Genomic DNA, 72,089 nt, shown 5'->3' on the forward strand with positions numbered 1-72,089 from the left:
TGTTAGTAAAACATAGCTAAAGCATGCAAGGGAAAGTGGGTAGCGGGTAGTAGAGAATGCATGGGCTTTAAGAGAGTTGGTCATAAAGTGGGTGATCATGGGGTGGGTATAATCAAATGGTTGACTAATGATAGAATCAACAAGCGAAGAAGAAGGTTCAATAGAATAGGAAGGTGAGTGCCGAGGAGAGTCAGGTGGATTATCATTAGGAAGGTAGATCATAGGAGAGGATGGGACAGTCGGATCAAGAGAGACAAGAATATTTGGATGGACTGTCAGAATGGGGAAATTCTGGTGGGGAGGATCAGGAGTAGGGGTGGCAATTTCTAACCCGACCCGCCAACCCGCCTCTTAGGCGGGTTCGGGTTGGGCTTAAGCCAACCCGTTTAATAAACGGGTCGACCCGCGTAACCCATTTATTAAACAGGTCGGGTTCGGGTTGGGGGTATGCCAACCCGCCAACCCGACCCGCCAACCCGACCCGCCAACCCGTCAACCTGCCAACCCGACCCGCCAACCCGACCCGCCAACCTGACCCACGAACCTGAAAACTCGTTTACCCGACCCAACCCATTTATTAAATGGGTTGGCGGGTCGTGTCGGGTTACCCGTTTATTAAACGGGTCGGGTTCGGGTTGAGGTATGCTGACACGCCAACCTGCCAACCCGACCCGCCAACCCGCCAACCCGACCCGATTGCCACCCCTAATCAGGAGAGGGTAAGATGACGGGTTAAGACATGCCCCATTCGGAAAGGTCAGGTGAGAGAGGACGAGTAAAGTGACACACTGAACCAAAGACAAACTCGTCAAAGTGAACATGACAAAGAGATATAGGTTCGATTTGTGGATGAATCAAAGCAAAGATAACCCTTGTGATGAAAGGCATAGCCAAGAAAAATACAAGGTTTGGTTTTGGGTTGAAATTTAGAGGTATGATAGGAAGTCAAAAACAGATAGCAACGTGCACCAAAAACACGAAGATAGTGATAGTTAGCAAGTTTGTGAAAGAGAAGCTCATACGGGGACTTGTGATTAAGCATTAAGGTTGGAAGACGGTTGATAATGTAGATGGTCGTGCAAAAAGCATCTACCCAGAAAGGATATGACAAAGAAGAAGTGTGTAACAAGCTTAGCTCAGTTTCAACGATGTGTCGATGTTTGTGCTCAATGAGCTCATTCTGTTTAGGAGTATGCGAGCATAAAAATTGATAAAGAATACTATGTTCACGTAAAAAAAATCAAAATCATGATCAGTAAATTTTCGTTCATTATCAGACTGAAAAGCACATATGGAGAGTTGAAGTTGTTTTTGAGTGACATGCTTGAAAGTCTTAAAACACTCAAACACTTGAGACTTAACATGCATGGTAAAAAACATAAAAAATGAGAAAAGTCATCCACGATAAAGAGATAAAAACAAAATACATATCAGTAAGGGACTGTAGCAGGTCCTCAGACATTGGTGTGGAGAAGTTCAAGTGGTGATGATGTAGAAGAAAGAGAGTGACCAAAATAAAGTTTGTAAGCTTTACCAATGAGACAACTCACACACACTTTTATTCTTTTGTTTTTATTAACAAAAATTGCATGACTAAAATTTAAGTAAAAAACTAAATTCTTATTTGCATGTTCGAGACGTTGATGCCAGAGATAAAAGGATGTCACTTTTCTTGCATAAGTTGCCACTTTCAGATGATCATCAATTTGGATTGGATAGAGTCTCGCACTAGATTTCGGTCCCTTGAGGGGGATCTTGCATGTCTGATGGTCCTTAACAAGGAATTTGAAGGGCATGAATTCAAAAGTACAATCATTATCTTCAGTAAATTGGTTCGCAGATAAAAGTTTTTTCGTGATATCAGGAACATGAAGAACATTTTTTAAATCAAAGGAAGAGCCATGTGATTTTAAAATAAGATTACTAGTGAGGGAGATGAGAAGTATCTTATCATTGCCAACCATGATTTGCACACCCCCATGATACTGAAATTTATTGGAGAGTTGTTGGTCATCCATAGTTAGATGATTTATAGCAACAGTGTCAGGATATCAATAGTTATTGGTGGATTGCTGAAGGGACATGATAGAGAAGGCTTTAGGGATATCCCAATAGGTTTTGGCAATATGTCTGCATTTTTCATAATATTGACAGATGACTACTCCACGACCACCTTAATTTTGTGCAACTGGGTTGCTAATAGGCAAGTTTTGAGAGGGGTTTCTCCCTTGGCTCCTACCATATCCAAGATAAAAGTCGCAGCCACAACCATGACCTCTAAAGGCAGAAAAGATAATATGTTGTGTTTTAGGGATTCAGTAGGCTTGACATGGATCAGAAGCACACATTTTTCTTGATTAAGAAGCAGATCATATAGATCTGTGAAGGTATACAGGGCCAGATTGGTGGTGATGGAGGTCATAAAACTTTCATACTCGAGAGGGAGACCATTCATGGTTATTTAAACTAGTTCCTCATTGTCTGCAGGGTGATTAACAGCGGCAAAAGAATTAGTTAAAAATTTTATGCGGTTTAGATATGACAACATATCCAAACTTTCTTTCTTGATGAAAGTTAGGTACTTTTTAAGAATCATGAGTCTCAAAGGGGATTGAGTTCCATATGCTTTTTCAGAACAAGCCAGGCTTCATGGGTCATTCTTTTTCTCATGATTTGACCGAGAACAATTTTTGAAACAATAGCCTTGATTCAACTGATCATAATGAACCCAAATAGGGTAATTTGGATTCTCTGTTGTACCTCCATCTGATACAACAATGAAGTGGTCTGGTTGAGGTGATCATGGTTGATCATAACCGATTCAAGCTGAGATCTCTACAATAAATAGTTTTCTCGGTTTAGTTTTATCGAGACAAGATTGGCGCTAGCATTCCACTGGGTCGTAGGAAAGGAAAGCGACGATGAGGACACTCGTTTGAGCATGATAGCTCTGATACCATGAAAGAATAAGGAACTCGATTGATAAACTTGATAATCACTCTCTTGTCCACCAAGAGGATCAAGTATTTTATTTATAAACATAACAGTGTTACAAGAGTTTGAATACATGATTTTCGATATATCAATATACATGATTTTAATATGATAACAACTAACAAAAGATAACAAATAACAACTAACAAAAGATAACAATTATCATTTTTGATTATTTAAAAAAATGATAATTTTTTATCTCACTATAATTCTGATTGGTTTTGATCTCTTTGGTCTTCATTTTGTTTATCCAGGCATGAGAGTTGTTATGGAAGGAGTCCAAGTTGACACTTTTGTTTTCTGAGAGATCCTTATCTCTATGAGGTGTAATCATATTATTGTTATCCTTATCAGTTACCCTCTACTCTTGAATCAAGATCCTTAAATATATGTTGATAATAGATCCCATGAAGATAAGACTGAAATTTTGATTTTGTACATGTAGAATATGCAAATAGACCGGATTGGATCTAAAACCAAACAAATGTGAAGAACTGATTTGAATCCAACTTGAATCCAAAAGTGACCAAATATGAAAATCTGAATATCCTTTTGAATCTTAATGATCTTTATACTAAAATAACTTGATGGACTTGAAGCAATGGTTTGACCAAACTCAATCTGTTTACACCAAGTGAGATTAGGGAGAAGTTATAACCAGACCTAGTGTTTGTCCCAAGAGACCCGAATTGAGCTCAATTTTGATTGGGCTGGATCAAGACTAGATCCATTATTGTTATGGTATATAGATGAGGTTCAAGCATGCCATTGTCCCCCAAACTCCACTTCAAAACATAGTCACAAATATATTCATCTTTTGATTTTTTTTTATAAGATGAAATTTTCACAAACTAATATAACCCCAAGAAAAAGATGATATTTTCAAAATATCACTTATTTTGGAAACATCATGCTTTTATCATGAAATTATCACATTATTTAATGTGATATTTATGCTTTTATATTTGTTATATATTTTAACATGTTTCTTGTTTCTTTATATATTTTCATATATATTTAAAAAATAATAATTTACCAGTATTTTTATGAAAAACACACATTTGTTTTTAATTTAACCTGATATTTTTCTTTGCTGAGAAAATCTCAATAATGATATGTGTGACTATGCAAGTCCATCAAAATGATGGATATCAACAAATTCAGATTTGATAATTCAGTAAAGAAAAATATATTTGATTTAACAAAAAATATGACATGTTTCCATAAATGCCTTATAATTTTTGTTATTCTCTCGATGTCCAAAATCGTAAATATCCAACTTCACTATGAGCTTTTTTATCCTTATATGTGTGGAATTGGCGAATATCATGTGATATATCCATCCGCTCCTCGGGTAACGCAAACAACCACTAAAAAGGAGTTTTGCACATTTTTTCTTGCGGACATCATGAAGGTCACATAAACTTTATGTGTGAACTTTCTGTTAATCTCGAACTTCAACATCACACATATGTCATGAAGTTTACAAATAATTTATCTAAGAACCTCACTCAAACTTCAGAACATCGCATATATTTCATAAAGTTCACACATAATTTATGTGCGAATTTCATGAGCATATAAATTGAAAATCATAACTCATAATTTGTAGGGTTATTTGTGGTCTCCAAGAAGTGATCCCCAACCATTGGTCCCCATCATGCTTCCCTATGATAAATTTTTAGTCAACTATTTTGGCGGGACTTTATCCTCAAGTATTCCAGAATCTTTGATGTTATTTTTTTTCGGTAAGCATATATTTAATTGTTGAATCAATTATTTTTTTCAACATAATTTTTTTGAAACACGGTTTAACAATGACATTGTGTATGTTTATATGTATATATTTATTTGTATTTGGTTGTTATTTTTTTTTGTGTGTTTCCCTGAGTTTATCATTTAGGGTTTACTATGTTCATAGTTTTTCATATATCTATATATATGTGTGTGTGTGTGTGTGTGTGTGTGCATATAAATGTTTTTTTTTCACATGTTAGTTTCTGAAGATAAATGATATATGTTGTGTGGTTATTATAAACATATAACAATGGCTTTTGAAACAGTTAAAATAAACTATTATAGCAATAATCACCCTACTTGCAGATATATACTGGTTTCTAAAAATAGTAATAAGAAATTTATAGCTTTTATGTCTCTTAAAACCAGATATTAAAATAGTCAATTAGCCTTTAGTATAGAGGAGATGTCAAATTAGATGCCCAACATTTATGGATAGATGTCTTGAATGATGATGACATAGAATCTACATTATTCACGACGTTTATGTAGTTTCTCACAAAATTAAAGAAAAAGTTATTGCTTTGAGATTTAAATAAAAAGCAGTTAATGAAATGATAAGGATCTTTTGGAGAATGTACATCTATTTAGGCACCATCGACCGAGCTCAATCATTTGAAAAACGTGGATCTTCGATGTGCAGACAATGAAGAACAAACAATTGATGTTGTGTATGATCAAAGGATCACTGTAGAGGATGGAAAACCATGTCGACAAGCCCGTGTTAGTGATAAAACTAGGTATAAGTTTTAATTTATGCTTGAGATACAGGTGCAATTATTATATTTTTGCATGTATACTTAATCCTGAATATTGAAAATGCAGGAATGTTGAATGTATGGATGGGTTAGAAGTGATAGATATGATGAGTCTTGACTTAGTTTATACAACTGAACAATCAATTAGTGGTAGTAGTGGATAATCAAACGATATCGATGTTATTACTGTATCATGTCAATTTGAGAAAACAAAGACAATGATGACATGGGATAGATAAAGGTGAGTAAAAGTGATGCATGAATGACATTTGAGAAGTTGAAGCATTGGTATGCTGTAGAAGTTATATGAACATTTATTGGCATAAAAACTTTTTTATGTTTTTACAGTAATACAACATTGTTAAATAGGTTTTCGTTCAATGAATTATCATACAATAAAGAATAATTGAAAATCATCGAAGCAAAGACAACTCATTTATATGAGAAATTATGTAATAAATCACTTAATGACTAACAATAAGCTCAATTGATTGAGAGATTGTTATCAACAAAAGGTTTAATGTCTTCAACATTGTAATCAATTTTTGAAAGATCATGTCATTTAAAATAACTATAAAATAAAATTCTTGAAGAGTTGCGATAACATAGTCATTGTTGTATGCACGAGACTGAATAAGCAGACTATAGTTGTTTGCCCATAGAAGATCCATTGCACAAAGGTGCGTAGAGCAGGGTTTTTTCAAGTAAAAAAGTATCAAAATGAGCATACATACAGTGGATCACTAGGCAACCTTGTGGTGAAAAAGTTGCATTCCAAGTAGATTTTAAATGTTATTCATAAACACATGCATGATAATCCGAATATAACTCCAAGAAAAATCATTAATGATATCAATCATGAGGAATGAGTGAATATCACTTACAAACAAGCATCACATAGATGGGAACAAAATTTTAAGAACAAGACGAAGTCACATATAATTATGCTTTCACTGACATAAATCCAAAACAATTGGCTAATAATCACTTTTCAGCGAATAAATATGGGTGTTTAACATCTAATATAGTAGATAGCTTCAATGCGTAAATTCTTGCCATACTTAACAAGCCCATAATTCTTCTTATTGAAAAGTTCTATCACATGTTGATGAAACTTTTTTAGAAAAAAAAGAATGCGGACAAAATATGACGGGCGTTATAGTGCTTAAAGTAAAAGAAAATCTAGAGAAACTCTCAAAGTGCATTGCCACCGAAAGCAGTATGAAACACGATCAATCTCACAGTTACGATGTTGATCTTCAAAGGCACTTGTGTTCTTGTTAAGAGTGGTAGGTTAGAGGGATTTTATGCGAACATGCGATCACATGTATTTTATATGAGGAAAACCTACTAAAGGATTATGATAAAACCTGCAAAATTTTGATTATTTTTAGAAATAAATAGAAACAAATTTTCTTCAGAATAAAGGTGATAGTGTGTGGTTATTTGAAGGCTTTGGATCCAAATGGATCTGGACCAGATCATGTGGAACCTGTAGTTGGATCCAGATATAATAAATGGATTTGGATCCTAAGAGGATCCAAAACCTGTTTGGAATCCAATTAGATTATAATGGTCCTAATATTTTCTAGAAACCCAGTCAATATCTGAAATGCAATTGGAGGGCGATATAAATTCACAATATTTGGTAATTCAACCAAAGATTTGAGATCCATTAGAAAACCCGTATGTATATAAATAAATTTATATAGTCATAACTACAATAAAAAAGTAAAGTGGTGTTGTGGAGAGGCTTGTTGCCTATCGGGGGATTGTTGCAAGTTCAAATCCTATTGCACACACCCGCGGTTTTGGTAAAAGGCATTACTTTCCTTTTTGACAAAAAAATACCCTATAACACCTATATGTGTATAAATAAAATAATGGAGACTCAAGTTGTAATGAAATGGATGATAGTGCAATGGAGAGGCTTGTTGCCTCTTTGGGGAGTGACCTGAGTTCAATTCCTCGAGTGCATATGTTTTTTTTTATTTTGGCTCTTTTAGATTTCTTTTTGACAAATGATTTGGAAACTTATGATAAGATTACGCATTTCTAATTATGTAAAATATGAATTAGCCAAAAATTCTAAAATAAGAAACTTAATTAGGGTTTTAAGATTCAAAATCTTGATCTTTTCAAAACATGAATAAAGATTTCCCCGTTTAGCACACATTTTTTTCTTATAAGATTGCAATTAGAATTTAAAGAGAGGGAAGGTTGACAATTCAATCTCCTCCATGTCAGTTACATTTTTTTTTAAAAGGTTAAGGGGGAGCTATATTTTTTTCCATGATTAAAAAAAATATATGCATGGTAAGTTTTGAAAAGACCATTGAAAGAGAAAATAGAGAAGGAAACTTGGTGGGAGGCATGAACAAGGAGGGGAAAGTTGTTTCAAGAATTGGAATTTTGGCAAGAAGCCAAAAAGAAATAAGGAAGGAAGGAAACTCTAAAAGATTTCCACAGTGCAACACATGACTTTTGTGTTGTCTCAATCTCTCTCTCTCTTCTAACATTTTTCATGAAATTTTCATCTCTTTTCTTCTCTACTGCCACAGTTTTTGCCAAGCCTTCATACTTTGAATGAAGGAGCGATTGGAGGAAGGAGTGTGAACGTAGATTCGGCCACACCGCACGGGAGTGTTCAGTGATTCAACTCGTCAAAAGAGGTAGGGGCACTCTGTTCTTATATGTTTGAGTAGGATCGTGTGTCACAAGTAGGCATCTACTATCCAAAGAGGTATAACCATACATATTTTCACCGTGGGATGAAATTTATGTGTGATACATATTGATTCACAGTTTGGTCATGTTACAAAAATAACAATATAGGTAGTCATGCTATATATATATATATATATATATATATATATATATATATATATAGAGAGAGAGAGAGAGAGAGAGAGAGAGAGAGAGAGAGAGACTCACAGATTCGATCTATTCACTATGACACATTTTGATTTACGCTATAGATTTGTCAAAAATAGAATTCATAGCAATATCATTCATGCCTTGATCAACATGTAGATCTGTCAAACATATATATATATATATATATATATATATACTTATCACTGTATTGTTATGTTGTGATCTATGTTACAGATTTGTCAAAAAAAATATATGCACAATAATATCGTTCATGCCTGGATCAACATGTAGATCTGTCAATATATATATATATATATATATATATATCAGTAATCATATCCATATTACCCATGTGACATAACCCACCCATGACACCGATAGGCCCAATCACTTGACTGGGTGCCAGCACTCTTTGCTAGGATGTGGAAGGGTGCTTTCAAAACACAAAAGATTTGTGCTTTGTTTTATTACCTGATCTAACCTCGAGCTAGAGTACGAACTTCACACTTGGTATTCACAAAACTCTCTCTCTCTCTCTCTCTTCTCTAAAACTTGGAGGGCTCCATTAGTTGGTGTGCGGGAGAGCTGCTTTGCGTTAGATCTTATCCTCGACCCTGCTATAATTAGACGTGAAAAGAAGTGGAGGACTATTTGGAGAGTTTGGTTATTTACAATATGGTGGTTCATATGGATGGCCAGAAATGATGCTACTTTTCGGGATGTCTCGTTCAACCTTAACCATTTGACTCATAGGGTCTTGGCTGATGTGTATGCTATCTTACGCATATATCTCAAAGACCTGCCTCTGCCTCTGCCTCCAACCGATCCTCATCTAGATGTCTGTGGTCCTTGATGAGTTTTTTGTTTTATGTCGGGTTTTTCTGTTTTTGTGTAAATGGTGTTTTCATGTTGTGTTGTTGTATTTGTGCTTGTGGGACTCAACGCTTTGTTGAGTTTCACTTTTAAGTAATGTTGATCGCTTTTCGTCTCTCTCTCTCTCTCTCTCTCAGCATGACAGCCTAAAGACGCTGCAGCCGTTCTTGGTGTGGAAACACCTATACTTTCCCAAGAGCATTCCTCCAAATCATGCCAATGTGTTCTACAACATCTTTGGAGTCTATGTGTGTGTGTGTGTGTGTGTGTGTGTGAGAGAGAGAGAGAGAGAGAGAGAGAGAGAGAGAGAGAGAGAGAGAGAGAGAGAGAGAGAGAGAGAGAGAGAGAGTCCTCTTGAAAGGTTTTAGATTCTCGGTGGTGTTGGTTGTACAAGATTCACTAATTTTTTTTTTTTAAAGCCTTTCAGATATACGAGACTAAGATAAAATTCTTTAAGTCTATTATTATTTTATAACATGCCTTAGCTGATGGTTAAAAGTTGGTCGATTCATTTTCCTTTAATTTGAGAATCATTATTAGTGTTTTAACTGGTTCGGGTCGGAAGCAGATCAGGTCATGCTGCACATGAGCATTTTTTCTCATGCCGACATTGTGGCTGTCTGTTTGCATTTTGGATGAATGCCACGTGGTTTTGTTGACTTTTGAGCTTTTTAAATATGATCATATATAAATTGACAAACTTTATTGACTGAATATGCCATATCAAGTTCAGTAAAAGTGATATATTGTAAGGCGCCAACTATAGATGCTCATATATCGAGTGGTGTTTTTCTAGTAATGTTTATCCATGCTTGGATAAAATCATATTTAGTGCAGCTAGAGTGACAACCCTTTTATAATCTATCATATTTATTTTGAGCAAGAGGTCTATAATATATTTTCTCTGACAGAGCACAATTCTTGAGGCTTTGAGAAAACACAGATGACTACAAAAAATATGACCTCTTGATTTATAGGTCAAAATTAATGGTTTATGTGAGATAACGCATAATCCTTTTTCAATGAGCCCAATTATCTTGATTCGGTTTATGTATAAACTGATAGACTTTATTGATTGAATATACAATATTAGGTCTGATAAAAGTGATATATTGTAAGGTGTCAATTATGCTTACATATCGAGTGGTGTTTTCTAATAACGTTCCTCCATGCTTGGACAAAATCACCTTTGGTGCTGTTAGAGTGATAACTGATTTACAATTTATCATCTCTATTTTGAGCAAGAAGTCTATATAAATATTTTCTCTTGACAGAGCACAATTCTTGAGGCTTCATAAGCAATTTCTACTATAAGAAAGTAGTGCAAAGAGCCTAAATCTTTGATAGAAAATTTGCATTCAAAATCCTGTATAATCTACTTAATATGTTTACATGAGTTTTCTATAATAATAATAATATCATCAACATAAAATAGGACAAATGTATGTATACAATTTTTATGACAGAAAAATAAGGATGGATCAACTTTTGATTCAGTAAAGCCTAACATTTTTAAATAAATACGTAGTCTTTCAAACCACATCCTAGAAGCTTATTTAAATCATAAAGTGCACGGTTAAGTTTGCACACAAAGTTTGGATGACTCTTATTTTTAAAGTTAAGATGTTTACTCATATTCAAATCCTCTTACAATGTTTTTTACGTCCAACTAATGGATCAACCATCCTAAATTGACTGCAATTGAGATAACCATTCAAATTGATATAGGTTTAATAACTGGGATAAATGCTTCAAAGTAATCAACTTCAACTTGTTGATTGTACCCTTTGCTAATAAGGCGAGTTTTATATTGGGCTATGGTTATATTGTAATGCCTTTTAATCTTATAAATTCATTTACACCTAACTAGATTTGTAGCATTTTTTGAAAAGACAAAGGCTTAGGTTTGATTTTGACGTAGGGTCTTGAATTCTTCTTCAGTGGCTTGATGTGACTTGGGTTTAGTAAAAGCCTATTTGAATGAGTATGATTCTTGCTTTTCTTGGCTCACCTCACTCAAGAGAGCAATAGGGATATTTTGTTTCAAAAAATAACCTTGGTTTGATAGTTCCATCTTAGTATGGAACTTGGTGTGAGAGATCAAACTATAAGATTTAATTATTTTGTTTGTTCTCATGAAATTTGATTATTAAACAACCTGGGTATGTTTTATGAAATTTTATATTAAACTTGGATCCAACCATAAGTTTGCAAGTTTTTAATATTAATAACCCTAAAAATATTATTTTTCTGAGTCTGACGGGCCAAGTTTTTATAATCTTTATCAGGCATGAGTGTGGTTTGTCTTATAAAAAATCTGATTACATTCGAATTCAGATCTGATATTGATGTCTCCTAGCTAGCCCAATCCAAGTCTGAACTCTGAACCCACCCATTTTGGCAGAGGTCCAATGCAAACCAGTTGACACCCCTAACTTGACAGCAATGGACAGTGGCGATGCCCCATGATCACCGAACAGTGATGATGCTTGCTCTCGTTTTATTGGGTACTGAAAACCAACGTCATCAACCCCTACTGCTTGCTAAACTTCTAAAAGAGTGCAAAAGAAAGGTTGTTAGAGGCAAATGGGTTTCACTAATCCCTATCTTCATAACTGTTACTGGGATTTTATTGATGCATGTTGTTTTGATCAAATCGAACTCCACAGATATGATTTACATAATTTCTTTAGCAAAAAACAGCATTTAAATTACTGAAATTCAATTTTTTTACTGGATTTTTAGTGATTAAAAAATCAGTGGTTGACAAAATACAAAAATTTGTAATTAAAGAAAACACAGGGTTTTGTTGAAAAAATGCAATCCAAAGGAGAATCTTGTTAAATTGGTCATGGTGAATCCATCTATAGTGTTAGGTTTGATCAAAACAACTTAAATAATAAGATCTAAGATGGGTATGAAGATGGCAGATGATATAAGGGATGTGGAACAGAACTTCAGAGGAGGCATCAAAGATTCAAAACCAACATTAATGGTTGTCTTACCATATGATAGAACAAAAGAACACGATTGCACATCGGGTCATACCGAATCCCTGCCCAACAACTCAGCTGAATCACTTCCACTGTTCCCCATGTGAGATGTGCGGTGGGGATTGACTTGTAAACTTCAAAGCACAATTTTTTGTTGTCAAAAATCACCACCAACCATGGCACTTCATCACCACCGTTCATTCTGTAATCTGTGGGGTCCACCAAATAGATGAAGGCTACGAACCGCTGAGATTTCAAAGCACAAAAGATTTGTGCTTATATCACCTGATCTGACCTTGTTACCGAGCGCACTTCGAACTTCATACTCCGAAGTCTCTCTCTCTCTCTCTGTGTGTGTGTGGTGTGGAATTGCACAATCAAGATGCCCACTACTACCACGGTACCACCATAACCATTCATAACGAACAGATATATCCTCCCCTGGAGAGAGAGATCGGAATCGTATCAGATAAAGTATGATTGAGTCCCGATCTAAAATATATCTGGTAATATTGGATATGATAAAAAAAAGCATCCAGACAAGGTACTTACAGGTTAAAAAAAATGCAATTGGATCGAATTTTGATCTAAGTCCAAGTTAAATCCAACATGACTACAAATTCGAGTGATAACTGATTTACAATTTATCATCTCTATTTTGAGCAAGAAGTCTATATATATATTTTCTCTTGACAGAGCACAATTCTTGAGGCTTCATAAGCAATTTCTATTATAATAAAATAGTGCAAAGAGCCTAAATCTTTGATAGAAAATCTGTGTTCAAAATCTTGTATAATCTGCTTAATATTTTTACATGAGTTTTTTATAATAATAATATCATCAACATAAAATAGGACAAATGTATGTATACAATTTTTATGACAGAAAAATAAGGATGGATCAACTTTTGATTCAGTAAAACCTAACATTTTTAAATAAATACGTAGTCTTTCAAACCACATCCTAGAAGCTTATTTAAATCATAAAGAGCACGGTTAAGTTTGCACACAAAGTTTGGATGACTCTTATTTTTAAAGTTAAGATGTTTACTCATATTCAAATCCTCTTACAATGTTATTTACGTCCAACTAATGGATCAACCATCCTAAATTGACTGCAATTGAGAGAATCATTCAAATTGATATAGGTTTAATAACTGGGCTAAATGCTTCAAAGTAATCAACTCCCTCTTGTTGTTGATTGTACCCTTTGCTAATAAGACAAGTTTTATATTTGGCTATGGTTATATTGTACAACAACAACAACAACAACTACGCCTTCATCCCAAAACAATTGGGGTCGGCGATATGGTTATATTGTAATGCCTTTTAATCTTATAAATTCATTTACACCTAACTAGATTTGTAGCATTTTTTGAAAAGACAAAGGCTTAGGTTTGTTTTTGAAGTAGGGCCTTGACTTCTTCTTCAGTGGCTTGATGTCATGGCTTGATGTCACTTAGGTTTAGTAAAAGCCTATTCGAATGAGTATGATTCTTGCTCTTCTTGGCTCACCTCACTCAAGAGAGAAATAGGGATATTTTGTTTCAAAAAATAACCTTGGTTTGATAGTTCCATCTTAGTATGGAACTTTGTGGGAGAGATCAAACTATAAGATTTAATTATTTTATTTGTTCTCGTGAAATTTGATTATTAAACAACCTGGCTTTGTTTTATGAAATTTTATATTAAACTTGGATCCAACCAGAATAAGTTTGCAATTTTTTAATATTAATAACCCTAAAAATATTAATTTTTTGAGTATGACTTGGGCCAAATTTTTATAATCTTTATCAAAGTATGGTTTTTCTAATTAAAAATCTGACTATATCTCAATTCATATATGATATTGATGCCTTCTAACTAAGCCCAATCTAAGTCCGAACTCTGAACCCATCCATTTTGGCAGAGGTCCAACCAGTTGACACTCCTAAATTGAAAACAATGGACAGTGGCGTGATCTGCTCTAGTTTTACTGCTAACTGAAAACTAACATCATCAACCCCTCCTGCTAGCTAAAATTCTAAAAGGTTCACAAAAAAAAAGGTTGTTAGAGGCAAATCTGTTGCTTATGCCCTATGTTATCCCTATCTTCGTAACCCTTATTGGGATTTTATTGATGCAAGTTTTTTTGATCAAATCAGACTCTACATATGTGATCTACATCATTTCTTTAGCAAAAAACAGAATTTAAATTGCTGAAATTCAATCTGTTTGCAAGATTTTTGGTGATGCAAAAATCAACTGTTGACAAAATACAAAATTGTGTAATTAATAAAACACAGAATTTTTTTCAAAAACTACAATCAAAGGACACTCTTATTAAATTAACCATGCTGAATCCATCTATAGGTTGAGATTTTATCAAAACAACTTGAATATGTAGATGATATAGGGGATGCGGAACCCAAATTTTAGAGGAAGTATCAAAGATTCAAGACCAACATTAATGGTTGTATTACCATATGATACAACAAAAAAATACGATTGCAAATTGGGTCATACTGAATCCCCACCCAACATCTCAGCCGAATTGCTTCCATTGTTCCCCATGTGAGATGTGTGGTGGGGATTGACTTGTAAACTTCAAATCACAATTTTTTGTTGTTGTCAAAAATCACCACCAACCATGGCACTTCATCACCATCGTTCATTTTGTGTAATCTATGGGTCCACCAAAACCCGATGATGTAATGGTTACAAATAGATCAAGGCTACGACAACACAGATTTCAAAGCACAAAATATTCGTGCTTAGTTATATCACCTGATCTGACCTCCTTGTATAGAGTACTCCCTTTGAACTCCATACTTCAAAGACTCAACATGTGTGTAACAGTAAGAGTAAGCGCCATTTGGTTGGTTGGTGAACGGTGGTGCTACCTAGGCGTATGGCTGACTTAGGTGTTTTTGCTCCAAGACAGAGGAGTATTGCTCTTGTGGCCAAGCAATGTTTGATGGCCCATCAACCAGGTTCTCTATGTGCTCGTTTGCTTCATGCTAAATATGGTGCTTCTGATTTATCTCATTTTTGTCATGGAACCCGGGGGTTGGCGATCTCGCACTTGTGAAGCATGTGGCTGAGATCCTTATCATCCTTTAGAGATCAAAATGGGGATGCAGGAAATTATGATCAGTGGTTGCAATGGGCAATTGCACCAAATGGTGCGTTCCACACTTATAAAGTGTATAGATCGTTGCTCCCCCCAGGGGCAGATTGGTTCCCTGAGTGTGCGTTATAGGGTAAGAGCTCTTCCCCAAGATCTTGGGTCTTGGCTTGGTTAATTTTGCATGATAGGGTTCAGACTTATAATTATTTAAAGAAGTTGGGCTTTCAGTTTCCAAGTTGGTGTGTGTTGTGTCAAGCTGCTGAAGAAACTACTTTTCATTTATTCTGGTTCTGCCCAATCTTACATGGAGATCTTTGAACGTAATTGTCAAAGATGAGTCTTTTGCGCTTGATCTACTCCTGGGCTCTATTGAAATTAGACGATGCAAGCGGTGGAGACTGATCTGGAAGACATGGTTGCTTACTACTTGGTGGTTTGTTTGGATGGCATGCAATGATGCTACTTTCCATCAAATTCCGGTCATCCTTAATAATCTTGTCCATAAAATCCTGGTTGATGTATATGTGATTCTATGTATGCATCTTAGAGACCTCTCCTTCCGTTTGAACAACGTTCACTCATCGGCGGTTTCTTCTAATCCAGCGGATCCTGGTTGAGCTTGACTTTGTTGTTTGTTGATAGTTGTCTGTAGTTTATTTTTCTTTAGCTTTTGTTTTTCTATATTTTAGTTTTATTTTGTTCAGTTCATGGGTTCAACATTTTGTTGATCTTCATGAGTGATAATTTTTTTCTCTCTCTCTCTCTCTGAAAGTGTAACAGTATAATCAAGAAGCCAACTACTTAACATCATCACCACGCAAAACAAACCTATATATCCATTGAAGTAGATAGAGAGAGACATCCCTTCCTTGCCTTCTTGCTCTCTTCTTTCATTTTCTTGGCATTTCACTTTTTCAAGAGAGAGAGAGACCGATTGGGTAATCCCTTCCCTGCCGTCTTGGCCGATTCCTTCTTTCATCTTCTTGGCATTTCACTTTGTCACGAGAGAGAGAGAGAGAGAGAGAGAGAGAGAGAGAGAGAGAGAGAGAGAGAGAGAGAGAGAGAGAGAGAGAGACCTGCTGGGTAATTCCTTCCGTCTTCTTGCGCTCCTCCTTCTTTCGATTTCTTGGCATTTACTTACGCCATGGAACATGACACGGCCGTGCAAGTAAGGGCTGACAACGTCCACATAGTGATGGAGTACGTCCGAGACCACATAATCCACAACTACTACTACGTCACCGTGCATCCCATCTATGTCAAAGCCAGCCGCGACCTCTTACTACTGCCCGGGGGCGAAAACATAACGGACGCTATCTACGCCCACTTCGCCGAAAACATCAACACCGGCCGACTCTGCCTCTTGGAGATCGGCCTCACCTTCTTCGACGAGCACGGTAACCTCCCCACCCACCCCCGCACCGGCAAGGAGTTCGTCTTGGCATTCCACGTCAAGGTCGCCAACTCCCCAAATGAGATCAACGCTGACTTCTGGCAGTATCTGACGGAGTATGGCATCGATGTTGACGTTAACCTGCAGAACGGCATCGACCTGAATGTCCTCGGCTCTGAGTTCAGGTGCTCGGGCTTGTTCTTGAATGACGGCATCACGTGGGTGGTGTTAGGGGTGTTCTACAAATTATGCTTCATTCTGAAGGTCGTCTGGGGGCACGTGTGTAACACGAAGCAAGAGTTCCTTAGGTGGGTGAGAATCTTCTTCCCAAGGTTGTACGACGTCAGGCATCTGATGTCTCGGGGACAATGGATGATGTCGCAGGGTTGTTTATGGTCTTCTACGGGTTCTCGGAGCCTTGGATGAAAGTGCAGGTGATGGCCACTTTCAACGTGGGTTGGAGCGGCAGCCTTATAACGATGCGGACGTTCATGGCGTTGAAGTACCGATACTTTCCCAACGGCATTCCGCAAAATCTTGTCAATGTCATCCACGGGGCAAATTGGGTCTGAAAAGAGAGAGAGAGAGAGAGAGTTTTCTTGAATGGTTTTTAGTTTCTTGCTGGTGTTGGTGGTTCAAGATTCGTGGTGGTGGTGCAAGATTGCTGATGTTGGTCGATCGTTGCTGGGTTTGTTATCGTCTTTTCTTTTTTCTTGGTGTGGTTGTGTTTTATTGTTCTCCGTCAAGCTTCATCTTTGCGACCTCAGATCACTGCTGTCGGTGCCGGCTTCCATGCATTAGTTTCATTTGGTTTCTTTTTTTTTTTGTGGTGGTACGTTCTTTTTTCTAATGAAAGCTAGCCAACAGACTAAATGCTTCTTGTAATAACCCGGACAATATGCATAAGATAAGAGTCAAATTTCCAACTTGCTCAGACTAAATCAATAGTAAGATAAAAGAAAAAAGTCAGACCAAAGGCTGGGGTTATCATATAAACGTCAAGATCGCATTGTTCTTTGCCTTTTGGGGTTCCAATGTTGTCAGCTTAAGTTTATTGCTGGTGGATGGTGTTGAAAATGGTTCAGACCTAGGTGGGACCGAACCTGAATCTGATTTCAGGTGCTGGTACCGGGTCTGAAATCGAGTCCAATCGAAGCCAAAATAACAAAAAGGATTACATGATTCAGACCCAAACCAAAAACAGTAAAATCATATTTTTTATATTGAAAAAATATGAATCTTAATCCGAACTCCGGTTGGTTCAGGGTCTGGTAAGAAATTTCACAAATCACACTCTGCTCCATATATTAAACAAACTCTTCGAGTTTGACCCAGATTATAATTAACCCTTTGAGTTGGGTCTCAGTGTCAAACCCAACCAGTTGACACCTCTCATCAAGGAATCTATCTTGTCCGTAAGCCTTTTCAATTTCAAGGTTTAAGTGGGAAATTAAACCATCAAACAGTAAAATGTACCGATGGTTGGCCTTGATGCCTCATTCATCAACTCCTTTTCGCATTGTTTGGATTTTAGAATTTTAGGTTGCATTCCTGTCTGATCTGTTCCAACCATCCCCTATGTCATCCCATCTCCATACCCCTCTTAAATCTTATTGTGCAACTTGTTTTTTTATCAAATCTGAGCCGGACTCATCATGGTCGACTTAATATGAATCAACCCTTAGATTTTATTTTTTTTAACCAAAAATAATGTTTTTTTATCATAGCAAATTCATGATACCTTTGGTTATAGATATTATCAGTGATATTTTTTATTTGAAATGATGAACAAAATATCATATGTTTTTTTTGTGATATTTTAAAAATATTGTGGATATTTATCATAATGCTTAAGGGCTATTGCGGTCGATTTTTCCACTTAAACCTTGAAATTGAACTGGCCTACGGACAACATAGAGTCATTGACGAGGATTGTCAACTGGTAGGTTGTGACCCACAGACCCAAACCAAACCTGTTTGGTGATAAACAAACAGGGGTAATTAGGATCCGGGTCAAACTTGAAGAGTCGGATTAACATACGGTGGCTACTATAGATTTGTGAAGTTTCTTGTCATGATGTCTAGGTTATTACAAGAAACGTTAACAAGCCCGACCACCTGAACTGGGGGGCATAGACATTCAGGTCGATACCGTTCTGCAGGTTAACGTCGACGTTGATGCCACGCTCAATCAGATACTACCACAAGTCAGCGTTGATCTCGTTTGGGGATCGAGTTGGCGACCTTGAAGTGGAACTCCCAGACTAACTTCCGGCCGGTGTGGGGGTGGGTGGGGAGGTTGCCGTTCTCGTCGGAGAAGGTGAGACCCAGTTGCAAGAGGCGGAGTCGGCCGATGTTGATGTTTTTGGCGAAGTGAGCGTAATTGATGTCCCGTGTGTTTTCGCCATCGGGCAGCAATAATAGGTTGCGGCTAGCTTTGGCGAGGATGGGCGACATGGTGGCGTAGGGAAAGTTGTTGACTATGTGGTTTCGGATGTACTCCAACTCTCGAAGGAGATTGACAGCCCAGACGTGCACGACTGTGTTATGTTCCATGGCGTAAGTAAATGCCAAGAAAATGAAAGAAGAGGGCAAGAAGGTAGGCAAGGGATTATTACCCAACAGCTCTCGCTCTCTCTCGTGAAAAAATGAAATGCCAAGAAAATGAAAGAAGAGGGCAAGAAGGCACGGAAGGGATATCTCTCTCTCTAGATATCTCTGTGGATATATAGATTAATTTTCGGTGGTGATGATGGAACTAGTAGTTGGCTTCTTGATTATACTGTTACAGAGAGAGAGAGAGAGAGATATGGTAGCCAGCGTTTAGTCGGATCCCGGTCTAAGTTGGTTGTTAAATCAAATTATCTCCGGATCTGAATTTGGATTCATATTAGAATCTATATTCATGTTGGATCTAATTTGGACTCAGATCAAAATTCGATCAGATTGCACTTTTTTAACATGCAAGTACCTTGTCTGGATGCTTCTTTATTAAGATCCAATATTACCACTTACATTTTAGATCCGGATTCAATCATATTCTATCCGATCTGATTGGGATCTCTCTCTCTCTCTCTATATATATATCTATATATATAAGTTCGTTATGGAATGGTTGTGGTTGTACCGCGGTAGTAATGGGCATCTTGATTGTGCAGTTCCATACCACACACACTGCGTCTTTGGAGTATGGAGTTGAAGTGCGTACTCTCAAACGACGTCAGATCATCAGGTGATATAACTAGGCACAAATCTTTTGTGCTTTTAAATCTTGGCCGTCAGTCTTCATCAATTTGTGACCATAACATTATCAGGTTTTGGTGGACCCCACAGATTACACAATGAACGGTGGTGATGAAGTGCCATGGATGGTGGTGATTTTTGAAAACAAACAAAAATTTGTGCTTTGAAGTTTACAAGTCAATCCCCACTGCACATCTCTCATGGGGAACGGTGGAAGCGATTCAGCTGAGATGTTGGATGGGGATTCAGTATGACCCGATCTACAGTCTTGTTTTCTTGTTCTGTCATATGGTAAGATAACCATTAATGTTGGTCTTGAATCTTTGATGACTCCTCTGAAGTTTGGTTCCACATCCCTTATATCATATATATGCCATATTCATACCCATCTTAGATCTTATTATGATAAAACCTGACCCTATAGATGGATTCAACGTCACCAATTTAATAAGATTCTCCTTTGGATTGCATTTTTTTAAGTATAAAATCCCAACCCTAATTCTTATATCATCCATCCATTTATGTTTATCAAGCATGTAGAATCTTAATTTAAAAATACAAAAACACAAAAATACTTCAATTAAATATTCATCTTATTTAAAAACAAAATAAAAATCTAAATGCTATATGAAGAAAACACAAAAAACTCTATAACCTAATTAAATATTCATGTTATTTAAAAAATACTAAATGAAAGCCTCAATTCTAGCGAATATTAATCATAATTTTCATACACAAGCTAATTGAGCCAAAAATTAATAAAAACCCCAAATTTCTAACTAAAATCAACCATGTGAATATTGTATAATGTTAATTAAAAAAATACAGAAATAACTAATTAATATCTATCTCATTAAAAACATAAAATATTAATTAAAATAAAAACACTAAAAGCTCCAAATCCTAGTTATTGAAATGCAACTATTAAGAAAAAGGTAAAACAAAAACCTAAATCCTAATCCTAACAAGTAATAATCATAATTGTATTTGTTAATAAAATAAAAAATAAAAAATACTAATTAAAGTGAGCAAGAAAGAGAGAGGACATCATCTTGTGCGCATTGCGGTTGCAAAGTGTGCGACGGTCGAAGGTGGCCTTGGTGCCTAAGGACAATATGGGTCTGTGGCTATAAGAACCATGAATTTTTAGGTATTTTAATACACCTGTAAATATGAAAAACGTTGATTTGTATCTCTAGAATATAAAATGCTTAGTTGATAGAACTGATTAAATTTAATTAGTCATTTTTGAATTTTAAAAAATATAGCCTTGAAAATAAATTTTAAAAAATAAAGCCTTATAAATGAATTTTGAAAAAATATAGCTATGTAAATGAATATAACCTTATAAATGAATTCTAAAAAATTATAGTTTTGTAATTGAATTTTGGAAAAATAAAACCTTGGAAATGAATTTTGAAAAGTATAGCCTTGAAATTGAATTTTGAAATATTAGATACTCAATATAAAATTTTGAGAAAAATAATATCTAATATAGAATCAGCATAAATTAAGGTTATCAAATAAAACATCTAAGAAATTATAAAATAATAATTAGTTAAAGTAAATAGAAAAGATAACTAGGTTTGAATCTAACCAAAAGGAATAAGTTAAAAGTAGTTAAAAATTACAACTAAGTAGTAAGGACTAATTTGAAACCCACTGCGTGGATGGAGACCCAGGAGAAGTGTACATAGACTCGATGGAGAATAACCCATCATTAGAAAGAGGCTAATAAGCCACATCCTCTCGATGTGAAAGAGACTGATACCCTAGGGAGACCATGAGATCGCTCCATTGTTGAAAAACTAATTCTAAAGGGTTACTATGCAGCATAATCTTTCACGTTTTTCACGGTGGAAGACCAAAAATCACACACCTTGCCATACTTGGCTTTGGTGAGCTCATAAACAAGAGGATATATGTCCCTTAGCTTGAGATTCTCATGCCAAGGTTCTTGCCAAAATAAAGTTACTAGATTACCTCTTGGTTTTTATAAAATAGAGTGAAGTGATGATTGCAGGCAAATAGGTCATTAGTTACAAGAACTTTGGCAAGAAACAAATGTTTGTGCAATTGATGATCATGCATTAAAAGATTTATCATGGAAGGAAAATTTTGTGAGAGACCATAAATTAAAAACCTGTAGCATCTTAAGGTATGTGGAGGAAGCTTTTGGAAACAATAAGATACATAAATGTTAATGGGAATGAGCTATGATATTTCATTTTACCTTGGATTCATGGCATACATAAATGTTTTTTCACATTTTTTCCAACGCATGGAACCCGTCACAGTCAGGCAGGTCTGGGCCCACAACGTCGATCGAGACCTCGACTTCATCCACCAGATAGTCATCCAGTACCCCTACGTTACCGCCCATGCTATTTTTATCGGCTTCCATGAACGGCCGGTGTTCGGTCCCTTCAGCAACGACCTGTATCTCCTCCAGCTCGGCCTCACCTTCGCGGACGAGTCCGGCAACCTCCCTATCCACCCCGACACCGGTGAGAGGTGCATATTTCTGTTCAATGTCAAGCTGACGATCCCCTCGAACGATCTCAACGCCGATTTCCGGCAGCTCATGGTAAAGAATGGCATTGATGTCGATGTCAACTTGCAGAACGGTATCCTACCGTGCGTCCTCTTGGACCAGCTTTATTGCAAGGGAATTGATGCCGTGTGGCCGATGATGAAGGTTCTCGAGGACTGCTTGCCGGAGCTGCGACTTGAATTTCTGGAGAGGATTAGGTGGTACGACGTGAGAAACGTGTATGGAGCCCTCTCGCACTGGACTAAGGGTTTCGCGCAGTCGGTGGAGGGTGTGTTTAAGAGATTGCGCTTCAGACATGGACGGGACAACAGCATCCTCGCACAGCAGGCGTTGATGTACTTGAAGAGAGGCTACTTTCTCAAAGACATTCCCGAGGGTCGAGCCAACGTGGTGTATCCTTTCAGCCCACACTAACGAGAGAGAGAGAGAGAGAGAGAGAGAGAGAGAGAGAGAGAGAGAGAGAGAGAGAGGATATCTTATAATCGATCTTGAAAGGTTGAGTTTGTTTTTTGTGGGTTTTAAATGTTCGAGATTCGTCGTGTCAGTTGGGTAGTGCAAGATCAATGTCTTGAATGAATGAGTTTCATTCATGTCATTTCCTTTTTATATATTTTTTTCTTGGTGGTGTGTGTTTTGTTTGGTGTTCGTTGTCCGGTGGTACGCTCTTTTTTAGGTATTATTTATTTGCATGTAGGGGCGTGAAGTTACTTGTTCTCTGGAATTTGCAATTCCATTGAACTCTTCTTCTTCTTCACAGTCTTCCTTGTGAACTATGATAGGTCTGTCAAGTGGCGTAGAAAAAAAAACTGGTTTGGTAGTCGGTGGTTGGGGGCAGCGCCCCCGAAATTTTTTTTTTGAGATAAAATAAAAAATGGCTACAATTATTAATAAAAATCTATTTCATATGGGCAAATCAAACTATTTGCTGCAGTCAGGGCTGGGCTAGGACTGGGCTTTAAAAAAAAAAAATTAACTGGTTCGGGAGGCAGCACTGGGCTCCTCCACCCCCCCCCTCTCCCCGCTCCGCCTATGGGTCTGTCTGTTTGATGCCAACGCTTTTTGCATCCTCAGTATTTTACATTTTTACATTTTAAGGCTTTTTTGTTTTGCCTGAGAGAGAGAGAGAGAGAGAGAGAGAGAGAGAGAGAGAGAGAGAGAGAGAGAGAGGGGGGGGGGGGTATCAGTAACCGTTTCTTGGACCCTATCCAAACAGTCTAATGCACCCCAGATCCAGTAACGTAGGTGTCTTAACTACGTTGGCCTTCCCAAGTCGTGGTCGCATCCAAAGAGAAGATAACGGTCAAAGGGGAACTTTTGGAGATAAAGGTGACAAGATAAGAAGGATCCCAAACAAAGAGGTGCTAACTCCTTTATGTTGTTTATATATAAGATTACAATTAACCACAATCAATGTTCTCTAAAACATTAGATTTCGCTATCTCAACTAAAATATGAATTTTACAACATGAGAGCAGAGAAAACATACAAGAAAAATGTGAATTTAGATTTTTATGCAAGCAAAAATTTTAACATAGTGAATATTCGATGTGAGCTCAACTAGTAACAAACATGAATAGGGCAGATTAGGAAATTAAAAACTCAAACTTCTCAAGGCTACCAGACCCTAATGTAAAAAATCCCATTTCAGAAAACAAAAAAATAAAACCATGGCAGTCAATTAACACAATGATACATCAGCTTAACACTGTTTTAAACAGGCATTAGGAGGGTATGTTGTAGGTTGAAGTTATGTCCCACTTTTTTCACAATGAGTAGTAATGAAAGGCCACTAACTGTCTGTGATGATTTCACATTACAAAATATTTGTGTTTTGCGCCTTCCCCCCACTCTCTCCATCCAGCCATTGATTGGGCGGATAGGATTGAATATATGATGGGACCCATGTTTTGTCTTCAAATGTAAAAATATAAATGGATGCAAAAAATGCTGGCATTAAATATAAAAATATAAAAAGAGTTCAATCGAATTGCATGCAAATTCAAGAAAATGGGTCGCATCACAAACCTCCACCTACATGCAAAGAAATAAAACCCAAAAAGGAACATAGAAACACAAAACAAAACACAAAACAAAGCACAAACCACTACGAAAAAATGAAAAAATAAAAAGACACAAATGAAACTCATCCAAAGCATTGATCTTACTCTATCCACATGACGAATTTTGAACATCTAAAACCCACCAACAACAAACTCAAACCTTTCAACATCGATCATACTCTCTCTCTCTCTCTCTAGGTCTGCTCAACCCTCAGGAATGCCTTTGGGAAAGTAGTGTTCCTTCAAGTCGAAGAACACCCGTTTTGTGAAGAAGTTATTGTATCATACATGTAAAACTTATAAAATTTAGGTATTATTAATAAATAAAGAAATTAGCTTTATCTTTGAGTCAGAAATGTGTTTTTATCGTTTAAATGTCAATTACAGATATTTTATATGTTTAATTATTTTTTTAACGAATAAAGGTAAAATAGTCATTTCAAACAAAATATTGTTAAATATTTAAATTGTCATGAAAACTAATTGTTTTAGTGAGTCACAAACTCATCTAGGTGTTTTCAAACGGCTTTAAACTTAACATGTATTTTGGTAGTTTTCAAAAGAAATTCTATTGAAGGGTATTTTGGTCATAAAGTAATTTATGAGACATATTTTAATCAACAAATCATGATTTTAGAAGATACCAAAACTATGAACTATTAGAATTAATATAACTATTTTGGTGCTAATAGGATAAGAAAAATGAATTTTAGAAAAGATTATGAATTTTTTAATGGACCCAGTGTCCAAGTGAGTTTGAACCCAATGGGTTAACCCAGTTTTATAATAAGGATTACTTTTCTTAAATTTAAATATTCATTGGAATACATATTCTAACCTTTTAATTTTTGAAATAAAAAATTTAAATAATAATTAATTAAATCTTATTATGTTATTTTGTTTTAGTGTGGTAGTGTGGGAACCAGATCTGATCTTGAGCCAACATGCACTGCGCACAAGGGATTAACCGTTTCTTGGACCCTATCCAAACAGTCTAATGCACCCCAGATCCAGTAACGTAAGTGTCTTACCTACGTTGGCCTTCCCAAGTCGTGGTCGCATCCAAAGAGAAGATAACGGTCAAAGGGGAACTTTTGGAGATAAAGGTGACAAGATAAGAAGGATCCCAAACAAAGAGGTGCTAACTCCTTTATGTTGTTTATATATAAGATTACAATTAACCACAATCAATGTTCTCTAAAACATTAGATTTCGCTATCTCAACTAAAATATGAATTTTACAACATGAGAGCAGAGAAAACATACAAGAAAAATGTGAATTCAGATTTTTATGCAAGCAAAAATTTTAACATAGTGAATATTCGATGTGAGCTCAACTAGTAACAAACATGAATAGGGCAGATTAGGAAATTAATAACTCAAACTTCTCAAGGCTACCAGACCCCAATATAAACAATCCCATTTCAGAAAACAAAAAAATAAAACCATGGCAGTCAATTAACACAATGATACATCAGCTTAACACTGTTTTAAACAGGCATTAGGAGGGTATGTTGTAGGTTGAAGTTATGTCCCACTGTTTTTCACAATGAGTAGTGATGAAAGGCCACTAACTGTCTGTGATGATTTCACATTACAAAATATTTGTGTTTTGCGCCTTCCCCCCACTCTCTCCATCCAGCCATTGATTGGGCGGATAGGATTGAATATATGATGGGACCCATGTTTTGTCTTCAAATGTAAAAATATAAATGGATGCAAAAAATGCTGGCATTAAATATAAAAATATAAAAAGAGTTCAATCGAATTGCATGCAAATTCAAGAAAATGGGTCGCATCACAAACCTCCACCTACATGCAAAGAAATAAAACCCAAAAAGGAACATAGAAACACAAAACAAAACACAAAACAAAGCACAAACCACTACGAAAAAATGAAAAAATAAAAAGACACAAATGAAACTCATCCAAAGCATTGATCTTACTCTATCCACATGACGAATTTTGAACATCTAAAACCCACCAACAACAAACTCAAACCTTTCAACATCGATCATACTCTCTCTCTCTCTCTCTAGGTCTGCTCAACCCTCAGGAATGCCTTTGGGAAAGTAGTGTTCCTTCAAGTCGAAGAACACCCGTTTTGTGAAGAAGTTATTGTATCATACATGTAAAACTTATAAAATTTAGGTATTATTAATAAATAAAGAAATTAGCTTTATCTTTGAGTCAGAAATGTGTTTTTATCGTTTAAATGTCAATTACAGATATTTTATATGTTTAATTATTTTTTTAACGAATAAAGGTAAAATAGTCATTTCAAACAAAATATTGTTAAATATTTAAATTGTCATGAAAACTAATTGTTTTAGTGAGTCACAAACTCATCTAGGTGTTTTCAAACGGCTTTAAACTTAACATGTATTTTGGTAGTTTTCAAAAGAAATTCTATTGAAGGGTATTTTGGTCATAAAGTAATTTATGAGACATATTTTAATCAACAAATCATGATTTTAGAAGATACCAAAACTATGAACTATTAGAATTAATATAACTATTTTGGTGCTAATAGGATAAGAAAAATGAATTTTAGAAAAGATTATGAATTTTTTAATGGACCCAGTGTCCAAGTGAGTTTGAACCCAATGGGTTAACCCAGTTTTATAATAAGGATTACTTTTCTTAAATTTAAATATTCATTGGAATACATATTCTAACCTTTTAATTTTTGAAATAAAAAATTTAAATAATAATTAATTAAATCTTATTATGTTATTTTGTTTTAGTGTGGTAGTGTGGGAACCAAATCTGATCTTGAGCCAACATGCACTGCGCACAAGGGATTAACCGTTTCTTGGACCCTATCCAAACAGTCTAATGCACCCCAGATCCAGTAACGTAGGTGTCTTTCCTACGTTGGCCTTCCCAAGTCGTGGTCTCATCCAAAGAGAAGATAACGGTCAAAGGGGAACTTTTGGAGATAAAGGTGACAAGATAAGAAGGATCCCAAACAAAGAGGTGCTAACTCCTTTATGTTGTTTGTATATAAGATTACAATTAACCACAATCAATGTTCTCTAAAACATTAGATTTCGCTATCTCAACTAAAATATGAATTTTACAACATGAGAGCAGAGAAAACATACAAGAAAAATGTGAATTCAGATTTTTATGCAAGCAAAAATTTTAACATAGTGAATATTCGATGTGAGCTCAACTAGTAACAAACATGAATAGGGCAGATTAGGAAATTAATAACTCAAACTTCTCAAGGCTACCAGACCCCAATACAAACAATCCCATTTCAGAAAACAAAAAAATAAAACCATGGCAGTCAATTAACACAATGATACATCAGCTTAACACTGTTTTAAACAGGCATTAGGAGGGTATGTTGTAGGTTGAAGTTATGTCCCACTGTTTTTCACAATGAGTAGTGATGAAAGGTGACTAACTGTCTGTGATGATTTCACATTACAAAATATTTGTGTTTTGCGCCTGCCCCCCACTCTCTCCATCCAGCCATTGATTGGGGCGGATAGGATTGAATATATGATGGGACCCATGTTTTGTCTTCAAATGTAAAAATATAAATGGATGCAAAAAATGCTGGCATTAAATATAAAAATATAAAAGGAGTTCAATCGAATTGCATGCAAATTCAAGAAAATGGGTCGCATCACAAACCTCCACCTACATGCAAAGAAATAAAACCCAAAAAGGAACATAGAAACACAAAACAAAACACAAAACAAAGCACAAACCACTAAGAAAAAATGAAAAAATAAAAAGACACAAATGAAACTCATCCAAAACATTGATCTTACTCTATCCACATGACGAATTTTGAACATCTAAAACCCACCAACAACAAACTCAAACCTTTCAACATCGATCATACTCTCTCTCTCTCTCTAGGTCTGCTCAACCCTCAGGAATGCTTTTGGGAAAGTAGTGTTCCTTCAAGTCGAAGAACACCCGTTTTGTGAAGTTATTGTATCATACATGTAAAACTTGTAAAATTTAGGTATTATTAATAAATAAAGAAATTAGCTTTATCTTTGAGTCAGAAATATGTTTTTATCGTTTAAATGTCTATTACAGATATTTTATATGTTTAATTATTTTTTTTACCAATAAAGGTAAAATAGTCATTTCAAACAAAATATTGTTAAATATTTAAATTGTCATGAAAACTAATTGTTTTAGTGAGTCACAAACTCATCTAGGTGTTTTCAAACGGCTTTAAACTTGACATGTATTTTGGTAGTTTTCAAAAGAAATTCTATTGAAGGGTATTTTGGTCATAAAATAATTTATGAGACATATTTTAATCAACAAATCATGATTTTAGAAGATACCAAAACTATGAACTATTAGAATTAATATAACTATTTTGGTGCTAATAGGATAAGAAAAATGAATTTTAGAAAAGATTATGAATTTTTTAATGGACCCAGTGTCCAAGTGAGTTTGAACCCAATGGGTTAACCCAGTTTTATAATAAGGATTACTTTTCTTAAATTTAAATATTCATTGGAATACATATTCTAACCTTTTAATTTTTGAAATAAAAAATTTAAATAATAATTAATTAAATCTTATTATGTTATTTTGTTTTAGTGTGGTAGTGTGGGAACCAAATCTGATCTTGAGCCAACATGCACTGCGCACAAGGGATTAACCGTTTCTTGGACCCTATCCAAACAGTCTAATGCACCCCAGATCCAGTAACGTAGGTGTCTTTCCTACGTTGGCCTTCCCAAGTCGTGGTCTCATCCAAAGAGAAGATAACGGTCAAAGGGGAACTTTTGGAGATAAAGGTGACAAGATAAGAAGGATCCCAAACAAAGAGGTGCTAACTCCTTTATGTTGTTTGTATATAAGATTACAATTAACCACAATCAATGTTCTCTAAAACATTAGATTTCGCTATCTCAACTAAAATATGAATTTTACAACATGAGAGCAGAGAAAACATACAAGAAAAATGTGAATTCAGATTTTTATGCAAGCAAAAATTTTAACATAGTGAATATTCGATGTGAGCTCAACTAGTAACAAACATGAATAGGGCAGATTAGGAAATTAATAACTCAAACTTCTCAAGGCTACCAGACCCCAATACAAACAATCCCATTTCAGAAAACAAAAAAATAAAACCATGGCAGTCAATTAACACAATGATACATCAGCTTAACACTGTTTTAAACAGGCATTAGGAGGGTATGTTGTAGGTTGAAGTTATGTCCCACTGTTTTTCACAATGAGTAGTGATGAAAGGTGACTAACTGTCTGTGATGATTTCACATTACAAAATATTTGTGTTTTGCGCCTGCCCCCCACTCTCTCCATCCAGCCATTGATTGGGGCGGATAGGATTGAATATATGATGGGACCCATGTTTTGTCTTCAAATGTAAAAATATAAATGGATGCAAAAAATGCTGGCATTAAATATAAAAATATAAAAGGAGTTCAATCGAATTGCATGCAAATTCAAGAAAATGGGTCGCATCACAAACCTCCACCTACATGCAAAGAAATAAAACCCAAAAAGGAACATAGAAACACAAAACAAAACACAAAACAAAGCACAAACCACTAAGAAAAAATGAAAAAAATAAAAAGATACAAATGAAACTCATCCAAAACATTGATCTTACTCTCTCCACATGACGAATTTTGAACATCTAAAACCCACCAACAACAAACTCAAACCTTTCAACATCGATCATACTCTCTCTCTCTCTCTCTCTCTAGGTCTGCTCAACCCTCAGGAATGCCTTTGGGAAAGTAGTGTTCCTTCAAGTCGAAGAACACCCGTTTTGTGAAGTTATTGTATCATACATGTAAAACTTGTAAAATTTAGGTATTATTAATAAATAAAGAAATTAGCTTTATCTTTGAGTCAGAAATGTGTTTTTATCGTTTAAATGTCTATTACAGATATTTTATATGTTTAATTATTTTTTTAACCAATAAAGGTAAAATAGTCATTTCAAACAAAATATTGTTAAATATTTAAATTGTCATGAAAACTAATTGTTTTAGTGAGTCACAAACTCATCTAGGTGTTTTCAAACGGCTTTAAACTTAACATGTATTTTGGTAGTTTTCAAAAGAAATTCTATTGAAGGGTATTTTGGTCATAAAATAATTTATGAGACATATTTTAATCAACAAATCATGATTTTAGAAGATACCAAAACTATGAACTATTAGAATTAATATAACTATTTTGGTGCTAATAGGATAAGAAAAATGAATTTTAGAAAAGATTATGAATTTTTTAATGGACCCAGTGTCCAAGTGAGTTTGAACCCAATGGGTTAACCCAGTTTTATAATAAGGATTACTTTTCTTAAATTTAAATATTCATTGGAATACATATTCTAACCTTTTAATTTTTGAAATAAAAAATTTAAATAATAATTAATTAAATCTTATTATGTTATTTTGTTTTAGTGTGGTAGTGTGGGAACCAGATCTGATCTTGAGCCAACATGCACTGCGCACAAGGGATTAAAAAAAATATATAAACCCTAAATGTTAATGAAAAACTTTAGGTTTTTTTTTTGTGTTCTTTGTTCTCTCTCTCGTAGAGCTCCCTTCTCTTACTTCTGCAACTCCTCTTCCCACCACCACCAATGATGACCCACTGCACCACCCTTCACCAGTGACACCGTCTTCGCCTGAGCAGTGGTTGGATTATGACTGCATACACGCTAGCCTGACCCACTCTCTCTCTTTCCCGTGCATGTTGCCTCACCTTTTTGAGTTTTTTTTTACAGAAGGGGATCATTTGATCATGTTTGAGATTGCCTCGCCTCTCATCTCACCTCATTTTCCCTAATTCATGGAAACGCCTTGTTATCTCTCACTCTGAGGAGGTGATCGATTATGGATCATCTTATTTGGTTGTTCTCTCTTCGATCCTCAGCAGCTTGTGTTTTCTCTGCATTCCTCAAAGCAACTATTGTCTCTGCACATAGCAGTTGAGGGAAGGAGCGATGGTTAGCGACGCTGTATTGCTTAGTTCTTTGTAGGGGTGCCTACGTCTACATTCGATGGTGGATGAACATTGTGGGTGCTAGGGATTGATGTGGAGTGCGATTGAGATTGTAGGAGGCGTCCCTAGCCCAAGGCCTTCTGGATCCCTTCAGTGAGACATTTACAAATCTTTTTATTTTCCAGCTATTCACGTTGGTGATGGACTTCTCTCATGATGTTGGTGGATTTTTTTCATTTACATTTATGACCCTGTTTTGGCATTCAATTTTGATGGCTTTTCATTTGTTCTTCCTTCTGATGATGATACCATTTTGCATATTCAGAAAGCACTATAAGGTTCTCTCCTCAAAGCCATCATGTATGGTGTACAACCCAATTTTGGGTTATAGTTTGGGCTTGTGTCTGTTGTTTGTTTTTTTGTTTAGATTTCAGAAGGGAGGTTGCAGAATTTGCATATGAGAATGGGTTAAGAATGGTGTGATTTTTGGTTTTCTTGTGTTGGGGTGTATTTTTGAGAATTGGGGATGATGCTTTTTATTGAGTAATTGGAATCTTGCGGGACTTCTTTTTTATTTCTTTGGTTATTTGTTTTCTTCTACTTAATTGGTAGGAAATTGTTTGAACCTTCCATGCTTCTTTGTGAAACAAATTAACGTAGGGCATCACTTTCTACTAGAAACATTATGAACTTATCGAGGGTTGTCAAAGTCTGATTGGCCAAGGATGCTTTAGATGGTATTTTGATGACAGAATCGATGGCAAGCGGTGAGTCTCGTATCATTGCTTGAGTGGTCATTGCGAGTTTTGAAACCCCTTGGTCTTTTAACTTTCGATTCATTGTTCATCACATTATTAATATAAAATACCTTAATTGAACTTGTAGAGAGCATGCTTATTTTATCTTGTAAGTATGATGTATGTCATTAAATTCTTAATTGAATTGTAAATACAAATTATGCACACACACCATACATAGTTGTAAAAATCTAGGGCTGTTATGTAAGCTTAAATGCTAAGATTTTGTTTCAACCTCATTACGTGCACACACGTAGTTATGGATATCTAGGGGTGCTATGGTTGCCTATATGTTCAACTGATTTGAGTGTAGGATATATCAAAAATGTAATACTTAGGCTAAGTATCAAAATAGTTGTAAGCCAGTATGCATTAAATGTAATATAATGCGAAATGCAAATCTAGTAAATGCCCGTGATAAGTACGTTGTGCTAATGCATCACCCAATAAAATTATTTTATTGTATGCAATACCATGCTCACACACTTCACTTAGTTGTGGATATCTAGGACTCTTTTGATTGTAGTTCGGAAATCATGCTTGTCATAATTGTAGCTAGCAGAATATGGAGTGTGCTTGCTTTGGGTACACCTATGTGTGAGTTTGAATGCATGTGCACTTATAAATGTATAATATGTACGCAATGTGTGTCATCATACTTTGGTTTGTGCATTCTATGTTATTTAGTGTGCTTGTATGAATTTGATACATGATGCATATATAACTACTATGAATACATGTAAGTTATGTATGATGCATACTATAAATGTTACATATTGTCTTGTCATATGTTGGACTTGTATGTATGTCTTGTTTGCTTGAGGAACATGTATATATGATAGGGTTTGACATTGAGACCCGGACCCAACCCATACCAAACCCTGTAAGATCAGTGTTTGGTGATCAAGAGAGTGGGCTAATTAGAATTCGTGTCAAACTCAAAGAGTTTGATTAATATTTGGCATTAGAGTATGATTTGTGAAATTTCTTACAAGACCTTGGCTCAACCCCAGTTCTGATTAAGATCCATATTTTTCAATATAAAAAGCCTTACAAATATTATTTTACTGGGTCAGGCTTGGGTCTGAATCATGTAATCCTTATAGGACTTAGGTATGAATTTTCTTATTTGGGCTTTGATTGGGATCTGCTACCAGATCTGAAATCGGATCCAGGTTGGGTCCCACCTAAGTCTGAACCATTTTGAATACCATCCACCATCAATCAAGTTAGGCCTCAGTAAGATTGTCGTTAGTTTGGAAAGATGCCAACATTGGAACTCCAAAAAGTCAAAGAACAAGCTGATCTTGACATTTATATGATAACCTAGGTCTGACTTTTTTTATACCTTTATCAGTGAGACATAAGGCAGTAGATCGCTTATGGGCTTAATGACAAAAGTTTAAAGATCACGAAGTTACTGCAACCAAACTTTAGCGAGAAATTGAAAATTTCTGTTTTTCTCACATTTGTACTAGCAAAATGGTGGCAAAAAAAGATAATTAATTTTTCAAAATAAAAACTAAAATAAATATATTTTTAGGTCATAAAAAACAAATATCATGACAAAGTCATGATACTTTTGTTTAACGATATTATCATGATATTTTGGATTTGAAATGATGACCAAAATATCATAAGCTTTTTTTGTGATATTTTAAATTAATATCATGGGTATTTATTTGGCGTTATCAGCATGCGTTATCCTTTGGCGTCATCAGCGTTATCTCATATCTTAACCACCTACCTACAAACAAGGTAGTGGTTAACGGATTGTGTTATCCTTTTATTCCTTTATACATAAGATGTATCTAAGTATAAATATCGTTGTATTGTAAAACTACCATTCAATGAAAAACGACAGTTCTTTTACTATACTGCTCCAACTCGTCTTTTGTAACATTCTACCACCAAGAAAAGAAAAACAAAACTAAACGAAACGAAACGAAACGAAACGAAACGAATGCATGGAGCTTGATGGATAACAACAAAATATAAACACACCAAGAAAAAAGAAAAGACGATAACAGAACTCAGCAGCGATTGATCAACAACAGTAATCTTGCACCACCACGACGGATCTTGAAAATCCTCTCTCTCGCTCACTCTCTTCAGAACCAACCGACCCCGTGGATCACATTGACATGATTCTGCAGAATGCCGTTGGGAAAGTATCGGTGCTTCAACAACATGAACGTCCGCATCGTCATAAGGCTACCGCTCCAACCCAAGTTGAAAGTTCCCATTCTCACCCGAAGCAACGTGGCGATATCTTCTATTGTAGCCGAGAACCAGTTGGAGATCATCAAGCGCCTCACATCGTACAACCTTGGGAAGAAGAATCTCACCCACCTCAGGAACTCTTGCTGCGTGTTACATACATGCCCAAAGAATCACATATACAGTTTTTTTACTGCCTTAGAGCACATATGAGCATGGTAGAATCACATATAAAGTTTTTTAATGCCTTTAGAACACATATGAGCTTGATTGAATCACATATAAAGTTTTTTTACTGCCTTAGAATACATATGAGCTTGGTAGAATCACATATACATTTTTTTTGACTACTTTAGAGCACATATGAGCATGATTGAATCACTTATAAGTTTTTTTACTGCCTTAAGAACACATATGAGCATGATAGAATCATATATACAGTTTTTTTACTACCTTAGAACACATATGAGCATGATAGAATCACATATACAGTTTTTTTACTGCCTTAGAACACATATGAGGATGATAGAATCACATATAGAGTATAATTTATTTTAATATATTTTGTTTATCAATACTGACCTTTCTTTTCTTGTGTAGGTTGCTGGCGATAATCAGCGTAGTGGAGCTGATGGGACAAATCAAGACAATGAACAAAAGGACGCACAAAATCTTGGCGATGATTAGATTCATGTGTTGAATTTGTTTTACCTTTTTTTTGTTTAAAAAATCTAAATATTGAATTGTAAATAATTAGAACTTGCGAATTGTACAGTGGATCGATTAATTGTTTTAGTTTCCTTTTATATATATTTTGATGTGTACTTTGTTTTTTATTCACAGGAAATATAAATTGTACAGGAAATATAAATTATATCATGAGAAATTTGTTCTCGATATTTAATTTTCAAATATTTTTTTTTTAAATTTTTTTCCTTGTTTACGACACATATATCCGTCACTAATTACTATTAGTGTTGAATGTAGTGGCAGATTAGTGACAACTATAAATCCATCGCAACAACAAAATCATCGTATAGTAATGACAACCTTGCGACGAATGTTGGCAATCATTATTCCATCGCAACTTAGCGACAAAACTGGCGACACATATATTCTGTCGCTACTTAGTGATGGAATGGGTGACATATATATTTTGTTGCTAATTAGCATCAAAAAATTTGTGATGGAAGCTATCTGTCTCTAATCCGACATTAATCCGTCACTAAGTTGTTTAGCGTCAGATTAGCGACAAATTTAGGTCGTCGCTAATCCACAGGTTTCTTGTAGTGTACCCACTCAGACTGGTCATGGTAGACACTGCCCACCTTGAAGTAAGTAAGGGTGTGCATGTGCCCACCCTCCCTCCCCACAACGTGGCTCCACCACTGGTCCACCACTATCTAGATGAGAAGGTGGTAGGCAGCTACCACTTTTTCTCTCTCTCTTTTTTTACGAGTATGTGTGTGTGTATATATATATATATATATATATATATATATATATATATATATATCATCATTATCATACACACTGCACATCAACATGACGCTTCTACGTATATTATTTTTTTTTGTTTTCGAGACCCTTAGTGAAGGTCCAGCTATAGGTCTGGATGAAACCCGTACCCTAAAAGTCAGAAAAACACAAGAAAAAATGGGTCACTGATCATGCACACGATTAGCAGCACAATTTTATTTGTTTTAACATCAAAAAGTTTGGGTTTTTGACTATACACCTCTCTCTCTCTCTCTCTATATATATATATATATATATATATATATATATATATATATATATATATATATATATATATGGTTGGAATCTTACAATTGCAATTTGAAATCAAAATTTGTATGCATTTATAGCCGTTGATTTTTACATTAATAAAAGATTCTTCTTTCAATTCAAAATGAGGTGACCCAATTGCCAATCTTCACCATGTATACTACATGCGGGCAGGTTATATGTGCACCCCTATAGTGCATGTTCCGGGGTCCTGATTGAGCATCGTGTGGCGCTCAGTCGAGTATACGGGAGAACCATACATTAGCCTGCGGGATGTATGGCGGTGTACGGTGCCCCTACACCCGGCTGAGCGCCACACAGTGTATGCACTGTAGCTACAATGCGTGTTTCGGGGGTGCACACACAATACCCTCTCATACTACATCTATAGGAATGAAAAGTAAAAATTCCCTCGATTGTACATACAATACATCATCACACACACATTTATGGTGTCAATCTCTAACAAATCAACCATGCTGAATTCATTTATGAAGTCAGATTAAATCAAAACAACTTCCACAATGAGGTCCTAAGTCATTTGCTATGAATAATTCTAGCAAATTTATTGTCATATATGGTAATAGATTTGCCATAATCGTTTGTACGTATGAATGAATTAGCAAATCCCTTTTTTAGGTTTTATCTTTCTTCATTTATAACCCTATAAATGCCATTTACTATGAAACGAGATTTGGATAGTCAAAATCTGACATATGAGTATGATCGTTAGGAGATGCAAAAATTGATGGTCATATCCATGAGAGAGAGAGAGGAGTGCAAGAAGCCATGCATTAAATAGAAGTCAAAAAGCTGTTAAAAATAGCATGCATAAAGGGCTAAGATATGGTTATAAAGCTAGCTATTATGGAAGTACATGAAAAATAAAAATAAAAACACAAAAATCAATATGAAATGAGAATGAAAGCCAATAAGAAATGACATAAAATGGAGTAGAAAGCAATGTGTAATGAACATGCAAATTTGTTATAAAAAAATATTTTTAATATAAAAATATAAAAAGTAAGGGGGAAGCAAGAGAGAAACAACAAGAAGTGAAAGAGAAGCATTAAAAAAGTTAGAAGAGAAGCAAACATCCCATTAAAGAGAAGCTTGTTTCTTGTACTTTGAAAGCAGGTTTCTCAAAAGTTTTCCTCATTTTAGGAAGACAAAGGCTTTTCCAATCCCCAAAAAAGCTCACTTAACAAAACAATTCTAATAACTCTGGAAAGATCTAATACCATATGCAAATTCTGTAAACCAAAATTGACAATCAACTCTTGATACATTCAAGCAAGCACCAAGAAAATGTAGGGCCAGTTAGCCTCACAATCGTCACAAGATTGGATAAAAATCAAGCAAAGCCACACCCATAGCCTTGGTTCTTAGGAAATAAAATGATAGTAATGTAGTGTTTGAGTCCTTTTATAGGAAAGTGGCTAAAACACTCACACCACAAGAAAAATGCCAATTAGCGACGGTTTTTTTTCGTCACAACTTTGTGATGGATGTAGTGACGAAAACTTATCCGACGCTAGGATTTGTAATATTGATGGATATAGCGATGGAAAGCCTTTCATCGCTATATCTGTCGCTACGTAGTAGCGGCTTAGCGATGACCCATTTCTGTCACAACACATGCGATAATTAGCGATGGATTGGGCGATGAATGGTTTTTTGTTGCTACTTAGCGACGATGTTAGCGACAAAATATTCCATCGCTAAGAGGTTATATAAATTTATGATGGAGTTGCGACAAAATTAAGCCATCGCCAAATCCATCGCTAATTTTCACGTAAATCCCTAATCAGATCCCCTTTTCCTCTTTCCCGTTTCGTCTCTCCCTCCTGGCCGACGCAACCCTTCGCCGCCCGATGCTGTCCTTTGCCGCCTGGTGCACTCCCCGGCCAGCCGACCATCGGCTGTTGCTCCCCGGTCCGCCGCCAGGCCCGTCGCCCCCCGGTCCGTCGCCCGTCACCCCCCGTTCCGCCCAGCTCGTCTTCCCTCATTCTGCCTCTCGACGCACTCCCCGACCCGCTAGCCACCGCCCGTCGCTGCCCGATCCACCGTCCGGTCCGTCGCCCCCAGCCTGCCGCAAGTAAATCTTAGTTTTTTTTACCTGCGGCAAGGGGGGCGCCTGTCCCGCATTTTGTTTTTTCCGGCAGGGGGTCGACCCCCCTACCTACTTTGTTTTTTCTGGCAGGGCGGTCGACCCCCTGCCACATTTTCTTTTTTTCGGTAGGGGGTCGACCCCCTGCCTCGTTTGTTTGTTTCAGCAGGGGGGCGATCCCCTGCCGCATTTTGTTTTTTTTGGGAGGGGGTCGACCCCCTGCCTCATTGTTTAATTATTTAGGCAAGGGTCGACCCCCTTGCCTCGTTGTTTTATTCGGGCAGGGGGTCTCTCCCTGCTTTTTCGGCAATGGTTCCCCCTCCCGCCACTCATTTTTTTTTCCTGATAGGGGGTCGACCACCTGCCTCATTGCCATTTTTTTTTCCGGTAGGGGGGGGGGGACCCCTGCATGTTTTTTTTTTTCTGACAGGGGGTCGCCCCCGTGCCTCATTTTTTTATTCGGGCAGGGGGTCGCCCCTGCCTCTTTTTTTTTTGGCAGTGGGGGCGACCCCTGCCTCATTTGTTTTTTCTGGCAAGGGTCGCCCCCATGCCTCATTTTTTTATTCGGGTAGGGGGTCTCCCCCATGCCTCATTTTTTTATTCGGGCAGAGAGTCGCCCCCTGTTGTTTTTTTTAGTCGGGCGGGGGGTCGCCTCCTGTCATTTTTTTATTCGGGCAGGGGGTCGCCTTCCTGTTTTTTTGGCAAGGGGGCGACCTTGCCTCATTTTTTTTTCGGCAGTGAGTGACTTCATTTTAACAAGTGTCTCTTGCAGATTTCTTAACTGAACCTGCTTGTGCCCCACCACCCGTATTAAGTAAGTGACAAAAATAATGTAAATCGGGTAAATACCCGTGGTGAGTAAGTGATGCAAACACATCACATGTTATTTAATTTATTGGATACAATACTTTACTGTTCACACACTCACTTAGTTGTTGATATCTAGGACTGTTTTGTTGGAGTTTGGAGATCATGCTGAGCATGATTTTAATGTAAGAGAATATAAGTGTTCTTATTTTTGGAGTACAGATTCCATGCTAGGCATGATAGTAGTTAGTGAGATATTGAAGTGTGTTTCCTACAGGTACATGTTTGACATTTTTTTGATATAAATGATTTCCATGTATTGCAATGTTTGATGTGATTGTATCCATGCTTGCATGTAGTTACTTTCAATTTAATTATGACTTTCATATGAAATTGTGTAATGAAAGTATGCTTCAAATTAATGTATCGTGTTATGAATAGTTTGCACATGAAAATATTAAGTTATCAACGCATGCATCATAATTCTTGTGATTATATGACATCATATATTACATGATAAATTTGATATTTTCTTCATCATAGCATTCTGATGGTTCTCTTTTAACTAGTTAGGATACATTTCGTAACATCATACGACAAAATGACTGCAAACCATGAATGAATGTACCATATGATAGTTGACAATGAGTTATCGCATGAATATATGGATGGTGTTAAAAGTTTTATTGAATTTGCAATGACAAGTGTCAGTACAGTGGATCCCACAGGTCGAATTAGGTGTCCTTGTAAGATTTGTAAGAATAATCGATTTGTAGAACCTCATGGCGTTAGACATCACCTATACAGGAAGGGTTTTGTGAGTGATTATCAGAATTAGATGTTTCATGGAGAAGAATTTAGAAATAATTTTGATGCACAGGTGAATGTGGTGCACGATAATTCATATATGGATTTGATATTTGATGCCGCAGGAACATAACTCAGTTCTGCTATGGGTCCTAGTAATGTAAGAACTACAGTAGATGAAGAATCACCAAACGATGCAGCTAGTAGATTTTAAGATTTACTTAGAGATGCTGATGAGCCACTTTGGAATAGTTGCGAGAGTCATACTATCTTGTCTGCAGTTCTTCAACTAATGAATTTGAAGTCCGAGTATAATTTGAGTCAATCATGTTTTGACCGTTTGTGCATGATTCTGAAGAGTGTGTTGCCTAAAGATGAGAAATTGCCACAAAATTTCTATCGTGAGAAAGTTATGGTCAACGCTCTAGGTATGAGGTATAAAAAGATAGATGCTTGTTCAAATCACTGCATGTTGTATTTCAAGGATCAGGAAAACAACATATCATGCCCGTCATGTGGACATCCTCAGTTTAAGCCAAAGACAAGAGACAATGGTAGCATGAGATCAAAGGAAGTTTTATACAAGTTGCTCCGCTACTTTCCTATCACTCTTAGATTGCAACGATTGTATATGTCTTCAAGGACAACTAAACACATGAGATGGCATGCAAATAAAGTTCGACATCATGAAGACAAGATCACACATTCTGTTGACGCAAAAACATGGAAGCAGTTTGATTGTACTCATTAGAACTTCGTAATGGAAATGAGAAATGTTAGTCTCGGTCTATGTACAAATGAATTTAATCCATTTGGGGGTAGATCAACTCTATACTCATGCTGGCCAATATTTGATTGTAATGAAATAATTGATGTGAATGATTTGAAACAATTTGAATGTATTGCATGACATTTTTTATTTGTTAGAATATGGTTCGTGGAGGTTATAGTGGTCGTTCATTCAGTGGTAGCCAGACTGAACCTTCTTCTTCACGGGCTCCTTTGATAGGTATATCATTTAACTAATTGGATACTTGATTAGTTGAAATGTGCATTCTGAGAATTTCTAACATATTTTTTTACAGATGATGTTTCGCCTGTATATGACCCACCTACACCAGTTGATCATATAAGTCAAAAGCCAACACCGGATGCATGGTCTTCTCAGTGTGGCACAAGAAGACTCATTCGAATAGTGTATATTGATAATCGATCGTAAGTATTTTGTTTTTACTTATTACATATCTTATAAATATTGTATACTGATATTTACTGTGTACCAATTCATTTGGAGCATGAGGTTCGAGCCACAAGAAGTAATACGCGAAATTAGGAATTCACTACTTCAATATCTACCAAGACCGATCGCTCAATGGAAAGAGTATCCAAAAGAGGTGATAGACAAATTATAGTCCTTATTCATAGTATATAATTGTTTGTCACATTTAATGTGTTACAAATTTAATTTTTTGTTATAGTCATGTCTACTAACTTTCTGAAAATATTTATAGGCTTCGAATCACTTCTCGAATACGGTGGAGAAACATGAAGCAAGGAAGGTATGGCAGAAGGTGGCTGCCAATCGATTTATAGACATGTTGCACAATATGAAGACTGCAACAAGAAAAGTATCTTGCAGGATAGATGATCCACTGCAGTGGAAGGGCCATGGACCTCCTACTATAAGGTCAGATGTTTGGGATGCAATGTGTGACAAGTGGGTTGGAGATGCATTTCGAAACTGCTCAACGAAGGCTGCACAAAATCGAGCGAAAATGCCCAAATCCCATCTACACACAGGTGGATCTAAGACTTTTGAGAGCCACTAGAAGAAAATGGTAACTCATCAATATATATATTGTCAATTTTATAAGTATTGTTGCAAACCTGTTAACTAAATCTTTTATCATTTTACTTTGCAGGAAGCAGAAAAAGGAGACATTGTGTCATACAAGGATACGTTTGTTGAAACAGATAAACATAAGACCACGGGAGAGTTCATATCAAAGAAGGCAAGAGCGAAAATAGTATGTATTTATTTTATTAATAAATATTATAATAGACAAGTTACTATGAATTATGTTATCATAAATATTATAATTCTTAATTATTAATTCATATTCTAATCATTACATTGTAGGAGTCATATGAGCAACAAATGGTACAGCGATATGACGATGACTCCACTCAGCATCCGCCTTTTGATCCTGCACCATGGGTGACTACAATCGGTGAACCCAAAAAGGGTCGTGTGTTCGGGTTTGGGAGTAACATGAACACCACACTAGTCATTGCCTCCTACAGCCTGGGCCCACAGAGTTCTCCCGCCAGCATCAACACTCAACATCCTAATGACCCTGCTATGTCTTGGGATGGTGTCTGTCAGCGTCTTGAGGACAAAATGCAACACTTTTTAAATGAAGTCATTCCCAATATTATCCGTAATGAGTTGTACAACTTTTTTCAGGACAAAAGAACTTCGTTTGCATTCAACATGAGCTTCGGTGCTTGTCAAATATAAAGTGTTTTTACAACCTTAGAACATATATGAGCATGATAGAATCACATATGAAGTTTTTTTACTGCTTTATAACACATATGAGCATGATAAAATTATGTATAAAGTTATTTTACTGCCTTAGAACACATATTAGCATGATAGAATCACATATAAAGTTTTTTTACTGCCTTAAAACACATATGAGCATGATAGAATCACATATGAAGTTTTTTTACTGCCTTAGAACACATATGAGCATGATAGAATCACATATAAAGTTTTTTTGCTGCCTTAGAACACATATGAGCATGGTAGAATCACATATACAACTTTTTGACTATCTAAGAGCACCTATGAACATGATAAAATCACATACAGTTTTTTTACTGCCTTTGAACACATATGGGCATGATAGAATCACATATAAAGTTTTTTTTACGGCTTTAGAACACATATGAGCATGATAGAATCACATATAAAGTTTTTTGATTGCCTTAGAACACATATGTGCATGATAAAATCATGTATGAAGTTTTTTTACTGCCTTAGAACACATATGAGCATGATAGAATCACGTATGAAGTTTTTTATTGCTTTAGAACACATATGAGCTTGATAGAATCACATATAAAGTTTTTTTACTGCCTTAGAACACATATGAGCATGATAGAATCACGTATAAAGTTTTTTTACTGCCTTAGAACACATATGAGCATGATAGAATCACGTATGAAGTTTTTTTACTGCTTTATAACACATATGAGCATGATAGAATCACATATAAAGTTTTTTTACTAGCAGTACAAAAGTTGTATATGTGATTCTATCATGCTCATATGTGTTCTAAGGCAGTAAAAAAACTTCATACGTGATTATATCATCCTCATATGTGTTCTAAAGTAGTAAAAAAACTTCATACGTGATTCTATCATGCTCATATGTGTTCTAAGGCAGTAAAAAAACTTCATACGTGATTCTATCATGCTCATATGTGTTCTAAGGCAGTAAAAAAACTTCATACGTGATTCTAGCTCATATGCTTTCTAAGATACTAAAAAAACTTTATATGTGATTCTATCATGCTCATAAGTGTTCTAAAGCAGTAAAAAACTTTATACGTGATTCTATCATGCTCATATGTGTTCTAAGGCAGTAAAAAAACTTTATAGGTGATTGTATCATGTTCATATGTGTTATAAAGCAGTAAAAAAACTATATGTGTGATTTTATCATGCTCATACGTGTTCTAAGGCAGTAAAAAAACTTTATATATGATTCTATCATGCTCATATGTGTTATAAAGCAGTAAAAAAACTTCATACATCATTCTATCATGCTCATATATGTTCTAAAGCAGTAAAAAAACTTTATACGTGATTCTATCTTGCTCATATGTGTTCTAAGGCTGTAAAAAAACTTATATGTGATTCTATCATGCTCATATGTATTCTAAAGCAGTAAAAAAACTTCATACGTGATTCTATCATGCTCATATGTGTTATAAAGTAGTAAAAAAACTTCATACGTGATTCTATCATGCTCATATGTGTTCTAAGGCAGTAAAAAAACTTTATATGTGATTCTATCATGCTCATATGTGTTATAAAGCAGTATAAAAGTTGTATATGTGATTCTATCATGCTCATATGTGTTCTAAGGCAGTAAAAAAACTTTATATGTGATTCTATCATGCTCATATGTGTTCTAATGCAGTAAAAAAACTTCACACGAGATTCTATCATGCTCATATGTGTTCTAAAGCAGTAAAAAAACTTCATACATGATTCTATCATGCTCATATGTGTTCTAAGGAATTAAAAAAACTTTATATGTGATTCTATCATGCTCATATGTGTTCTAAGGCAGTAAACAAACTTCATACGTGATTCTATCAAGCTTATATGTGTTCTAAGGCAGTAAAAAAAACATTATATGTGATTCTATCATGCTCATATGTGTTCTAAGGCAGTAAAAAAACTTTATATGTGATTCTATCATGCTCATATGTGTTCTAAGGCAGTAAAAAAACTTCATACGTGATTCTATCATGGTCATATGTGTTCTAAGGCAGTAAAAAAAACTTTATATGTGAGTCTATCATGATCATATGTGTTTTAAAGCAATCACATATGAAGGTTTTTTACTGCTTTATAACACATATGAGCATGATAGAATCACGTATAAAGTTTTTTTACTGCTTTAGAACACATATGAGCATGATAGAATCACATATAAAGTTTTTTTAGTGTCGTAGAACACATATGAGCATGATAGAATCACGTATAAAGTTTTTTTACTGCTTTAGAACACATATTAGCATGATAGAATCATGTATGAAGTTTTTTTACTGCTTTATAACACATATGAGCATGATAGAATCACATATAAAGTTTTTTTACTGCCTTAGAACACATATTAGCATGATAAAATGACATATATAGCTTTTTTACTGCTTTATAACACATACGAGCATTATACAATCACCTATAAAGTTTTTTTACTACCTTAGAACACATATGAGCATGATAGAATCACATATAAAGTTTTTTTACTGCCTTATAACACATATAAGCATGATAGAATCACATATATAATTTTTTTACTGCCTTAGAGCACATATGAGCATAGTAGAATCACATATACGGTTTTTTTACTGCCTTAGAGCACATATGAGCATGATAAAATCACATATACAGTTTTTTGCCTGCTTTATAACACATATGAATTTTTTTTACTGCCTTAGAACACATATGAGCATAATAGAATCACATATAAAGTTTTTTTACTGGCTTAGAACACATATGAGCATGATAGAATCACATATAAAGTTTTTTTGCTGCCTTAGAACACATATGAGCATGGTAGAATCACATATACAACTTTTTGACTGTCTCAGAGCACATATGAGCATGATAGAATCATATATAAAGTTTTTTTTGCTGCCTTTGAACCCATATGAGCATGATAGAATCACATATAAAGTTTTTTTACTGCTTTTTATCACGTATGAGCATGATAGAATCATGTATAAAGTTTTTTTACTACCTTAGAACACATATGAGTATGATAGAATCACATATAAAGTTTTTTTGCTGCCTTAGAACACATATGAGCATGGTAGAATCACATATACAACTTTTTGACTGTCTCAGAGCACATATGAGCATGATAGAATCATATATAAAGTTTTTTTTGCTGCCTTTGAACCCATATGAGCATGATAGAATCACATATAAAGTTTTTTTTACTGCTTTTTAACACATATGAGCATGATAGAATCATGTATAAAGTTTTTTTACTGCCTTAGAACACATATGAGCATGATAGAATCACATATAGAGTACAATTTATTTCAATATATTTTGTTTATCAATACTCACATTTCTTTTCTCATGTAGGTTGCTGGCGATAATCAGCGTAGTGGAGCTGAAGGGACAGATCGATACACTGAACAAGAGGACGCACAAAATCTTGGCGATAATTAGATTTATGTGTTGAATTTGTTCTACCTTCTTTTGGTTTAAAAAATGTTAATATTGAATTGTAAATAATTAGAACTTGCGAATTTTATGGTGGATTGATTAATTATTTCAGTTTCCTTTTATATGTATTTTGATGTATATTTTGTTTTTTATTCACAGGAAATATAAATTGTACAAGAAATGTAAATTGTATCACGAGAATTTTTTTCTTGATATCTAATTTTTAAATATTTTTTTTAAATTTTTTTTCTTTTTTTGTGATGGATTAGCGATGAATATAGCTGTCGCTAATTACTAAAGGCATTGAATTTAGCAACGGATTAGCGACAACAAGAAATTCATCGCAAAACCAAACCTCCACAGAGTAACAATGACCTTACGACAAATTTTGGCATTCGTTAATCCATCACAAGTTAGTGACATAACTGACGACAGATATATTCCGTCGCTAATTAGCGTAAAAAAATTCACGATGGAGGCTATCCGTTGCTAAACTGTTTAGCGATGGATTAGCGTCAGATTCGCGACAGATTTAGGTCATCACTAATCCACAAATTTCTTGTAGTGTCATGAGAGAAAGCAATGCAAGAAGATGAGAGCAGGTGATACTGAAAACTGCAATTGACAATGATTTTCATTATCAACCGCTCATCCTAGTGGATCAAGATTCTGATGCAAAATCTACATTCAAATCAATTTTAAGGGAATTGGCATCAGGTGTAAAACATTGAAAATCACCATTAATTTGTGATTTTTAATATGATTTGATCCAAAATCTCCTGGGACTACATGTAATAACATTCACTAAAAGAATATGTTGGTTGTGTTAAGATAATAGATTCATATTTTCCTCTCAGTCAAGTACACACATCCAATAACTGAAAAAGGACCTTTAGGATGCTTGGAAAGAAGAAAAGGGTATGATAGAATATCCTAACCATATTACATTCCTTGTTGACTTATTATGTATTGTTTGTTAACCTGTATTTGATGAAAAATTGGTTCACTACACGTTAAATGGTCTACACAAGATTAGATAAAAATCAAGCAAAGCCACACCTATGGATATGGTTCCTAGAAAATAGAATGGCATTAATGGAGTATTTGAGCCCCTTTTATAGGAAAGGGGGCTCTTTCTCTCTGCTACATGGCTAAAACACTCATGTGAGAAAGTGATGTGATAAGGTGATAATGAAAATTGCAATTGACGATGATTTTCAATATCCACCACTCATCTTGGTGGGTCAAGATTTTGATGCAAAATCCCCCATTTAAAACAATTTTGAGGGTTTTGGCATATGGTGTAAAACAATGATTTTTAATATTATTTGATCCAAATTCCCTTGGAACCACATGTAATAACACACACTAGAAGAATATGTTGATTGTGTTAAGATAATAGATTCATACCTTCCTCTCAGTCAAGTATACACATCTAATAATGGAAGAAGGACCCTCAAGGTGCTCCGAACAAAGAAAAGAGTATGATAGAGTATCTGAACCATATTAAATTCCTTGCTGACTTATTATGTATTGTTTGTTAACCTTTATCTGATGAAAATTTGGTTCACTATGCATTGAATGGACTCTCGAAAGACTATAAAATTTTGTTACTTTGATTTTCACTCAAAGTTTATTGCCTTATTTTGTAAAATTTTATAAACTCTTATTGAATCAAGAAAAGAGGTTAAAAATGATAAATAAGCATTCTTTGCAAGAAGAGTCATCCATCATGACCTTCTTTTCTCAATGAGGTTGTGAAAGAGGTGGTGCCTCTAGTTGAAGCATAGGCCACTCTAGAGGAGTCGGATAACCTTTTGAAAAATTCAAAAACTTTAATAAAGACAATCAATGAGGTCTATTGCCCGCACATGCTATGTTATTTTGAAAGCATTTGCATCCATGACCTTGAATAACATGAAGGATTTAGTGTGGTACCCAAACACAAGGGCTATCTATCACATCGCCTCTGAAGAACAAGACATCACTGGTAAGAGTGAATATCAGGGCTCAAATAGCATCATGGTTGGGAGTGAGATGTACCTAACTATTTCAAGTTTAGATAATCCTTTATAGCGATTTGAAAATGAAATGTTGATGCAAAAAAATGTCCTTCATGTGCCTTGTATTAAGAGAAAGCTCTTGTCAGTAGCTATGTTTACAAGAAATAATCACTGTTTGTTTTAAATTGATGTTAATGAATATTGTGTGAAGGATCTACAAAGTGAGACTACTCTCCTAAAAGCAACGATTAAGGGAGAACTTTACCTATGGGTGACTAAGCAACATTAAAAAGAAAACCAGTCTCCTATAATTAGTTTTGATAAAGTTAGTAATAAGATGTTTAATTTTTTTTATGAAGTTTGACATTGTAGATTGGATTACCTTGGTTCTAAGGTCTTGAAAAAACTTGAAAAAGATAAGTCTATTTTACTTATGAATAATAAGACTGAATTATGTTTAGCTTGTGTTATCAACAAGATTCATAAAATTATTATTCGATAAGGCTGAATTGTTTGCTCAAGCTATTGCACCAATACTATTCCATCAAGGGTATAAGTTTTATTTGTTGTTTGTTGATGATTTTTTAAATTTTTTATGGTTGTTCTCACTTGTTAACAAAACAAATGCTTTCACATGTTTTTATGAATTTAAAAAATATTATTGAAAACCAAAATGAGAGCCAAACAAAGATATTTCATAGTGATGGTGATAGACAATTTGTTAATGACAATTTTAATAATGTTTATCTTGTTGTAGCATCAAACACTCATTGTCCTGTCCTTATACTCATGTACACAATGGTGTAATTGAAAAAAAAATATCTTCATGTTGTTGAAATAGGCTTGACATTGTTGTCCCATGCATCCTTGGGCAACAGATTTTGGGTTGATGCCTTTAAAATTACAACTTATCTTATCAACAAGATTCCTACATCTAATCTTAATAAAAAATCCTCATATAAGCTCATTCTCAAACGTGTCTCTTGGTATGAACATTTGATTTTTTTTCAGTGCACGTCTTATCCATATTTGGTACCATATGCTAATTTCAAACTTGCCCCTAGGACTAAGCCCTGTGATTTTCTGGGACTATAAAGGTTGCCTGTGTTATGACCCAATAACTGTAAATACCTTTGTCACAAGGCATGTTGTCTTTTATGAATATAAAATTTTCAATATTAGAAAAAAAACCTTCTCACATCTCAAGAAGTGTAAATTTGGATTCAAAATCAGAAATTCACTCCTCCTAAAAGTCCAACACATGGTCTACCTTTAGTCCCAGTTCTTTTGCTTAATCTCATAGGTTACCATTGAATTGTCGTACATAATCAAAATACTGAACTATCCACCAACCTACCTAATGAAATGTCTAAGAGTCGCCTAATTGTCTCACATCTAACATGCTGTCTCCTCTCAAGATTCCTATCTTTGAATCACAATCTGAGCCTAAAATTCCCATATCAGTCTAGCCTAGTCAACCAAGTGGATCCAATGAACAGTGGCCATGCTCTAGAACCTCATCTCCAAGTTTAAATTTTATAGTTGATCTCTCCCATCAAGTTCCATCCTAGAATGAAACTATCAAAACCTAGGTTATTTCTTGGAATAAAATATCTTATTACTCTCTTGAGTGGGGTGAGCCAAAAAGAGCAAGAATCATACTCGTTCTAACAGGCTCTCATTGAATTTAGGTGACATCAAGCCATGAAAAAAGAAGTCAAGACCCTACATCAAAACTAAACATGAGCCCTTATAACTCCCAAAAGGCTATAAATCTAGTTATGTATAAATGAAATTATAAGATTAAAAAGCATTACAATGGAACCAAATCCAGATATAAAGCTTGTACTACTACCAAGGGGTACAATCAATAGGAAGGAGTTGATTACTTTGAAACATTTAGCCTAGTTATTAAACCTAGATCAATTCAATTGGTTCTCTCTATTGGAGTCAGTTTAGGGTGGCCGATCTATTAATTGGTTGCAATAATGCCTTCCTTCATGGTATGATGTAAGAGGAGGCGAAGATGAGTCAACCTCCTGGCTTTGAAAACAAGAGTCATCCAAACTTTGTGTGCAAACTTAACTCTGATATCTATGATTTATAATAGACTCCTAGGATGTGATTTGAAAGACTGCACATTTATTTAGAAAAGTTGTGGTTTACAAAATCAAAGGCTGACCCATCCCTATTTATCTGTCATAAAAAAGGTACACATACATTTATTTTATTTTACGTTGATGATATTATTATTACATGCAACTCATGTAAAAATATTAAGCAGATTATACAGAATTTTGGATGAATTTTCTATCAAAGATCTGAGCCCTCTACACTACTTTCTTGGAATAGAAGTTTCTTATGAAGCCTCAGGAAATTTGCTCTATCAGAAAAAATATATTATAGACCTCTTGTTGAAAACAAAGATGATAGATTGTAAACCAATTGTCATTCTAGTTGCACCAAATGTGATTTTATCCGAGCATGGAAGAATATTATTAGAAAACACCACTAGACACATTAGCATAGTTGGTCCCTTATAGTATAGCACTTTTATTAAACATGATATTACATATTCAGTTAATAAAGTTTGTCAATTTATGTATGAGCCAAATCAGGATAATTGGGGTCATATAAAAAGGATATTGTGTTGTCTTAAAGGAACCATTAATTTTGTCCTACAGATTAAGAAGTGTTTTTTTTTTAAATTATCTGTGTTTTTTGATACTGACTGGGCTGGATGCCCGGATGATCACAAATCTACTAGTAGTTATTTAACTTGTATACGGACCAATTTATTGTCTTTTAGCTCTCTCAAACAACGTACAATTATTAGGTCTTGTATTAAAGCAAAATATAAAGTTATTGCAAGTGTTGCATTTAAACTTGTCTGGCTAAAACAACTACTGACAAAATTGGATATTCTTTCGCACGGTATTCCAATTGTGTGATGTGATAAACTAGGTGTTACATATTTGGCTGCAAATCTTGTCTTTTAAAGGAGAAAATGATTCTCATTTTATGTAGAAAAATATTTTCAAAGGAGAAATTGAAGTTCAATTTATTTATTTCTAAGATCAAGTTGCAGACATCTTGATCAAAGCCATTAGCTAGCCCAAAGTTTAATCACTTTAGGAACAAGCTCAACCTCATGAAATTTGGTTTAAGGGGGCATGTTAAGATAATAGATCCACAACTAAAGAAGATGTCCAAGAGTCCTCACGAAGGAACGTGCAAAAGTATTTGTACGGATCTATACAATAATCCTTCTAAAAAGCTACTTGATGAAGTGGCTTGTGAGAAGAAGAAGCTTGAACTAAATAAGACTCCTACACGATAAAGATCTCACATCAATTATGACTATCATATTTGTAAGCACTTTAAAGAGATTGAAATTCATAAAGTCTTTTGATCTAAATGTAACTCATACATGAAATCTTATTTAAATAAAGAGAGTCACGCTCCTCTCTCCATGAATTAAGAGAGAGAGAGAGTGTTTATTCGTAAACATAAGTCAAGCTGGTCATGTTAAAATGTGTGTTCCCTGTGTATGCATGTTCCCTGTTCCATATGTGTGAACTTTCTTTTTAGCTTGAACATACATTTACATAATCAGATTCATACTTGCTTCCTGCTCAAATTCTAATTCTGATGTGGAATATATTGAATCTAAAAGTCTGATTGTTAATGGAAAACACCATGTACCAAATCCGATGATATATATATAGTTTTGGCTTTGATCAAGTATCCAACCCCGATATGAACGGTTGACATCCCTAGCTCTTAGTATCAGTGAGAATAAGGCAACAGATCTCTTATAGGCCTAATGACAAAAGATTAAAGAGCACGAAGTGACAGCAGCCAAACTTTTGTGAGAAATTGAAAATTTTTGTTTTTCTCACATTTGTACTTGCAAAACATTGGCAAAAAATATGAATTAATTAAAAAAAATAAATATAGTTTTAGGTCATATAAAAACAAATATCATGACAAAATCATGATACTTGTTTATCGATACTGTAATCACATTTTGGATTTGAAATGGTGACCAAATTAAATATCATATGCGATTTTTGTGATATTTGAAAAATATCGTGGATATTTATCACAAAATTTAAGGGCTATTGTGGTTTAATTTCCCATTTAAACCTTGAAATTGAACAGGCCTCCGGACAACATAGATTCCTTGATGAGGGGTGTCAACTGGTAAGGTTTGACAGGGAGACCCAACTCAAAGGGTTAATTATAATCTGGGTCAAACTCGAAGAGTTTGATTAATATATGGAGCAGACTATGACTTGTGAATTTTCTTACCAGACCCTGAACCAACCGGAGTTCAGATTAAGATTCATATTCTTTCAATATAAAAAACATAAAAAAAATTATTTTACTGGGTATAGTTTGGGTCTGAATCATGTAAGCCTTATATGACATAGGTATGGATTTTCTTATTTTGGCTTCGATTGAACTCCATTCCAGACCCGGCACCAACACCTGAAATCAGATTCAGGTTCAGTACCACCTAGGTCAGAACCATTTTCAACACCATCCACCAGCAATAAAGTTAAGCCTAGGTAAGATTGTCGTTAGTTTGGAAAGATGGCAACATTGGAACCCCAAAAGGCAAAGAACAAGCTGATCTTGACGTTTATATGATAACCCCCCGTCTTTGGTCTGACTTTTTTCTGTTGGCAAAGAACAAGCTTTCTTCTGTACCACCACCAAGAAAAAAGAAATCAAACGAAACTAATGCATGGAGCACGGCATTCGGATGGCAGTGATCTGAGGTCTTGATGGAGAACAACAAAACACAAACACACACCAGGAGGAAAGCAAAGACACCAACTACTGCAAGAAACTAAAACCTTTCAAGAAAATTCTCTCTCTTTCTCTCTCTCTCTCCTCTTTTCAGATCCAATTGATCCCATTGATCACATTGACATGATTCAGAGGAATACCGTTGGGAAAGTATCGATACTTCAACGCCATGAATGTCCGCATCGTTATAAGGCTGCCTCTCCAACCCAGTTGGAAAGTGATCATAAGCAGCATTCTCATCCCAGTCAACATCGCGACATCATCCATTCTGTCCGATAACCTGCAGATGACCATCAGGAACCCGGCGAAATCATCCATTGTCCCTGAGAAGCCGCAGGCGATCATCAGGTGCGTCATGTCGTACAACCTTGGGAAGAAGAATCTCACCCACCTCAGGAAGTCTTGCTGCATGTAACACACGTGCCCCCAGACGACCTTCAGCATCCAGCATAATTCAAAGAACACCCCTAACACCACCCACGTGATGCCGTCATTCATGAACAAGCCCGAGCTCCTGAACTCGGAGCCGAGGACGTTCAGGTCGATGCCGTTCTGAAGGTTATCGTCGACGTCGATGCCACAGTCCGTCAGATACTGCCGAAAGTCAGCACTGATCTCATTTGGGGAGTTGGCGACCTTGACGTGGAACGCCCAAACGAACATCTGGCCGGTGTGGGGGTCGGTGGGGAGGTTTCCGTGCTCGTCTGAGAAGGTGAGGCCGATCTCCAAGAGGCGTAGTCGACCGGTGTTGATGTTTTCAGCGATGTGGGCGTAGATGGTGTCCGTTGTGTTTTCGCCCTCGGGTATCAATAAGAGGTCGCGGCTGACTTTGGTGAAGATGGGATGCATGGTGACGTAGGGGTAGTTGTCGATTATGTGGTCTCGGATATACTCCATCTCTGAGTGAACGTTGTGAGACCGGACGTTCACAACTGTGTCATGTTCCATGGCGTACGGGCAAGAAGGCAGGGAAGGGATCGCCCAACAAGTCTCTCTCTCTCTCTCTCTCGTGAAAAAGTGAAATGCCAAGAAAATGAAAGAAGACGGCAAGAAGGCAGGGAAGGGTTTACCGAACAGGTCTCGCTCTCTCTCTTTCGTGAAAAAGTGAAATGCCAGGAAAATGAAAGAAGAGAGCAAGAAGGCAGTGAAGGGTTTACCGAACAGGTCACTTTCTCTCTCTCTCTCTCTCTCTCTCTCTCTCTTGAAAATGTGAAATGCGAAGAAAATGAAAGAAGAGAGCAAGAGGGATGTCTGTCTCTATCTATCTCTGTGGATATATAGGTTACTTTTGGGTGGCGATGATGGTACTAGTACTTGGCTTCTTGATTATACTGTTACACTCAACAGCGAGCGAGCGAGAGAGAGAGAGAGAGAGAGAGAGAGTTTGAAGGGAGTACTATATAACGAGGTCAGATCAGGTGATATAGCTAGGCACCAAACTTTTGTGCTTTGAAATCTTGGCCGTCGCAGCCTTCATCTATTTGTAACCGTAACATCATCAGGTTTTGGTGGACCATAGATTACACAAAATGAACGGTTGTGATGAAGTGACACTGATGGTGGTGATTTTTGACACCACCAAAAATTTGTGGTCTGAAGTTTACAAGTCAAGCCCCACTGCACATATCACATGGAGAACGGTAGACGCGATTCAGCTGAGGTGTTGGGTGGGGATTCGGTATGACCCGATCTGCCGTCCTGTTTTCTTGTTCTATCATATGTAAGACAACCATTAATGTTGGTCTTGAATCTTTGATGCCTCCTCTAAAGTTGGGTTCCACATCCCCTATATCATCTACCATCTTCATACCAATATTAAACATTATTATTCAAGTTGTTTTGATAAAATCTAACCCTATAGATGGATTCAGCATGGCTACTTTAATAAGATTTTTCTTTGGATTGTATATTTTGAACAAAATCAAGTGTTTCATTAATTACACAATATTGTATTTTGTCAACCGTTTATTTTTGTATCACCAAAAATCTTGCAATCAAATTGAATTTCAGCAATTTAAATTGCAAATTTTTGCTAAAAAAATGATGTAGATCACATTCCGATTTTATGAAAACAAATTGCATTAATAAAATCCCAATAAGGGTTACGAAGATAGGGATAACATAGGGTAAGAGGAACAGATTTGCTCTAACAACCTTTTTTTTTGTGCACCTTTCAGAATTTTATCTAGCAGGAGGGGTTGATGATGTTAGTTTTGAGTTTGCAGTAAAACGAGAGCAGATCAGGTGATAAGAATTATCACTGTTGGTTGGTATTGGGGCATCGCCCGTGTCTATTGTTGTCAATTTATGAGTGTCAACTGGTTGGACCTCTGCCAAAATGTATGGGTTAAGAGTTCAGACTTGGATTGGGCTAGCTAGAAGGCATCAATATCATATCTGAATTGAGATATAATCAGATTTTTAATTAGAAAAACCATACCCGGACCTGATAAAGATTATAAAAACTTGGCCCAAGTTATACTCAGAAAAATAATAACTTTAGGGTTACTAATTTTAAAAAATTGCAAACTTAATCCTGTTGGATCTAAGTTTAATATAAAATTTCATAAAACATACCCGGGTTGTTTAATAATCAAACCTCATGAGTCCAAACAAAATAATTAAATCTTATAGTATCTCTCTCACCAAGTTCCATCCTAGGATGGAACTATCAAACCAAGTTTAGTTTTTTGAAACAAAATATCATATTGCTCTCTTGAGTGAGGTGAGCCCAAAAGATCAAGAATGTTTAATCAGGCTCTCATTGAACCTAAGTGACATCAGGCCACAGAAGAAGAAGTCAAGGCCCTACATCAAAACTAAACCTAAGCCTTTGTCTTTCCAAAAAATACTACAAATCTAATTAGGTGTAAATAGATTTATAAGATTAAAAGTCATTACAATATAACCATAGCCAAATATAAAATTTGTTTTATTAGCAAAGGGTAATATCAACATAAGGGAGTTGATTACTTTGAAACATTAAGACCAGTTATTAAACCTATATCAATTCGAATGGTTCTCTCTATTGCAGTCAATTTAGGATGGTTGATCCATTAGTTGGACATAAATAAAGCCTTCCATAATGGTATGCTGCAAGAGGATTTTAATATGAGTAATTCTCCTAACCTTAAAAATAAGTCATCCAAACTTTGTGTGCAAACTTAACCGTGCTTTTTATGATTTAAAGAGACTCCTAAGATGTGGTTTGAAGGACTAAAGTTAGGGTTTATAGAATTAAAAGTTGATCTATCCTTATTTATCTATAATAAAAAAATGGTATATATATTTGTTCTATTTTATGTTGATGATATTATTATTATTGAAAACTCATGTAAAAATAGTAAGCAGATTATACAAGATTTTGGATGCAAATTTTCTATCAAAGACATGGGCACTCTGCACCACTTTATTAGAATAAAAGTTGCTCATGAAGCCTCAAGAATTGTGCCCTGTCAGAGAAAATATATTATAGACCTCTTGCTCAAAATGGAGATGATAGATTGTAAACTAGTTGTTACTCTAGCAGCACCAAAGGTAATTTTATCCAAGCACGGAGGAGCATTACTAGTAAAGACCGCTCAATACGTGAGCATAGTTGGAGCCTTACAATATATCCCTTTTATTAGACCTGATATTGTATATTCAATCAATATAGTCTATCAGTTTATACATAAACCACATCAAGATCATTGGGCTCATAGAAAAAGGATTCTCCATTGTCTTAAAGGAACCATTAATTTTGACTTATGAATCAAGAAGTCATCTTTTTTGTAGTTATTTGCATTTTCTTAAAGCCTCAAGAATTGTGCTCTGTTAGATAAAATATATTATAGACCTCTTGCTCAAAATAGAGATGACAAATTGTAAATCGTTGTCACTCTAGCTGCACCAAATGTGATTTTATCAAAGCATAGAGGAACATTACTATAAAACACCACTCGAGAGCATAGCTGGCACCTTATAATATATCACTTTTACTAGACTCGGTATTGCATATTAAGTCAATAAAGTCTGTCAATTTATACATGAATTAAATCAATATCATTGGGCTCATAGAAAAAGAATTCTATGTCATCTAAAAACCCACACCCAATTTTGACCTATAAATCAAGTTGTATTTTTGTAGTAATTTGTGTTTTTTGAAACTGATCGTGCAGGATGCTCTACAAGTGATTATCTGACTTATATAAGAATCAATTTATTGTCTTGTAACACCACCAAACAACATATCACTGTTAGGTCAAGTACAAAAGCAGAATATAAAGCTATTGTAGGTATTGTATCTAAACTTGTCTAGTTAAAACAACCAATGGTAGAACGGAATGTTCTTCCCTATGGTTTTCTAATTGTGAGATGTGATAACATAGGTGCTACATATCTGGTTACAAATCTAATGGGGTCCCTATTTTTCCTCGGTCTATTGCCATCCCCAAATAAGGATTGGGGACCAAGCGGGGATTGGGGCAGGGGGGAAGCGTAAGTCCATCCCGACCTCCATCCCTGCACGGGTATTGATTTTAACCCACATCCCCATTTCATGTCCTCCATCCTCAGTCCAAATAGGGCGAAGCAGAGTGGGGCCCCATTTCCCCCGGTTCCACTGTCATCCCTACATACAAAGGTAACCTTCAAGTGAAAACAATGAAGTTATAAGTAAACTATGAACAAACTATACTTCAAAGAAATATGAACTTCACACACAAGCGCCAAAAATAGTCATATGAACTAATATCTGAATCTGATTAAGTGTAAACATCGGGTTTTAGACTAGTCATATCCAAATTCAGTTTTATCTTTTTTCATTTGAAACCTAGTCGTTGACATGCCTAGGTAAAACCCTGAATGAAGGAACACACACGGATGATTTTACAGACCAAAGTTGAAACCCACAAGTTAGCTCAGGCTGTCAATGGAGGGATCTGAACATAAATATCTGGACATGAAAATGATTTTTTTTGACCAGATGAACCTACTCGACTTAAGTAACTTGCAACCTTACTTGACCTAGCTGATCCAAGTTACCTATGCATTTTTAAGTATAAATCTATGTTTTAAATACCATTTAATTCGTATGGGTCAGAATTGAGATTCCATATGTTGACCTGAAAATACATCCAGGTCATGTTTCAGATTCCATTTCTTGACCTGGCATAACTTGGATCAGGTACCCACACCCAATTGGGTTCACCATGATGGGTTACCAAAAGCAATTGCAGTCATATATAACTGAATCACCAGTTATGTTCAATAACCACATTACATAGAGTTTGTGGTTATTCAGCATTTATTTGTTCTGTACAATATTGTTACACATTACATAGAGTTTGTGAACTGTCCAAAGTAAACAATCGAGCTCACTATACATAGGGTCTGGAAGCATTAAGGCTCAACCATGCTTCTTGATGTTTTCCGTATTTCCCTTGAGATTCTACTTTGAATAACCGGCATTTTTGAAGCAGCACCTTAAAAAATGAATTCATTTCTGTGCACTAATCCCCTATGTTGTCCGGTTAAAAACAAATCATGGGACCGACCAATCTGGCCTGAAGGTGAACACATTCAAAAGCAAAACATTATTTTTTGCATAAAAACAACGGTTCATTTTTCTCCCAGCGAATTAGCGACAGTGATGATCACTACTAATGGTCTTTTTTTTATGCAAAATAAACACATAAATACACTTCCAATGTTGTTCAACTTTTAACCCATCCAACATTACGAGTTTTTCCTATATATAAATATGGAGTCCCTAGAATATGAGAACTGAGAAATGTGAGAACTAGTCAGAATTGGCTTCCAACGTCCGATTGAATGTAATGGAACGACTGCAAACCATCTGACTTCCAAGTTCCCACTCAATAAAAGGAACACCTTCCAAAAACATGACTCTCTCTCTCTCTGTCTCTAGCATGACATCGACCCAGAACCTGCCTTGCATGCTCAATGAAACCTGGTGTCACCGGACCTAGTTCTCCATAACCTGCCATGCATGGGCTTCCTACTCTCCTCTCCCTCTATCCCTCCCTCTCATCGGAGTTCCTCTCCTTGCCAGAAACCCTATACACGCTCACCACCAGGGTTCCCTCCTCACTGGAAGCCTTGCACGGTCACTGAAATCCCACTTGCCTAACCTCTATCATGATGAGTTGTGGAGCCTGATTCACTGTTTTTGCCCCCGCAGAAAGGGGGGTCGGGGGCTCCCCCCGGTGCGGGTCCCGAGCTTGTAACTGTCTGTTAAGAGTAATAATATTTCTCTCTGGGCGGCCGTGGTTTTTTACTCTCTCTCAGATTTGAGGAGAGGTTTTTTCACGTAAATCTGTGTTCTTCTTGTGTTTTGTTTGATCGTTCTTGTTCTTTGTTTCCTTTTGATTGTCTCTTGCTCGTGGTTTTTCTCAACATATCACACCGGAGCCCAAACCCTCACCTTACCTCTGAAGCTGTTAGAACCCATTGTGCTCGCTGGAAGCAGACAAAGTTGAACCTTCTCTTCAGATATCTATATGATTGCTGAGCACCCAAATCGCCAGGAACACAACTCGTGGGATCTCCACCTTGCCTCAATGCATCGAATCTCCTTGTGGATAACCGTCACCAAAGTGCATATCGCCATGGAGTACTCATGTACTCCATCATCATGTTAGAGTTGGGTATTCATTTTTTTTTATTTTTTTCTATTTTAAAATCCACAGCACAATCTTGATTAATCGTGTTGGAGATGATTTTTCTGATTTCAGAATGTTGGAACCCTTTGGATTAAGGATTAGCAATGAGTCTTAGACACCACCTCACCTTTCTCTCTCTTGCTCTCTCTCTCTTTTTTGTATCAACTAATCATATTCAATTTGTTGTGGTGAGTTTGATTATATTTTTTCTTCTTTCTTTTGGTGTGCAGTACGGTATGAATATGTATCGGTCGTCACAGTATGTTGGCTGCCCTCTGATGAATTGTGGGGAAAGGGTTTGCCCATGCGAGCTTTATTTACGGGTTGGCTATTATTGTTGGACAAAATACTTATATTGATAAAGTCATTATTGTTCTAATTTGGTGAAAACAATAACACTAAGAATTACTTTAGTTACTAAGTTACATAATTCGTAAGGAATTAATTTCAATTGGTGAAACTAATAGATCATGTAACTAAAGACAGACAATCAGACATTGTACCTTTGAATACAATTATGCTTCATGGGTTGGTGTACATACCTACTATTAAACCTGTGTGAATTTGAAATACAATGGCCCACTTTTGAGTAGAACTAATAAATATTTATAAACATCTTTTAAGTATACCCAGCAGCGATGAGTAATTTTTATATATGGATTGCAACTTATTAAACAATAAAATAAGGCTTAAAGAGTTTGTACTTAATTCTTTAATGTAAAGGGTGAGATAGTTCATTTTACGCTTAAAGCAATAGGGTTGCATGTGATTGAAGCTTCGCTTTTTGGTCTTTTGTTTACTCTTTTTTTGACATGATTTATATGCATGATCATCCATGAAACCCTATAGAAAATTGTAGCCTTGTGAGTTTTTGCCCAATAAATCAGGTTCGTCCATCAAGCATTACATCTAATGCAATTGTATTTTTCAAGCTAACCGGGGACATGGTGAGGTTGTGATGGTGATGATGATTGAGGTTATCATTTTTTATTGCCATCATCATCATTGTTGTTGTCAACATTTATCGTGCATACAACCATCTTTATCAGCACACGTCAAGCATAATTTTAATTATTATATATAGGATTTGTTATGTATGCTAATTATATAAGTTATTTTTCATATTTTACTAACATGAATTTCTGTACATTAAGTCGGTTTTTACTATCGAACATTTTTTTTTTGAGAATAAAAAGAAAATATATTAATAGCAATATTTTCAGCCGAAGATACATCTTAAGTACCTCCAACCGTTAATACATCAGAAATAAAGAAAATGAAAGAATAACGTCCTGTAGAACACATTGGCATGATTCGGAGGAATGCCGTTGGGAAAGTATAGGCACTTCAACACCAAAATCGGCTGCAGCGTCTTTAGGCTATCACGCTCAGAGAGAGAGAGAGAGAGAGAGAGAGTTGTGAATACCGAGTGTGAAGTTAGTACTCTAGCTCGAGGTTAGATCAAGGTTATAAAACTAAGCATAAATCTTGTGTTTTGAAAGCACGGCCTTCCACATCCTAACAAAGAAGTGCTGGCACTCAGTCAAGTGATTCTAATATGGATACTATATATATATATGTGTGTGTGTGTGTGTGTGTGTGTGTGTTGACGAGCAGGGGTTCAATGGGTTGGGTTTACTTGGACCCAACCTGTGGTAACAAATAAGAAAACCCTGATTAAAACCTAGGTCCAGACCCCCAAGGTTCGATTAATACATGGACCTGGCTATAGTTTGTGAAATTATATACCAGACCCACAAATTTTCAATGTAAAAATGATAAAAAATATTATTTTACCTGGTATGGTCTGGCACGAGTGCATTTGTCTTTCCTGCTTTTCCATGTTCATCCCTATCTTGGTGGTTTATCCGATCAGAACGTATTTGGTCAATAATCTTGACTCTATATTCACTTAAAAACAAATATTCCTGACTCCTACCACCATCACAATCCATAACGAACGGTGGACGGGTGTGTTTAAGAGATTGCGCTTCAGACATGGACGGGACGACAGCTACCTCGCACAGCAGGCGTTGATGTACTTGAAGAGAGGCTACTTTCTCAAAGAGATTCCCGAGGGTCGACCCAACGTGGTCTATCCCTTCAGCCGACTCTAGAGAGAGAGAGAGAGAGAGAGAGAGAGTCTTATGATCGATCTTGAAAAGTTGAGTTTTTTTTTTTTGGTGGGTTTTAGATTCGTCGTGTCATTGTAGGTAGTTGCAAGATCAAAATGAATGAGTTCATTTTTCTTTTTCTTTCTTTTTTTTTCTTGGTGGTGTGTGTTTTGTTTGGTGTTCGTTGTCTGGTGGTACGCTCATTTTTAGGTATTATTTATTTGCATGTAGGGGCAGTCTGTGATATTACTTGTTCTCTGTAATTTGCAATTCGATTGAACTCTTCTTCTTCTTCACAGTCTTCCTTATCAACTATGATGGTCTGTCTATTTGATGCCCACGCTTTTTGCATTATTTTATACTTTTACATTTTAAGACTTTTTTGTTTTGCCTGTCAGAGAGAGAGAGAGAGAGAGTATGTATTTTCAGTAACCGTGCCTTGGACCCTATCCAAACGGTCTAATGCATGCAGCACCGCACCCGAGATCCAGCACTGCATTGGCCTTCCCAAGTCGTGGTCTCATCCAAAGAGCAGATAACGATCAAAGGGGAACTTTTGGAGATAAAGCTGACAAGATAAGAAGGATCCCAAACAAAGAGGAATCCTGCAAAGATAAACCAAAATGTAAACTCCTAAAGAGTTATAAAAACTGTAAGGGCTTAGGTTCATGAAAGCCTTAAAGGAAAGGACTCTATCTACCACACATTGCCAAACCTGGTAAAAGTATGAAAGGATTAGGTGACATGCCAAAACACAAATATTTTGTGATGTGAATTTATCACAGGCCGTTAGTGGCCTTTCATCACCACCATTCATTGTGTAAGGATCTTCATCAAAACGCCCACACCTTCTATTTAGTGGTGCACTGTTTGGACTCATATCAGATCTTGCCAGATCCGAATTTGTTTTGAAATATAGGTAGTAAATCTGAATTTGAATTAGATCTTAAGAAGATTGAATCCGAATCTAAAATGCATGTCGTAATAAAGATCCAGAAAAAAATGGACAAAACCAAGTTATTTACAAGTAAAAAATGTAATGGGGGTCAGACTTTAAATCGAATCGATCGATTTCAGGTCTGATTTAAAATGCTGATTTGAATCTGACCCATATCCAAAAGAAATTCAATTAACAGATTTGATTATAGGTTTGGATCTTAAGTAACCATATATATATATATATATATGGAAAATTTTGTTAGATTCGGATAGAATATGCAATCAAATCTGATTTGCTTGCTGCCCTACCTTGTATAGAGACTATGTGGGGGAATGAGGATGTTATCTGGACCGACAGTGCTTATGGTGATATTCATATGATATAGTCGATAATACTGAATACTTAGCCCACATTTCACTTGGAAAACATGAATCTCACTCGAGGTATATGAGAGTAGGGCCCATACGCACTTCAATATACAATAGTAATTTGGTTATGTACAGTATGGTTACATAGGTTTATGGTCAACATGAAGTGATAGGATCATGCCAAAGGTGTACCTTTTGAGGGATATTACCGTTCCGTCACAGGTGCCTTGAAAGCCATTCATCTATCCATGTGATGAACGACAACTCAAACACCATGGTTGGATAGTTTACCTCACAGATTGGTCTTAACAAAATTTACAGATGTTCATCTTATAGATGGGCGATTAAATTAAAATTTGTAATAGCATTTTAATATTTTTATGACGTGTCTGCTGGTTAAAAGTTATCCGATACATTTCCATTAAGTTGAGAATCATTATTAGAGTTGTAACTGGTTGGACTCTTATCGATTATGAATTGGATCTAAAATTAAGACCCAAATCTCGCCCAATCTAATTGAGATTCAGGTTCATTTAGAAGTTGTGGACCCATATGGGTTAATGGGTTTGGGTACATTCAGAGTCATGTACAATCAATCGGGTTTTTTAATAGACTCATCTTGATTTGGGTCTGGGTATCACTAAAAAAAGTAGAACCTGTATGAGTAAATGGGTTCGGATTTTAGCTCGGGTCGTGACATGACTGGTATTATGGACCCCATTTTTATGACGAGAAACCCTAGCTGAGAACATTATTTTTTGAGGAAAACATTATTTCAAAGAGGGTTTTCTTTTGAGGAAAACATTATTTTTTCATGGATCTTTAGATCTAAGTCAAACTCACGGTTAGGAGGGTTTGATCATGGTCTAAACTCATGAAAAGTTATTATAATTCATGCCAAGAATTTTGTTCTTGCAAGAAAAGCATAAATCACCTACCTCTTGTTACAAAAATATTTTTCGTAGGATCCGACAGTTCTTTTTATATGATCTGACCGATTCGCACCTTCTACCAGCTAGAGAAGGGCTTTATACACCCTCTGGAATCACTTAAAGGTCTTTTTTGAACCCAAGAAAGTAGAAGAAAAGTCTTAATGGGCATGGAAAAGAGAGGAAGAAAGAAGAGAAAACTAACCTTACTAATCCTTCTCACCAGGGCCTCTATTTATAGATAGGCTTAAACAAGAGTTTCGTCTCTAATATAAGAGGTTAATATTTATTAATTTATTTTATAAATAGAATAAAATAATAAATTATAAGTTCTAATTCAATAAATTTCAAAATTACTTACGCTATAAAAGAAAAGTATGAACTTTTTACCCTGTCTTGTGCTCTAGTGACATGGTAACCTTTTGGGAGGCCTACAGACCCAAAGATTCATTAGAATTGAATGTTTAAATAGTGGATTTGATAGCCCTCAAAATATAGATAATCGTGGTGGTCTTAGATTTAATCATACGCATATAAATTGACAAAAAAATTTAGTCGATATCGAACAACGTTATTTTTTTACCTATAATTAGGCATGAACTTTGGTCATTGATAAAATGTTCAAATCAATAGCAATTTGTGCATGTAAATAGTCGATTTTGATGCCCTCAAAATGTAAAACATCAAGGTCAACTCTGATTTAATAGGCGAGCCATTGATTGGCCGAAATTTCTGTCAGAATAATAATAATATTTTTTATAGCGTCCAACTCTATGGGTCAAATCCAATTATATATGATTCAAGATATCCTGAGTTATATCCCATATAATCTATCATTTAATTGATCTAAATGTTATGAATTATATTCAACTTAATTGGGTTTGGTTTAAATATCATTAGTTAAATTCACTGGCTAATTTATATTTTTAAGCTTCTTTCTTGTAAAAAATATTATTTATTTATTAAAAATGCCCTACAGAATCACATGTATGACTTTTGAATTAAATTTAGAATCATAGATTTAATTTCAACAAAAAATATAATTTATTATATTTTTTTGAACTTTAATTTAACCCTCAATTAAGTCTTAATTTAGATTTGAATCAAACTCAAATCTAATTATAACATTTTAAACATATTTATTAAATTTAAATTCAGTTTTCAAAATTCATAATCTAAAAATATACAAATCATTTACTTTCTTATATAGTCTACATATTTTAGCTTTTTTAATTATTCTTGAAGTAATCTTCATAACTTGAGACAAAGGTTCATAATTAATTGAAATCAAAAAAATCAAGGATATCAAAAAATTGAGGATTTCAAGAAAATCAAGAATTTACGATTATAGTCATGAATACACAAATAATTCATTATTTATTCACTTTAATTATCAAGAAAAAATCTCGGGTTTTACAGCATACCTTACAGTATAGTTTTACATAGTCTCATAGAAAACAAATGCACGACTCATTCATAGACTCAATCTATGGTTCTAAACCATGAACTTGAATTAAGATCCGGATTATATGACTCAATCATAAATCTAAACATGTTTGGTAGAGATCTCTCATACCCTTTTCATAAAAATCTCGTGTTTTACGGTTTCACACATTTGAAACAACTCCCAAAAATAACTCACGACCAAACGATGGCTACAAATGCAGGAAACACTTGATCTAAGTCCAAACTTTGATCGAGAACTAAGGTTGAAAGCCAAAACAAAAGAGATTTCAACTATGGTACTCACCTATATCAGTTTAACCTTGGATTCTCCTTTATATGCACCACCAATATGCATCCACCATAAACACTGACTTCCTCTTCCAAAGATAGGGGGTGTGAGAGGAAGAAGATAGAAGAAGAAATAGGAATAGGGATGAGAGAGAGAGAGAGAGCAAAATTATGGGGGGGTGTGGGAGGAGGGAGAGATAGGAGCCACTTTTATAGCTTTATGTGGGGTTTCCTAATCCCATATGGAAACTCCTTCCTAGCTTACTTACTTGCAATTGACATTACATTCCACATTAACTTATGAAATCCTAAGCTAATTATGACTCCTACATATAATAAAAAACAAATAACACATTAGCTAACTAGGACTCTTGATAGAATTAAGAAACTAACTAATTAGTTTAACCTTAGATAAAGTAGAAAGAGTTGGACAAGTAGGAGGGGCCCACATAAAGGATGTCCCACCCTATGGCTCTAATTTTCTTAAATAATTCAAACTAATTTCAAATCCGAATTAAAATCCAATTCTAATTAAATTCAAAATTAAAATTCAATTAAATCTTAAATTCAAATTCACATTCAAATCAAATCCAAATTAAATTCACATTATAATTAAAATTAAAATTGAAACTCAAATTCAAACTGAAATTAAATCTCAAATAAAATTCAACTCCAAATTAAAATTAAATTCCAAATAAAATTCAAATTCAAATAGGAATTCAACCCAAATTTTAGACATAAAATTCATCTTTATTTATTAAATTATTATTATTAATTTGTAAGTATTACAATAGTAACTTTGGATATCGCATCCTCCTTTTTTTCTTGTAGAATAGTTTTGCTTTTAATATATTATATTGGTCTTCCTCTATACCTTAGAGTTTCGAGGGACTCTCATTGGGCACGTATGGAAAACAAGGTTGCAAATAGGGCATAAAGTTGGGCAGGTCGTACTTTGGTGGTGGGGGTGGTCTAGATCGGCCCGCAACTTGCTTCTTTGACCTCTGTCACTAAACCCATTGATCAAGAGTTTTTGGGGATCAAGGACCTGGCCTCGCTCAAGTATGCCTTTCACATGAGATGATTATGACACTTGTGTACAGAGAACAAACATTGGGTGTTGGTTATGAGAGCTAATAGTGCTTGGTTGGTTGGCCATGGGTGTGGATCAACAACTACAAGTGGACTATCGGATTGGGTATTTGGAAATCTTGGTGCAAATGTGTCCCTCTCTTAGCGGATGGCGCCAAGTTGGTAGTGGGTAACGATGCCTTTACGCATTTTTGGAAGGAACCTCGGGCTGCCAACACTCCTCTCATGGAAGCTCTTCCAACTCTGTATGGCATCGCCCTGTTAGGCCCAAATTTTTTGTGTAGTTTTTGCCTTGTAATAAGCTGACAGCCCGAGATAAGAAAAAAGTTTATAACAGCTAGCTGGTCCAATGTTGGGGGTTGGGATGTCACTCTACGTAGGGACTCATCCGATCAGGTCCTACATGAGTTGTTCACTCTTATGGTGTTTCTGCAATCAATAACTCCCAACGACCAGCTGGACTGTCTATAGTGGTGGCTGTCAAACACACGAGATTTATCTTTCGCACATGGTTACCAGTTCACTTTTGCTCTCGCGCTGGCCTGGCTCCCAAAACATGCGTTGTGGCCTAATGAGCTGCCAGTCCATGCTACCTTCATTGGCTGGCTCATCCTTTCAGACTGCATCCTTACGGATTCCGAACTCAAAAGGCGTGGCTTCAAGTTCCCTAGCAGATGTCACCTTTGCAACAACAACATAAGAAACTACCATGCATCTCTGTTGGACCTACCCATTTTTGTAGAGGATTTATAGTCACATGTGGATAGGGATGCACATGAGTCGAGACAGTGTTGTTCTAACTCGGTTCGCTTCAAAATGACCTTGTTCAAGCTCGGTTCGAACTCAGAGCCAAGCTTCAACAAGATTTTAAAACGATGTATACATGGAGAAGTTAGGATTCAATCCCTGACCTCCCCAATCACTGCATAAACAAAGCCACCACTGTGTTAGACCATGTTTTTTGTTTATTGTGACCCAAAAAAATTTACAAATACTGAAAACCACTATATTATCGTCCAGTGGATAAAATGTGAAGCACGCAATTCCATCTCAGCACGTATTGCAGAAGATAAAATGTGGATAATATATATATAATGTTTCCAATTTAATTCATAAGAGTTATTAGTAGCTTATTGGGTAGGGCGTTAGTATCTTCTGCAATACGTGCTGAGATGGAATTGCGTGCTTCACATTTTATCCACTGGAGCCTAATCAAGCTCAATCACTTGATCAAGCTCGGCTCATTTATGCACACTGAGCCTGGACTTGTGTTCAAGCTCTTTCATTTATGTTCACAGACGAGCTTAAACGAGCCGAGCCAGAGTTGAACTCGAGTTAGCACACAGCAGTGTGGGTCTGTGTGCTAAAGGGGTTGATGAAACTCATCCGCAACATGGTTGAAAATTACAACTATGAAGCAACCAATCACCCACCATATTTGATGAATGGATGCAACTTATATATATATAAGAGAAAGTAGGGGGTCGGTACCTAACCAAACATAACGCTGCTAGCCATTGGATCTAATGGCCAGTTAAAGGGGCATTTAGAGTACCTCTTCAACCTTCTTTTGTAAAAACTCTAGTTCCTCTCCTCTCTCCCTTTCCCAGTCTCTCTCGCCTCTCCTTCACCCATCGCTACCATTGCAGGTTACCTGTCCCATCCCTCTCCCTCTTCTTGCCTCATTTTTGCCGTTGTCGCCACCACTGCCCCCCTCACCATTGGAAGAGAGGAGCCTCAACTGATCTGAGCAAGGTATCATCTTGCTCTCCTTCCCTCCCACTATGTCGGGAGCCTTCTCTCTCTCAATCGATCTCACCCTTTCCTCTCTTGATCTAAGTAGGTGTGCAAATTGACCAGATTCAGTTGAATCTCTTATTCAAATCCAACTCAATATTCTCAATATTCACATAGGGTTGAACTTACAAGATGGTTTTTGTTTCAGGGTTCATATTTGAATTCAGTCAAACCAATAATGTGCCCCCATGGTTTAGTGGGATGGGGCCTAGACTACTAAGCACGCAGTCTAGGTTCAAAACTAAAAGGAAATAGAATCGAGAATATATACAATAAAAATATTTTTATTTTCTTATAGAATTATTGAACACATGGAATTAGCCCACTTGCTAATTGTAGCCTTTTGCTACAAGATGGACTTTGTATATGACTATGGATCCATCAACATGTCTTTTAAATTTATAGATTCATTTACATTCAACCAGATTAATAGTTTTATTGGGAGGAACCAAGGACCACATTTGGTTTTAATAAAGAGCCTAAATTTCTTCTTTCATTGCTCAACACCATTTGGGGTCAATAAGAGTTTGACTGCACGAATAAAGTTTGTATTCTTTCTCACTGAACTGACTCAAGAGGGTTATAAGATATTTAGACAAAAAAAACAACCTTGGTTTTAGGGTTCCATCGCGAGATCTGGTAACCATATGATGTGTGATGATAGAGTTTTGATGGGCCATGTCAAGGATAAGCTTTAGACTTGGGCACACAGAGCTAGATGGAAGAGAATGCCCATACTTGTCATTGGGTTGGCCGGACGGCAGAGTCATGGGGTTTTTGGATCATGATCTGATTGATCATGAGGTAAGTTTGAAAAACCTGTTTCAAAAGAAGGTTCATAACAACCTCTTGTTGTGTAACCATACTCGGTAACAAAACTCGATTAGGCAAAAGTATGGGAGTACTCTCATAGTTCCTTTCTAAAGTTTTACTGGTTGTAGGATTCTTAGGTAAATGGGTTCGTTGACTCTGAATCCAAGTAGACACATCTTGGGAAATGATAGGTTCTCATTTGTCAGCATGAAGAAAGTGTCTATAAAAAATAGCATGTGTTGAGACAAACGTTTTTCCTTGTTACATGGTCATAACAAAGACAATGTAACACCCCGATCTGGGACCTCAGGAGTCCGAGTTCGGTTGGTATTACTTCCCAGAGGGAAGAGTGCAAAGCTTACACAGTGAAAACGTGGCTAAAAAAAAACTTTTTATTTCATTCTTATAAATCAAACTTTTTCTTACAATTGTTCATCATTCATAATAACTAAAACAATTACATCTTATTCAATGACAAGGAAAGTAGAAATATACCGCTGCTCTGCTGAAGACTGAAAAAGAACTGCTCACAAGCGACTGATTTAATACCTGGAACCTACAGTTGTAATTAAACACAAATAGGGGTGAGTCTACAACCCAGTAAGAGATAATCATAAGTAAACAAACAACAATTTACAACTGTAGTGGGCTCTAAGCCCCTAGTCTTATTTTAATTCTCGATACACCACACATGTTTGTCTATTTTAATTTCCCCCATTATCATTCTCAATTACTCTCTTTCACACAACTATCACTAGGCTGGCTATACCGGTAATAGCCATCTATGGGCGTAGCAACCCTGTAGAACACCCCAATTCTACATGTTGGCCAGACAATGAACCATACACTCCCAGTGGTCCCCAGACCACCAGGCACTGCAGTGAACCACCACGGGGACCCCACCGGTAGCTAGCCGGGGGATCAAGCTCTCAATCTCGGCATGGTTCATGCTACATCCTAAACATGATGGTTATTAACCATCCATGGTCCTCTAGAGTCTCAAACCAGTGTGAGTGAAATCCTAAGTCATAGCCAAGTTCACACATTGAACAATATTCTCAAATTCAAAGTTCACTCGTTCCCTCACGAGTGATGTCATGACTAATCACAACAATCTCATTCTCAATCTCATGATGACGTTAGGACTCACACAGCTCTCACTTAGCACGCAATGATGTAGTGTCTCTACATCATTAAATCACCGGCGGCCCACTCTCCATGGTGGCTGCACTCTGGCCGCGAACCAGGTAGCCCTTGCCACAGGTCGCCACTTCCGGGATTTAAGGGGTACTGCATGCTGAACTCTAAATATCCATTCACACCATATGAATGAATTAAATGAGACTCTAATCTAACTCAATCTCATCACAATGCATGATATAAATGCTCAATTAACATGCAATCATAAACACAATCTCTTTCTATCATGCATGACATATTAACACTAACATGCATCTCAAAATAAACATTTGTTTAAAGTAACTCATAATTGTCAAGTATGGAATTTATGCATGTCATAGTCTAACTCAAAGCTATCATGCTAATCACATAACCTCTATAGCACTACGATAACAAGCAACGTGTAAAGGGTTTATTCACATCTAAAATTACTTATAACATCCCTTACCTCAAGTGCGGATCTGTACTTTCACCAAGAGTGAGTCTCAAGATGCTCTAACAGGAGGATCTGGTAATTAAAGCAATATATTTGAATTAATCACAAAACCTCTTACTAAAATTACCAAAATACCCTTCCCGAATCTTATTAAATAAACCACAGTTTCTGTATTACTATTTTGACTGAAGTTCATAGACCAATGGATTCCTCTCTTTAATCCGAATCCAACGCACCAAACCTCGCTCGATTCCGAGTTCGGAGTGCGAAGATATGTCCATTTTACTGAAATGGATCTCACGGATCCAAATGGATCTCTTGGCACATTTCGGATTTTTGGGCCATATCGAGACTATTTTCTGATCCAATCCTGATTTGGATCCAAACCCTGTCTGTTTGGATTCCGATCCTCCTCATAACTGGATCCAAAACTGCTAGTTGGATGCAGAAAGTCTGATTGGGTCTGAATCGGTTCGACCCGAACCGGTCCACCCAACAAATTTGGGTCTGAATCGGTTCACCCAAACTGGATTGGGTCTGAACCGGTCCACCCAATCGGTTTGGGTCTGAACCGGTTCACCCAACTGGTTCGGGTCTGAACCGGTTCGACCCGAACCGGTCCATCAAACCGGTTTGGGTCTGAACCGGTTCGACCTGAACCGGCTCACCCAACTGGTTCGGGTCTGAACTGGTTCGACCCGAACCGATTCACCCCAAACCGGTTTGGGTCTGAACCGGTTCGACCCGAACCGGTTCACCCCAAACTTTTTTTTTTTTTTTTAAAAGGGACTCGGTCTGGGCGCAACCCAGACCGGTGGGCTCGGTCTGGGTCGCACCCAGACCGACCCGGTTCGGTCCGCCCTGGACCAAACCGGTCCCCCAAATTAAAACAGCGGAAGGGCTGAACCCCTTCCGATCTCAGGCGCAGGGGGGGTCGGCCCCTGCCGACCCTCCCTCTGCACCCACACGCCTGGGCCGGTCTCCGGGACCGGCCATCCGTGTCGGTCGGTCGCCGAGGCCGGCCGTCGGAGTCGGCCGCCACAGGGGCCGGCCGACCACCCCCCTTTT

General features: G+C 36.1%; 4 protein-coding genes across 4 annotated transcripts; 2 read left to right on the forward strand and 2 right to left on the reverse strand.

Moving 5' to 3' along the window:
* Positions 1–16,544: 16,544 nt before the first annotated feature.
* Positions 16,545–17,219, forward strand: LOC149822763 (putative CCR4-associated factor 1 homolog 6). The gene has a single exon (XM_089980363.1). The coding sequence runs from the start codon at positions 16,545–16,547 to the stop codon at positions 17,217–17,219; it is 675 nt and encodes a 224-aa protein (XP_089836489.1).
* A 1,782-nt stretch (positions 17,220–19,001) lies between these two features.
* On the reverse strand, positions 19,002–19,349 carry LOC149822764 (putative CCR4-associated factor 1 homolog 6). Its single transcript, XM_089980364.1, has one exon. It carries the CDS (start codon positions 19,347–19,349, stop codon positions 19,002–19,004), a length of 348 nt encoding a protein of 115 aa, XP_089836490.1.
* Positions 19,350–22,317: 2,968 nt separating this feature from the next.
* Positions 22,318–23,004, forward strand: LOC149822765 (putative CCR4-associated factor 1 homolog 6). Its single transcript, XM_089980365.1, has one exon. The coding sequence runs from the start codon at positions 22,318–22,320 to the stop codon at positions 23,002–23,004; it is 687 nt and encodes a 228-aa protein (XP_089836491.1).
* A 30,040-nt stretch (positions 23,005–53,044) lies between these two features.
* On the reverse strand, positions 53,045–53,902 carry LOC149822766 (putative CCR4-associated factor 1 homolog 10). The gene has a single exon (XM_089980366.1). The coding sequence runs from the start codon at positions 53,900–53,902 to the stop codon at positions 53,045–53,047; it is 858 nt and encodes a 285-aa protein (XP_089836492.1).
* Positions 53,903–72,089: the final 18,187 nt, after the last annotated feature.

Source organism: Nuphar pumila, chromosome 11, assembly GCF_984573655.1.
Source record: "Nuphar pumila chromosome 11, dmNupPumi1.hap1.1, whole genome shotgun sequence".
Lineage (NCBI taxonomy): Eukaryota > Viridiplantae > Streptophyta > Magnoliopsida > Nymphaeales > Nymphaeaceae > Nuphar > Nuphar pumila.

What these genes read in the sequence shown, in the direction of transcription:
- LOC149822763 (XM_089980363.1), top strand. Translation starts at nt 16,545, where the DNA reads ATGGAACATGACACGGCCGTGCAAGTAAGGGCTGACAACGTCCACATA.
- LOC149822764 (XM_089980364.1), bottom strand. Translation starts at nt 19,349, where the DNA reads ATGGAACATAACACAGTCGTGCACGTCTGGGCTGTCAATCTCCTTCGA.
- LOC149822765 (XM_089980365.1), top strand. Translation starts at nt 22,318, where the DNA reads ATGGAACCCGTCACAGTCAGGCAGGTCTGGGCCCACAACGTCGATCGA.
- LOC149822766 (XM_089980366.1), bottom strand. Translation starts at nt 53,902, where the DNA reads ATGGAACATGACACAGTTGTGAACGTCCGGTCTCACAACGTTCACTCA.